This window comes from Tyto alba, unplaced genomic scaffold (assembly GCF_018691265.1).
Source record: "Tyto alba isolate M040663 unplaced genomic scaffold, T.alba_DEE_v4.0 Super-Scaffold_16, whole genome shotgun sequence".
Classification (NCBI taxonomy): domain Eukaryota; kingdom Metazoa; phylum Chordata; class Aves; order Strigiformes; family Tytonidae; genus Tyto; species Tyto alba.
In genome coordinates this window covers 2,005,252-2,059,393 of record NW_024881278.1, presented here as the reverse complement: position 1 = coordinate 2,059,393, position 54,142 = coordinate 2,005,252, and the positions used below count along the sequence as shown (strand labels likewise).

Genomic DNA, 54,142 nt, shown 5'->3' with positions numbered 1-54,142 from the left:
CACATCCCATGTTTTGAAAGAATGACATTATGTATAAGAAAATGCACTGGAAATTTATAAACTGTTACATGATATAACTGCACAAAATGAACAACGTTTATAGCCAGCACAATGGAAAGAAAGATATAGGCTGAGCTTTATCAGATGGGGCTGTGTTGTTATTCAGTGGCACTTGCCAGTGGTTTTTTTTTACCAGTCTTTCTACAGCCTCCGATGAGGATTTGTATAGGGTTGCAACACCTCCCGAAGCCAGTTGTCACTGCATGAGGAAGTTACCAATAAATAGAGAAGGAAAATCTTAGTTGTTGATTCAACAGCAAATAACTATCTCAGGCAGCAAGGTGGAGCTCCAGGTACTGCTTTTTCCAAGCCATTTTGTTTCACACTTGCTGTTTCCTTCAGGGTACTAGAGGAGCTAAAATCTTCTACAGACACATCAGCTGCCTTGAATAAACACCTCCTTTGATCTTGAGTGATTTCCTCAATCACATGTACCAAAGCGTTGCACACTCAAACTGTTCTCCCTCTCTCACAAGTGCTGAGCACTGCTGTAAACCCACCACCGCTGAGTAAAGAGGAGACTCCAGCTGACCACTGCACTTTCTCCAAAACTTCTGCCTCTGACAGGGCCAGGAAAGATGTTTGAGTGATTTCCCGGGGTGCTGGTGGGTGGCTGTGCCCCCTTCACTGGCACGCACCAGGCGTCAGGTCCACTGCAAAGGCTCTCTGGGCACCCTGCTGCAGCTTCTCTCTCTGCTCTGACCATCTCATCCGGATCTGCTGAGACATTTACCATCCCACCGTGGGCAGTGGGTGAAGCTGCTGCTATCCAAACTGCCCTTGAGAGCACCAGCAATGTGCACATTTGTTTGCCAGACAGTACGCTTCAAGTTGGGTAGCAGAGAACGTTTTTCTTAGAATTAAATACTTTAGATGAGAGGCCCCAGAATCTCTGTTTTCTCTCTCCATTGCTTTATTTGACATATTATCATCCTCCTCTAAAGGCACATTTCAATTTATTCCTGTCCTCTACTACCTGGGACATTCCCTAGAGAGGCTATCACTATTTGGTGTTATGATTATCGTTATAGGTGCTCGGGTATCATAAACGTGGGCACCACTATGTTAAAAGCTGCACTAAAACACAAAAACCAACCTGCACTTCAACACTGGTAGGAGCATCTAATCCAACTGCCCATTCTTAGTTCAGCAGAAATTAATCTGAGACCTCAGCAATTTAACACAAAAACATGAAAAGAAGGGACACATGCACTAGTTTAAATGATTTCTTCACCTGCAGTAGTAACTGTGAGCCTATTCCTGCCGTTTCCTTACAGCATGCCAAATGGCTGTGTAACAGATACGCCTTCACTGAGCACATTGTCACAGTCCATGCAGAAGAGATTTACTTCCAATAAGAGCTCTTTTCCTGCATCTCAGCAAACATGTATGTTTTAAAAGACTGTTGCAGATCATGCAGACATCTCTACAGTCAATACAGCATTTGTCATCGGGATCGGATTTGGGGTGCCAGTGGGCCACAGAGAAAGAGGGGAATAGCAGGGAAAAAACCTGCCCTCCCTCTCTGTGTTTCTGCCACCTTTGTTGAACAAGTCTCTCTGCAGTCACAGGACTGTGGCATTTTTCCACTTGCTTTGGTAGCTGGTGTGGAGTATTTACCTCAAAACACTTGCTGGAGATTCTGTTATGGAAAAGATGGGCATTTTATCACCAATACTATTTAGCTCCTAAAGCACCAGCTTAAAACTGAGCTGAGAAACCTCAGTATCAATTCAACACCCTAGTGTTACAGGCGTTAGAATATGCAGGTTTCAAAACTGAATGTTTCATTGATGTGGCATAATTTTGACTTGACAAAGCACTGCATGAAGATATCAGGAAATCCAGAGCATCAACTATCAAGTAGAGGAACTGATTTTGTAAGAACAGTAAAATAAAATCCCTGAAGCCCCTACCCAGAGGGCATAACCAGACTAATAAGATCCTTACCTGTGCCAGTGCAGCAATGTGCTAGCAGGACTCTGAGTCTCCTTGCACAGGCTGTGTCCCAGCCATGTTAAATCACCTAAGTGAACTCAGGTGACACTTGCCACCTGAAGCCATCAAGAAATAAGTTATATTTTCTTTACCTTCTCTGTGGGAATGAAAACCTCCCTGCAATGGAGAGAGCTCAACTCTTTTTTTAGGAGACAGTCAGCCCTTCATCTCACTCACCATCACAGCATTTGCTGTGAAATCCTCCTTCCTCTTCCCTGCTGCAGAGCCATCCTTCAGCCACTCAGCTTTTTTCTTTTTTTTTTTTTTTTTTTTTTTTTTTTTTAATTCCAGAGACACAAAAACACAAAAGTAATCTTGAAAAAAAAGCCAACTGCAAGCCAGTAATGTGGTATTTTCCCTGGGGAACTGAAGAGTTGAAAACCATAGGTGTGGAAAGCGTGAATTGCTCTGTTTACATCTATTTATTTATTTTCCTAACTATCAAAAAGGCTACTCATCTGCTAGGCTGCTGAATATAGGACAAGACTTGTCAGAAGTCATCAGCCAACTCAAGCCTCAGTCACACAACCCCTTTGTGGTGGTTTACAACTTTTTCACCCATCAGCTGGGCCAGGGCCACCTCCTCCCTCTGCTCTTAGTTCCCACCAAGATGTGTTTGTGTAAAGCTCCTTCTCTGCAGTACCCACTGCCATGCACCCGCCAACAGCCTGCGTAGGTATGCACAGGGTGAACCGCCACATTATTCATTATTATATGTAATAATTTAAATCTAATGATATATCGGGCTGAGCCAGTTTAATGGATGAGCGAATTTAATGGCTCACTGCTGCCAAAAGGCAGGGCTGCCTCCCTGCTCCAGGCCAGGGGGCCAGCTCTGCCACACGGCTGGCACTGCAGCCAGAAAAACCACCAGGAAAGCGCTTGCCTCAGCTGATGTGCTGCGACTCGCTGAACCAAGGTAACTCAATCGGGTGTCTGAGCCCTTACTCCATTTGTAGCACTCCTCTCGACTAAACCAACCCGGGCACTTCTGCAGCGACAGACCTGTGTTCAGAGGAAAGGGGCTTGCTCTTTTCACTGTATTTCTCTAAAGAGGCAAAAATTGCCTTGTGGCAAGGTCTTATGGAAGTCAGAAGAATTTAGGCGCTTTGGGCACTTTGAAAAACGTTGCCCAGCGTGCTGATTCCCACAGTCCCATACTGCCGCGTCTTGGCAAATGCTACAGTGCAGTTGCACACCATCAGTGCAAAAATGTGCAGCATATTGAAAAGTGAAAATGTGGCAGAGTATAAAAGAAACAGAATTTGATATTAAAAAAAAATTAAATAACAGGCGGGAAACTGGACTGGACTGTTTTCCCCATTTCCCTATTCCATAATTCAGACTACTCATTACACATTTCCGCTTTTGCTTCAAGTTTTAATAAAGTGGCCACTGAATTTCCCGCCTATCATACAAGGCGCTGCAGAATTCAAAAACCTTGACCCGGCTGTTAGGCCCAGCTGGTAACAAAATATGTAGAAGGGAAGGAAAACACCGGTCTAGGAGAAGGAAGAAAATGGAGAACTCTAAGCTAATCAATTCTTTTAAAAAGAGGATGGTTACTATTCAAGTTGTAATTTATTGAGATAAAGGAACCATGCATCCCAGAAAGACTTAGGTTGCCTGCAGGGGAAGGTTATTCTTTTTCTCTTTCTTTCCTTTTTTTTTTTTTTTTTTTTTTAGAGAAGACCCTTGTGTGTGCATTTGCAGCTTATAGCTAAGAGGTTGGAGCTAGAAGCTAATCAGCCATTCTGTCTCCTATCTGTTGATCTGCTGGTGTTGGGGGAAGGGGAATGTGGGCAAACAGGCATTAAATTCCACCGGCAGGCGACGGGAAGGTATTCCTTGATAAGCAGCATCCAAGATGATGAGCCGTAATGCAAAGCCCCTGTGAGGAAGCAGGGGAAGAGGCAGGGAAGGCTTTAGCCATCTGTCTCAACCCAGCCTTGCTCAATGCTCACCAGAGCAGAGGTCACCACCAACAATAATAACCCTCGAGAAGCCAGACGTATGCTTTCCATTCACCAATAATCTACAAAGCGTCTTAGGGTGAAATCCTGGCTCCTCTGAAGTCAATGGGAGCTTTGCCAACGACTTCAGTGGAGCCAGGTTTTCATCCCAGATAATTTTAAAGCAACCCCCAGGCTTAGAGATAAAACCTCCTGGGAGTGGGCGCAGGCAGGAGCGAGCTGAGGAGGGCAGATTGGGGCTCTACCAGCTATGCTTTTCTGAAAAGCTATCAATCTTACAGACAGGATGCCTCCACGGTCCTGGAGCAATACCAGGATTGGCAATAAAGGGGTGAAGTGGACAAGCAGGTAAGCACCAATATCTTTTAACTACTGGGACAACTGGGGTGCAGGACCCAACTGAGCCATGATGCTCTGACATAAAAACCTGTGGTGCTTCCACATCTACATCCTCCTCACTTCTGAGATAAAGCATATGAAGTGACTTATCTGTGTTATAATTGTATCATACTGTATTTTTTTCTCCCCCTTCGTTATCCAGCAATTCTCACAGTGGCCTTGAAGGATGTCACCTGGTGGCACTCATCCAAAATGAGGATTTTTCACACTTGACCAGGTATAATCAATGTACTATTCATTTCAGTCGCTAGGACCACCCAGACTCTGTAAAGTGCTATGTCTCAGTGAAGCAATATTTTGTTTTTCAGGACTCAGAACACCAAGTGTAGGTGCCTGCACTGCAGTGTAGGGGGGTTGGCCCTCGGCAGTGCGGTGGAGAGCACGTCGGGTGGTCAGCCGCGATGGCCACGGCAGGAGACGGGAACACCACCGGCAGGACATGCCAGTGTCAGATTCATCGCAGATTCAGCCCTGGACAGAGTGTCCTGGCCTTCAGCACTGAAGGTAGCACGGTGGCTGTGGACAACTGTTGTGCATTTTTGTTGACAGGCTGGTGTAAGGGAGGTCACGGGGCCTTTCGTCTGGCAGCACCATGACTGGAGCCAACAGACCCCTGAAACACCTCCCCGGGAGAGGGTCCTCACCACGGGGTGGAGGGTGTAACATGGACAGCCGCAACCCCCTTTTGAAGCTGTGCAACGAGGAGCATAGATTCTGTGGGGCTGAGAGAGGCAGGACACCAGACCGTGAGCTACCGTGGTTTACTGACTCCTCACACGTCAGCTGAGCTGCACTACCTGACCATGCAGTGCACTTGTCATATCCCAAATGCCGCATAAAATGTATGAATTTAATCCCGTTTTGAAGAGCTCGGGCTCAGTGTGTTTCCCCTGGCACTGGTGAGAGGCTGGGAGTGCACAGGAGCTGAGTCTGCCTTTATCACTGAAGAGAAATGGAAGGTAAAAGCTGGAGGGGTGAGGTGTGAGCTGTGAACCTTCACAGGGAAGGAGCTATCGAAGGAACACACCTCCCTTACCCCAGCACTACCATCAGATCCACTTGATGATTTACCTCCCTGCTGGGTGCCCATAATCACATCCCAGGAGCAGCATCCCCCTCAGGCTGCCGATGGATTTCCTCACCCAGGCAAACCTGGACTTCACGGAAGCTGCTGGAGCAAGTGTTCACCCAGCCGAGAAGAGAGCTTCTCCCTTCATTTTCAAGTCCATCTCTCCTACGGGTTGCAACTCAGCTGTCTGGATTTATCGATGAAGTCATCTGCTGATTTAACAGTGTTTGTGAATTTAAATTGGCACCTATGGTGCTCGCGCGGGCGCACTTTCCTTGCCGGTCGCCCCAGCGCAGCCATGCAGGCACTATCGCCGTACCCAAGTGCTGCTTTTATTCCGATTTTCTCAAGTGGGAAGAGGCTTCGGTTTCTTGCTGTCACCCGCTCGTTGCTAATAGTAGCGTAGCTGTCCCTCACTGTCTTTGCACAACAGCTTGATGCATAAAACCTAACGTCCCACGAGGAAATGCGTACCAGTACGGGCCCATCTCATCTGGATTAAAGATGTCTTTTGGTTCAGTCTCTTTCATAAGGCAAGGGAGAACTTACATTACCCAGAGCTCAGCGGCAGATCCATGTGTGTGTTTTTCACCAGGCTGTCACTTGGACTGTTTCGCATTACGAGCCTTCAGTCTCGCTCTGGCTGTCGATTTGTACTATTAAGCACTGAAATACAGAACTCACGTGCCAAGTTTCCACTTTTCTTCGGCAGCCGGGATCCACCGGCAGTCATTGGGGTAGGGTCAGGCTTTGGCAAACCTGGAGGACACTTCTCCTGCCTCTTCGCTGCCCATCTCCCCAGGCCTGTCTCCGTAACTCCGGCCCCGTTCCGTGCTCACTGCCGCTGCAGTGCCTGCCTGGGGGCACAGCCGCCGGCTGCCAGGACCGCAGCCATGGCGGCAGGAGGAGAGCCCAGGCCCAGCCATGACAGCTGAAGTACATCACTGTTTTTATCTTCTCAATATTTTGATTAGCCCAAGGAATGTTTGGGTTAAAAAAAAAAAAACACATTTTTTAAAAAAAAAAACATGTGACGGTCCCACAGGCTGTTACGGCTTTATGTAACATTGAAGAGCTCTGTATGATTTGCCGCACAACCAAGAGCATCAGCGAGATATTGGGTACTTATCAACGAGTGATTTCATGAGACGGAGGGGTTCTCCCTCGCTGTAACGCCCCCAGGGCAGCCCCGTGGGAGTCCCGACCCTGCATGATCATCTGTGCCGATCGTTCCCACTGCAGCGCTAACACGGAACATGTTTGCGGATTAAAATTCCTTAAATCTGAAGGTTTTGGTTTTGTGGCTTTTGGTCACATCTTTAATAATATTCCAGTGCAATTATTTTAACCATGTTCCTGCCTGATGGTTAATTATTTACAGTGGTTATCACTGGAAGGGAAACCTATCTGACTGGAAGGGTACAAGACATCATTCCAACTCATTTGTGACCACAGCCTACAGACACACCAAGACCTGCAAGAAACCTCCCACGAGCTCCAACTCTCCTCGCGCCCCAAATCTGCCAGGTCCCTGGGTCGGGCACACCATAGGCAGAAACCCTCACGATGTGCCTCAGCCCCTGCTGGCACCACACGCTGGAAGCACAGCTCACCTTTATGTCGCAGGAACCCTAACCCTGCTGAGGACATTGGTCTCAGACTGAAAAAGTTTCGATGGGGAACACTTTTTCCCCAATTTGCCCATTTAGACATCAAATCAGCCTCCCAGCTGTCACACTCCCGCCCAGGTCCTGATCGCCGGTATCCTCATTTTCACATATAACATTCCTAATTGTGGAAGAATGATGACAAAGATTCCCAAACTCCCATTTTTTGTTAAGGACTTTAATTTTCAAGTTTATTTGAGTTGCGTTTGTTCTTGTAACACTGAGCTGCATCTTCAGCACTCAGAAAGAGGTTTGGCTCCATCAGACTGGATGCAAAGATACTGATTCAGAGCAAGTGATAATCCGACCCTCCTTTTCACGTATTTTCAAATTCACGTTAATTTTAAATGTAAGGGCCCTCCCATCCGTGAAAGAAAGGTTTTTTTCCCACTGCACTGATGCAGTCGGCAACCAAGAGGAAGGGAAACAGTGAGGAGTGTAAAACCCCAGGGGTGCACGTCCCACCCGTGCCTCCTGCCCAGCTGGAGGGGACGTGACACTTGAGTGGGGGCTCCGTCCCTGCTGCAAGCCACTGCGCAAGGTGCAGCCGTGAGCGGGGCAGGAGGTGCGGGTGCCGCGGCGGGGTGCCCCGGCAAACCGGGGCTTGCGGAGGGGCAGGCCGGCACCGGGAGGTGGGGAGCAGGGCGGGGGGGGGGGCTGCGAGGCTGCAGCGGGAGCCGCGGAGAGGGAAAAGGGAAAGGGGGGGAGCCCGGGGGGGGAGGACAGCAGGGGAGGGAGGCAGGGCAGTATAAAAGCATCCGACACGCACCTCTCCCGACACAGAGCGAGGGGGCGAGAAAGTTGGTGTGGAAGCAGCAGCGGGAGCCCGGAGGAGAGCCAGCCGCTTGCAAACACGCACGCACGGTGGCAGGAGAGAGTGCGGAGCTGCCCTGCCGGCCCTAGGGCCGCTGGAGGAAAGAGAGAGGAGAGATGGAGCCAGGTATCCTGCTCCGAGGGAGGGCAGGCAGCTGAAGCTTTCCGCAGCCCTTCGCCCGCCCCCTACCCCCCACCAGTTCCCCACGGCCGAGCCGGGGGGCAGAGAGGAGGAGGAAGGGAGGGGCGGGGGGGGGGGGAAGCAGCAATCTGCTCCTCTTCCCCCCTCCCCTCTCCCCGGGGAGCTCGCAGCCGTCCCGTCGAGGGCTGGGGGTCGCGGGCGGCCCCGCTCCCCGCCGCCCCCGCCGCGAAGGGACGGGACGGGGCCCGGCGGGGCGGGCAGGCCCGGGCGACGCCTCGACGGGCGTCGAGAGGGGAGGGGGGAGCGGCGGGGCGGGCGAGGACACGGCGGGGGGGGGGGGGGGGGGGGGGAAGCTGGTCCAGGGGCCACCCCCATCCCCTCGCGAGGAGGGAGGCGATAGCCCCAAGCTCTCTCCTCCCCTCGGAGCGTCCCGGCTTCCCCGCCATGTGAGAGTCGTCCCCAGCCCCCCCCCCCCCCCCCCCCCTCCGCCTCTCCCTCCCTCCTCCCTCTCACTCGCACACACGCTCCCGGCTCCCCCCTCGCCCCCCCCCCCCCCCCCGCCGTCCTCGCAGCGTCTCCCCGTCGGCAGCCGAGCCGCGCTGCTCTCCGCCGGCCCGCGGCTCCCCGAGGCGGCGGGGGCTCGGCCCGCCCGCTCCCTCCGACGGCCCACGGTGACTCTGGGTTGCAGGGCCGCCCGCAGAGACGCCGCCGGTCCGCGGCCCCGTCGCGGCTACCTGCCGCCCCCCGCCGCAGCCGGGCAGCGCCGGGATTTTCGCCGCCGCCGCGGCGTCCCGCCCCGACGTGGCTCCGCCGTGGTGTGGCGGCCCCCGCTGCTGCTGCTGCTGCTGCTGCTGCTGCTGCCGCCGCTGCCCCGCGCCCGCCGCCCGCCCCGCCGACGCCGAGAGCGGCGCGGTCCCCGCCGCCCGTCCTGCGGCTGCCGCGGCCGGACCTGGGGCCGGGGCCGCTCCGGCGGCGGCGGCGGCGGCTGCCCCGGCCCCGGCGGCGGCGGCGGCGGCGGCGGCGGCGGCCGCCGCGGCTCCTCCTCCTCCTCCGCCTCCTCCACGGCCGCCGCCGCGGGGCCCTAAAGCCGCCCGGCTCAAGAGGATGGTGCGGCTGGCGGCCGAGCTGCTGCTGCTGCTGGGGCTCCTCCTGCTCACCTTGCACATCACCGTGCTGCGCGGCGGCGGCGGCGGCGGCGGCGAGCCCCACGCCCCCACGGGCGACGGCAACCACAGCCAGCGGCAGGTGAGTGCCGCCCCGCCCCCCCCCCCTCCACGCCCGCGCGCGACCAACGGCCGCTCCCTCACGCGCGGCCAACCGTCTCCACCTGCCTCCCTCCCCTGAGGGCTGCCCCGGCCGCGGCCTCCTTCCCGCCCTCCTCTCCCCCCCTCCGCCCGCGGCCGCCCCCCTGGCCGAGGCGCCGGCGCTCCTGCCGGGTACTCACCCACTCGAGGGCTTTCCGTGCGTGGCGCCTGGGAGGTGTCTTCCTTCCCCCCCCCCCCCCCCACACCTTTCCTTGTACACTCTCGCAGGGGACAGAGGTGGGAAACGGCAGGGCCGCGCCGCGGTTTGACGCCCTCGGGGCCGCTCCCGCGCGTGCTGCCGGTGCGTCGCGGGCAGGGCGCGACGGTCATCTCGTGTGGGGCCCGGCCTTGTCAGGCGCGGCGTGGCCCACCCGGGCCCACGCCGCGTCCCCCAGGGCGAGAGGGGACCGAGGAGGTGTATGGTTCTGGGAAAGGCGGGCACGGAGTGCATGGCTTCCCTTGGAAAGTGTCAGGAGACAGGTAGAGATACCCAGCCCTGAAATAGCCAAGGACGCGGCTTGTGACCCAGCCAGTCTGTTCCAGCCTTCCGATCCCATAAAACCAATGGTGAATTATGTCCAGCAGAGGTAAAGGACTTTTTTGTTCTGTTCCCTTATTTTTGCAGGTGGTTCTTTTTTATTCGGTATCACATGCAGCCATTCATTTAAAATGGTTGGAGACAGCGATAAAAGGTGCAAAATCATCAGCAAACCCAGGCGAAGCTTATAAATCTGGTCAGCTGCATGTGCCCTGACCAACTTTTTTCCCCCTGTATCCCAGTGTTAAAGAAAAACCAGCCGCCAAATCGTGCAAAAAAAAAAAATGACAGAAAATGTATAAGTATTATCACCATAAATTTACACAAACCCCTTTATCATCTCAGAAAGAATCATAGTACCAGCAGAGCACGTTTCTATAAAACATGAGGAAAAATAAGCAGAGTGCAGGCCGTAACGATCACTCTGTCTGCATGGGATCCCCGGCTGGTGGTCCAGAAAGTGAAACCACTAGCTGCAGGAGGGAACCCAGAGCTGCAGACTCAACATCCCAGTCACAAACTGGAATCAGGTCCTCAGAAAACCTCCTGTTGAACTTGGTGGGAGTCCTGCTCGGGAGTGCTCGGCCGTGTGCTTTGGGTAAGGCCCCACAATGTTGTTTCTCTTTGAGCTGGAGTTTTATCACCGGCTTGACATTCCAGGATGTTTTTTTTAATATCTTCAAGATTTCTGGTAATAATGTTTATAAATGATGCTTTCTTTCCTCATGGGCACTTGAAATGCCTTTTAAAATGATGTTCCTTGGAAAAGTAAATTTGGAGAGGTTTTTTATGAGGTGTTTGCTATCATTAGAATAACCCTGAATTTGCCTTTTCTTGACAGGCTTGTAGCATAATGAGGGAAACATCTGGGCAAGTGGGAACTCTGGGTGATGCCATTTCCCCGAGGAGCTCTTTTTAGAGCGCTATTGTAAGGTTAGGGTGAAACAAGAGGAAAATCATCTTCAGATAATTATCCTAGAGTATTATCATTGTAGTTGGCTGTCTTGTGAGAATCTGTTGATTGTTGAATTCAAGAGGTTTTTCTGTCTGGTGAGTTTTTACAGATAACTTAATAAAACTCTGTGCCTTTAAGCATCATGATAGCTTTAGCAGTTCATATTTTTCATCGTGTTTTGCCATTTGTAGAATTTAAATTTTTATATACTTCCCAACTGAATTGATTCTGCAGTTATGTATTTGGGAGAGTGTGTCTGTACAAGACATTATGGGAGGAAAGAATATTGATTAGAGCAATCAATAAAACAGAAGGAAGTCTATCAGTTTTCTGGGTTTACAACTTTCGTGGATTCTGTTGCTAGCTGGAAAATACTGTAACCAGCTTTAGAAAACTGTACTCTGACAGGCAGATGCTTCCATTCGGAGCATGCCAGTATAGGTCTCGATGGCAAGTTTGCACTGGGATCTTCAGATTTTAGGGTTTCTTGGGCTGTTACCGTGGCACAAATGCAAAATCCTAGTGCATTTCATTCCCGGGTGAAGAATCAACGTGGAAAGCAAAACTGCACAAACCCAGATTTGCTGGTATAAGCACATATAAATCTCTCAGGTTGCTAGCACTTATACTGAAAAACACCCTGTTGTTTTTTCTGTCTTGGTAGTTCTATAGAGAAAAAATTGTGAGAAGTGATTAGGTCAGTGTTTCATGTAATGAAATTTCATTTGACAAAGTCTGCCGTGCACATTGTGGCAAATTCAGGAAAGAGTAATCTTTTCAGCAACTGTTTATAGATATATTTTGACAAGGCAAATTTGTGTAAAAGCAAACCGGCTGTTACCAAATGCAGGGTATGTTAGTATGGTATTTTAGGACGTAGGCAGTCTGTTCGCACAAATAAAGTGGTCAGAGTTTGGTCCCGTGTGTCAGAAAGAAAATCTGAAGTCTTAGTTGCAAAAAAAAAAAAAAAAAACAAACAAACAAAACCAAACCAACCGAACCCCTAAAAACTTAGCACATCCTCGAGCCTTTTTACATAAAACGGATTCAGGAGGAATCCACAGTCAACTTAAAATACTGTTGGAGAATTAAATAGCCTAAAATAGATACTTGTGTGCATTTGAAGTTGGATTCATTAAGGGAGGAAGGGTTTATTTTTCTCCCATCCCTTGGTCCTTCAAATGAAGGCAAGATTTTGGAGGATAGGTTTTGGGGGTTTTTTTGTCTTTCAAATACGTTAACCCCTGCAATTAATTAGACTGATAGCTGAAAGAAATCCAGAAAAAGCTTCAATCCTAAAATTAAACAAGTTATTTCTTCCTCTTATTTTTACTTTTGGTGCCCTTCCCCGTACTGTGCATGTCTGTAGAGTTCCCAGATGTCTGGGATTGTGTTGTGCCGCTGCGACTGGCTGTAACGGAGCAGCCGTGAGGAGAAAATCCTGACGTGCTCTGCTGGTCCTCGTCGGGATGGGTGAGATACAGGCACGGCCTTCCTCGGCTCACTGCTGCAGAAACAGGCACTGGACCTGTGCATTGCTGCAGTTTCATGCTGCTGTTAGAATTGGTTTGTGGGAGCGTAAACTAACGCAAAATGGGAAATCCAGAGTGGAGTTGTAAAGTATCTCACAGTTTTGAGTTATGGGAAGGAATCGGCCTTTTGTTTCTCCATCAGGTTTTATTCTCTCCTTCCATCTCTACCAAAGAAAAAAACCAGAGAACTGGGGAGTGAAGAGATTTTGTTTTTTTCTAGTGAAAACTATCATTTAATTAAGATCCAGAAACTACTGTGGAGTATATTTATGAAATAAATAAGTACAAACTTCTGCTTCTGAATAAGAGCAAGTGAAGCTATATTAAGAGATGGAAAAATGCTACTTGGGTATGTTTTTATCTTTTTACATAGTTCTAAAATGAAGGGAAGGCTTGAACATAAATTGTGAAAGACGTTTGTAATACTTTACGATGTTCTAAAATCTGTGCTTTCATTCTGAGAGAAAATATTTAATCGAGAGGTTTATTCCCATCAGTTCTAATTTTTCCATAGCAGGCCTTGCACACCAAGAAAAACAGTGTTCCCACACCAAGAAAAATGACCCTGTAAAATGCAGTAACAGAGCCACCAACAATATATGCCATAGCACATGAAGTCAGATTCTCCACTGCGGTACTTGCAGCAGTATTATATTAACATGAAACTCAGTAGTTGTGCATAAAGCTGGAGCTATATAAGAGAACATAATTTGAAAAGAAGCACAATGCTGTAAACAGCTTTTTACTTTTAATCTCCTTGCTCCTGTCCTTGCCCCCCTCCTCAATAAGCATGCAAGCAATTACGGCGTGTCAGAAATGTTCTCTGAGCCCTACCAGAAGAAATACATTCTGCGGCTTATAAACGGTTGCACTAAAGTCGCTCTCCAAGCCGTGTGTGGAGTCCTTTACAGGGCTGAGCTCTTAATTTTCTCCTAAGATCCACAGCCCAACACGATGAGAAGTTCAGAAACGGCGTGCTGCCTGTTGCCTTTGCTGGGGTGCATTTCAGCCCTTTCAAGGTTTGTGTGTTCCTGCTGCCCCTTTTACTGGATTCAGGCAAATTGCAAAATCATCTCCAGTCACATACAGTGGCGTATTTCAGCTTTCTCAGTTTAAGTAGGACTCAAGCTGTTTACTTTGGGAGAGTTTTAGGCTGAGTTTTTTAAAGCAGCTTGGAGCTCTGGAGCTTTACGTTCGGTTAGTTCTAATAGGGAATTGATCATCTAAATCATCTTTGAAAAACTGTCGATTCAGTGTTTTTCAGTCGTGTTTTCCAGACTGTTCTTAGCCTATATAGGATGCCAGTAAGTGGATGTACATCATAGATTTAATACAATCACTACGTCCTTCTCTGCCTTAAGAGCAGTTTGTACATTACACAACTTGCAGAGCAGGTGGCTTGTGAATGAAGCAGGCTGATTCTCTGGAAACCGAAATCTCTTTTGGCGAGGCTGTTGCTCATCGCAGACGATGCTGTTTTGTGCCTTTTGACAGTGATAGTAAAACCTGCCTGTTCTCATCAGTCCTTGCTGTATAGGTTCTTAGTTAAAGCTCACCCTTACCATTAGCATATGTTCTTCCAGTTATGCACTAAGCTTTACGAATGACTGAGACCATGTGCAGTTCATTCTCTCGTCTCCCAAAGGGAGAGAATTATGTGTGCTCTTTAGTGGTTTTGCTAGTGGGCTGTGGCTTGTTCCAGGATCTAGGGGGAAGGAACGGTGATTAGCTTTACGTGTGCTGCTGCTGCTGCATGCATGGAAGCAAAGGATAAAACGGGAAACAAGGGTGAAGGAGTGAGACTGCTGTTGTGAGCAGAGAACAATTTGCTGTTGTCCGTTGCTCCCAGGGGAGATTCTTCCACCTTCGAAACCTGGCTCCAGGAAAACTGCAGAAAGTATCAATTAAGCTTCTTTTCATACCTATCACTTCCATTCATTTCCTAGCAAACTAAAGCATCCCTGATGGAAAAGAGCTACCGCACCTTCAGGGTAGGATGTGGTGAGCTCTTAAGTATCTAAGACAATGGCAGTAATTTACAGCAGGGATCCAGGAATATTATGTTTAGTTATGGCTGCAAGGAGCAATGTTAGGCAGGTACTAATGTAACCTCCTGCATTAGATTTGACAAAGATGTTTGGATGAGGCATATTTTGGGGACCTTTTCTTCAGCTCAACAGCTAACAATTACTCAACTGCTCAGCTTGGATAATCACTGATAAATACCTGACATTAAATCACAGGGTTCCTCTCAACTTTGTAGCTCAGAGCAGTTTTCTCCTAGTGCTTTATACAGAAGAGTTTGTCATAGTTTTTTATTTCCATTTTGAGCAAGATTTAGGATTGTTTTCCAGCTCTTTATAGTATTGAGGTATTGGTATGAAAAAAGCAGAATGTATGTAGTTCTGAATCAATTTGGGGCCATCATGGTGTCTTTGTGTCCATTCGCATGGGCCTGGAGCCAGAGACAAACCACAGTGACTTCTGCAGGGCAGAACTCCCAGATAAATTCCTGCTTTTGCCTTTCTCTTCTCTCAGTCCATCTTCACCTGTGCTCCAGGGCTGGAGGCGGGGGAGAGTGTTTAAAGGGAAGCCTGCTAACATGGGGCTCTGAGCCCTACGGCGGTGAAAGGAGTGGTAAGTTTGAGTCTAGTTCCTGAGAAGGTCTAGAGCTGTCATGATCACCCTTGGTGAGAGTGGAGAGACAAGGCATGGGTACATAGAGATCCCGGAAGGAGCTGGGTTGGTACTTTTCATGTTGATTCATCTAACTTGGACAATCAGATCTAGTTCTGGAGTAGCTCTTATTTTGTAGTCTTTATTGATCATGTAGAGGAGTTTGTTCTACACAGGACGAACACAGCTGGTCCATCACAGCTGTAACAGCACTGTAACAGCAGTACGACCACACCGCTACTGACCTCCCGCTGTTACCTGACTGGCACTAAAACCTCCCCTTCGATCCTCCACCTCCGATTCTCAGCCCTTAGGTTCAGTCACATTTTCCTGCTCTGTCCTTTCTTAATGCCAGATGTCCACAAAAACAGGAGGCCTAGAGTTGTATCTCTGCTGTTGTTTTTTATGACCCCAGCAATTTCATCATCATTTTACTGTCTGGAGCTGGTCAGTGTACTCCTTTGTGATTTTTAACATACATGTTATGACCTGCTAATAGGTAATCAAGCCCTAGTACTTAAAGCTTCAGCATACTAAGGTTTTTGACACCTTGCACTGCTGTGGAATTCTTTTGCTGGGGAGACATCTGTTTAACCAATCCAGGTTGCAGTAAATGTAAATTGGGAACCATGTTTTGAATTCAGCACTTGTTCTTTTCTCTCTACTCGTATCTACTACATCTGTATATTAATTATCAATGCCTTATTGTTCCAAAATGGCGGAAAACATCTTCAGAGAAAACAAGGAACAATGAAAGAATTATTGAATAGGTGAGAATTCTAGCTGTGTGGTGTTGCAGCATCTGAAAACTACAGAAAGTACAGAAGACATGAAGTGTTGATAGTGATGCAGACCATGCTGTCCTTGCCTGCCAACCTTATACATACATATACTAGTCATGTTTGAAAAGTTTTCTAAAACAATGTGACAGATAGACACTGTGAGAAACAAGCTCACGTATATCAAAAAAAAAAAAAGCTTTATCTGGGGACAAAGTCAGTGGAGCAAAGAATACAGCACTGGGCGCAATGGACGCGACTTCTGAAAACCCAGTCATTGCTATGTATTCCAGTGGGGAGGAAAGATCGGTTTGAAAGTCGTTTCGTTTGTTAAGGTGCACATATTTGTAGATACTCATGCTTAAGAATTTATCTTTTTTTTTTTTTTTAATTCATTAAGTGCACAGAGTGCAAGTAATGGTAGGAAATTATTTTGCCATGCCTGTCTTACGCATAGATTCTTCTTAGTCATCATTTTAAAATCTTGAAATGTACTCATAATTCAGATATATATGCAGACAGTGTAGATGTTTCCTTACACAAACATAAACTAAAACATTGAAGCAATGTATTTTTTCTTTGTGCTTATATCCCGAGAGTATAGCAATAGACAAGATTTAGCAGTTTTGGCAGGTTTACCTGTCAGAGTTGGTTGCTTTATGCTCCTCTGTGTGTTTTGCCAGTCTTCCTTGCAGACAAATGTGGTAGTGCCCAGTAGTGCCTCATTTGTTCTCTGAACAGTGTTGTTTAGTGGTTGTTTGGCCATTTCGTTATGATTCTTATCTTGCAGTCTGCTTTAAGGCTTCACTACTTACAAGCTCTTTGAATTGACGGAATATTGTTCTCCATAAAAGATTACTTCTTCAGCGCATTATTTTTCAGTGGTAGCAGAGCTAGGTCACTGACACATTTTATTTTTTATTTTATTTTTTCAATCACAACTTAAGCTCTTTGAGGTTGAGATTCTGTTGTTGTGGTGTTGCTTGTGTACAATGTGTAGTGTAATAGGGCTTCAGGCCAGAATGGAGGCTGTAAGCACTGTCACAAATGAATAATGAAGTGATAACTTAGTGCAGAAAAATACAAAGTGCTTTAGTAAGTTGCAGAAGGAAGCATTAAATGATGCAGAGGTTACTGTTGCACTTTAATACCATTGTGCCTCCAGGATACCAGTTTTACAAGTATTGAAGACAGAAAATGCTGGGCTAAATTCGTAGTCCAAAGCATAGAGATGAATAACATTTCCAAGAAACCAAGTAGTGAGCTCATTGATACATCAGTAAGAGCAGAATGTTTCCAGTGTTGGTATTTCCATGTACTTTCTGTTTGAAATACCAGAAAAAGAAAGAAAACCAAGTAAAATGTAACTTATTATTGTAATAAGTGATGGCTTGCCACAGTGGTCAGTTGTGTGGCTGTATAATACTTGGTCAGAGGAGCTGGTTTGGGTGGTACTGGTAAGCAGTTCCTTTATCCTTTTGCCCTTGTTTTTCAGTGCTTGGAAAACTCATAGCAGTGGGTCATATTTTTTTTTATTCCTCCCTTTTAGGAGTCAGCAGGATGAAAGCAGGCCTGGAGTTGTTCACCTCTAAGCCCTTGTAGAGTTATGGCTATTTGGGTGCTTTTTTTTTATGTTACAGAGGTGCTCAGAAAGACAAGAGAGGAAAATCAGAGGTGAAATATTTATCTCAACACTCTCGGTGGAGACAGTCCATGTTGAAAGGCAGGAGAAGTTCAAACATACCTTGGCTTTTACACCTCTGTGCTAGACCTACATTCTCAGTGTGTTTAAATTGACCTTGCTCCACTGACTTTCACAAAGTAAGAGAAGTCAATGACTTGTGCCGGCTGTAGACCCGGCCGAGTTCCTCTTGGATCTGAATCTTTCACAGCTCAGTTTTTCTATAGAACTGATATGCACATAACACACATAATCTGGACCTCCATCCATGAAGACAAGCTGGCCTTTGGCATATGGTTTTCTTTAGATTACAGGAATTCATTGCTGTCCTTCATGTTTCATTGTTAGCTTCATAGGCACTGAAAAATCTTGTTTCACAGTAGCTCTTCTTCCTCAGGAAGATTAAAATTTCCTCTTTGCCTGCATGACTGTTGAGATCAGTACTCGTGACAGTACCATGATGAGTATCCAGTGTAAGTACCTATAAAAAAGACCAAAATAATGTACCCCCTCTTTTTGTACCACTGTTTATAGCACCGCTCCAAAAAAAAAAAAGTGGATTCCTCCCTTTCAAAGGCACTGAGTCAGTGTTGTCCATGGGCCGGGTTTCACTTCCTTCAGGCATCTTGCCTCTGCATTCCCACTGAGTTGGGCGTTCAGGTACCAAACAAATGAACACTATCACTGAAACACTTTTTCTTGTACATGCCCAGGGAGGTTGAGTAGGAGGTGAGGTCCTTGCACCAGAACTGTGTTGTAGGCTGTGATGGAAAGAGGAGGTGACTGACAGCAGAGCATAATGTAACTGAAAGAGCAGTGAAGAGAACCTAGCAATAAGATGGCTATTTTTTGAAGGTGGTGCTTCAAAAATTAGTCACATAGCTTTGGTATCTTTCTTGCCTTAGAAGCAACCCAGCAGCAGCAGATTCTGACATGAGGGAACCATAATTACTCCGCTGGAACCAGCTGCTGAAGATTACTATAGGTGTAACAAAACATAAATTTGCTTGGTTTTATCTGCCAGATATATCAGTGCAGAATTGTAAAATCAATATGGACTTGATCTAGCTATAACAATAGTAATCAGATATTTACTAATATCTGTTTGCACTAGTTACCCAAAGAAACAAAAAGGTTTAAAACAAAAACTTCTCACAGTATTGACATATAATTTATTGAAAAATAAAAACCATAGCTAACTAGCATGGATTCTGCAGCACCCCAATATACTCACCTTCTACATCATATGAATTGCTTATACGCTATTCAATTTCGTAGCAAGAAATTATTTAGCATCCATTTAGAAACACAACAGCAATAAAACTGTCCTTGTCTTTAATGTTCACAGATAAAATTCTCATCTGAAAGTGTCTCTTGAAATTACCTCAGTAATCAGACTGGAGTTGTTTAAGATGCAGTGTATACATTGGCATTTTGTGCCGCTGATTTTAAGATTGTCTGGTCTGAAGAAGTCTGTAAAGGTTCACTGCACAGAGCAGGCTACAACAAAGCAGTTAATGATTCTTGTGACATGAATGCTGCCATTTCGGTTTATTTGAATGACACTGGCATTCTGTCTTAAATATATCACTTTTTATTAGTCGGGTTTTTTTTGTTTTTTTTTTTTTGAAACTAACTAGATATTAGGCATGGGTATGCATCTTAGCTAAACTATAACCTAGCCAGCCCATGCCTTTTGCCCTGCAGAGTGCCTGGAGTTTTTCAAAACATGTAACCACAGTGATATTTTTATAAAGGAATGTTCACCTCATGGGATTTTTTTAAGGTGTTCTATTTTTTTTTTCCAAGTTACAGCTTCACTTTATTGTACATGATGTCCAATAAAAAAGATATATGTCTGTGATTGGACTTCGAAAAAGGGCCATGGTGCCTATTCCATTTAAAGGGAATGAAGTCAAGCAGTAAATTTGCTGGTCGCCCTTTTCATATTGACTGTATCTCGGCCAGCAGTTGGTCTTTGATGTTGTAACAATAGAGCAAAGGCAGAGGAGGAGGAGGATTAGGACCTCCATAATATAAAAACAAGCCTGCATTCATCATGATTTTTATAGAGCACAGTCCCTGTCTATTGGAGGTTTGCAGTACAGGCTCAATAGTCTGCAGAAGAGTGCAGCAATCTTAACGTTTGCAGGTGGTTTACAATTCATCCCTCATTACTGCTACTTCTTAATTCAGAGTTTGTTTAGGCGTTCAGCATTTAACTTTTTCTATCTTATTCCTCCCTACAATATGAAAACAGATGTATGTCAGGATAAAGCTTCTGCAGTATCATTTTCCTTTACAGGGGTTGATTGTCGTGTTATTTATGAAAGGCTTGTTGCAGCTGGCCAGTAGAGTATCTATTCCTCATCTCGTGCTTTAGAGTGCAAGCTTTTATTAGGAAAGAATAGAGGGGTTGATATGTATATGTCTAACATTTGTGAAAATATATATCAAAAGGGAACCTGGGGCAGTCACACTATGCCTGTGTCTTCAGGCGTACTGGAACAATAGCCCCAAAGGTTTCAAATGAACTATTTAGCCTGGTTAGAGTCCTGGAGCTTTTGATATGCATTTAAATGGTAGCAGCACTAGGTCTTGATCAAAGCATGCAGAAGGAAAAGGGTCATCCATTTCATGAAAATGTGTAAGGTACCAAGTTGCACTGAGTGCTGGTGGGAGTAAATAGACTTTGAATTGTGAGCAGAGCTTAGAAAGAGCTGAACAATCTGTAATGCACTGTTGTAGCCATGTGTGTAATGTAGCAGATGTGGAAGGCGGGATGGAGTGTTCCCAGGGTCACAACGATGGCAGCAGCAACGCATCGGGCGCAAGTGGATCTGTATCAGAAGCCCAAAGGCAGCTCTTAGGAAACCCTCTGGGATGCACCAGCTGAAATTGCTTTACTGCACCCAATTCCAGTGGCTCTTGCTTAAGGCATGATCCTGAAGTGTCCCAACAAGGCAGAACACCTGGAAGCTTCTCTACCAGACTCCAGAGGCACCTGACCCGAGGAAGGGAGGTGGGGAGGGGGGGAAGATGCCAATCTCTAGTGCAGTTGACAGTTCAGGACTTGATTTAGGGTTGGATCCTGTGCCTTCTAGGTGTTCGGATTAGACCTGTGAGTGCAAATTCATGAACAAGCCACTGCTTGCCAGCTGAGTTGCGGTAGTTCCTTAGATGTCTTATCCCACCTTCATCCCACAACAAAATATAAGGTGATTTTATATTTATCAGTAAGTCAGCGCTGAGCAGACAAACCCTGCCCAGGGCTCTCACCAGGGAGGCTGCGTTCTGTACCTGGACAAAGCACTCCATGGTGCCAGTGGTCACCAAACACACGGCTCTTCAGTGAGGAATCTGTTCTTTTATTTAACATCTACCATGATGGCCATTAAAAAGGCAACATCTGGTGCAGCAAATGCACACACGTTACTGCTGTGCTCTGCTGTGTGTCTCCTTCATCAGGCACAGAGACAGCAGTGTCTTAGCTGTCTCTGCTTTCCCCGGTATGCCAGCTGATGAAAGCAAACTGCAGTGAGGCTTAGCCAGTATAAGGTGGGAGTTCAGGCTAGTTAGAGGCATCACCTAGTGTTTAAAAGAATTTGCCATTGAGGGATCAATAGCTCTGGAAGAAGCTGCTGAAATCCTTCAGTGGCAGGTGTGAGAGCTGACTTGTCACAATTCACTTGTCTCCCTCGTCTGAGCGGGACGTGACAGTAGTGAATTTCATTCTTGCTCTTCTTTGATCTAGCATTCATGGCTTTTTGAATAATGTAAATCAGAGCTACCCTTCCCACCTACCTATTCCTCTTTCTTCTTCTCCTGTGTCTCTCCTAAGAAGATCATGTTTTAGTGTTGTTAGGAATATAGCTGTGGCAGTCTTAACATCACAATAAAATGAACTAATTATTTACATAACATCAGAGTAAGGGCCAGGTTAATACCACCTCTCCATTTTTTTTCTTCTTTATCCTACCTAAGTCTTCCCACAATAAAATACAAGAGGAGTTTGCAACTGAAATCATGTGTTTGCGCACATACGGACTAAATGGAAGAAAAGAGCAGTACATGCCAATTCCCCAATACACACTGCTGCCATTGATAAAAGGAGCCACAATTACATTGCAGTCGGGTTATAAACCCCATAATACTCCCACGACAATTATTTCAGTTTCCTTGTAAGAGCTGTATCAGGAGAACAAGATGTATATCTATCTCTTTAGCACAGTTAAGTAGCTGGAAGTGAGTTCTGTGCCACAGCCTACCAGGAAATGCTCTCCCAACCTGCTCTGCTCCATATATGCTTTGGAATCTCTCTTTGTACAGCAGCAGCTCTCCCGCCCTGGGGTCTGGCCTGCCAGCTAGGGTCCCATCTCTGTTCCTCAGCAGAGGAGGTTAGGATGTCTCAAACCTGAACTGCTTATCTTTCCTCTTCTACCTTGCTGCTGCGTCTGACTGCTGGGACTAATCTAAAGATGCATTTGGCCTGCTCCGTACAGTTTATTGTCAGTGGCGTCTGGGTGGCTTCGGGCACATGCTAAGATTATAACAAGTTTGAAAAGTAAAACCATTTATCCTAAAAATAGCTCAGAACTAACTGGTGATCATGGGGCGGAGGGGAGACAGAAATGAAGATATTTTCTTTTCACGTAAGTGTCAGATTCAAAAGCATCTGCCTTGTTCAGTGCATGTATGGTATTCATTTCCTGTCTGCAGTCGATTGGAATGCCCCCCGAGTCGTTTGAAATTGAAAATCAAGTCATGCTTCTTTAATCAGCTCTAGGAAATAGCCCCCCTCCCTTACTGTTTTAAGAAAATTTATATATACATGCATAGAATTCATAATACAAAAAGCCCACACTTCTCCCCGGGGCAAATCTTTTCTCTCTCCCCTCTTAAACAGAAAAGGGTATTCACATTGTCTTGTCATGGTGTACTGGGTATCTACTCGCGTGCTCTTCTTCCCTATAATGTCACTGGAGGGAGGCCTTTCTCTTGTGTATCTGCTTCGTCTTGTTTCTTTCTCTTGCTCTGTCATTAGGGCAGTTCACGGAGATGTAGAGAGAGGGCATAATGTCCACTGCTGATGTCTTGATAGAAAACTAAGACAGTTACTGCACTGCGTGTACAGATGCCATTTATTCTAATGACTTCCAGTTGCTCGAGTATCAGTCTCCAGAGTTTTCTAAATGGGGAGGGTAAAACTGTACACTCGGGCTTGAAAGAGTACTTCGCTGCAGGAGCAGAGGTGCGTGGTCCTGGGGCAGCCACTCAGATTTCTGCTGCTGTTTTGCTGTAAACTCCTGGGTGTAGTAACAACCCCTTTCAGAGTGTTGTGAGGCATATAGTTGGTGCATAGAAACTGCATGTAAACCACCACTGCCTTTCCTCTGCCTTCACCCTCTAACTTCCATCAAAAGAAAAATGAGTATTGATGGGGAAGGCAGCTAAGGGAGGGTCAAGTAAGTGATCTCGCAGTGATTTGATGGTGTGCGTGTTTTGAGCATCAAGACTCAAGTGATTTGCCTTTTTTCAGGCACAGAAGTAGTATTGCCAGAAGCACAGGAAACACCATGTTTTTGGAATATAACACTTGTCTGCTTTCTTGCTTTCCCGTTATTAGCTTTTGCTTATGTGATGAAGTCATCATGTAACTTTTATTCCACAGGGACTAAACACTTTCTAGTCTCTAAAAACATCTGCCAGCTAACACAGCCAGAGTCATAGACACTTTTGAAAGGATAGGGTGGATATTCAGTGGCATATGAGAGGGAGACACAGAGGCTGGGAATAGCTGTTTCTTGGAAACTAACTGCTGAAGGCAACTTTGGAAATTGAAAATGTTTCAAGTAAGGTTTACTCTTTTGGCTAGGGACAGATGAAAACTTTGTTTATTAAAGCTGGTTCACCTAGTGAAATCCTAGCCACAGTGATTTAGTGGAATAAACTTGCAAAAGGACCTAGTTTAAAACCCATGAAAATAATTTCAGATGTATGTTTGTTCTTTTTCATTTACACTGACTTTGTGTGTGCTGGCCTGCAAAGCCTGACCAAAAAGTTGTGTACAAAAAGTATTAATATTCTGGATTTCCTTCGCTTTTGTGGTTTTGATTGCAGCTTAAGGCAGATTTTCCCATTCTGTTGGAACCTGATGTGTAAATTATGATGCAGATTTCAGATGATGGGTGATCTTAGACTTGTTCAATTAAATTTAGCCATGGTATAAATGGATTCTATTTAAAGCTTTATTATAGTACTGATTTATGCAAGTATTTAATAAAGCATAAAAAGAACTAGAACTTTCAAAGTATTTGCATTCTGGCACCACAGGTTATTGGAGTGGAATAGTTGGGCTACTCCAGTTGTACATTTGCCTGTTCAACCACTAAATCAATGCGTCCTGCATGGGGAGCCTCAGCCAGGCATTGATTGCAAGGAAGATCTTCAGAGTCGTGAAGAATGACTAAAAGTTTACCACCAGCTTAGGCAACTTAAAATATCTTTTAACTACAAGCAAAAATTGGCATTGAACATCTGTCAAAGCCCTACACAATTTTAATTCTGTGCGCTTGGCTGTCCCGTGGATGGCTGAGTATCTGCTGAAGAACAAAGCACCAGTGTGTACTGTGTTAGAAAATTTGCTAAAGGGCCTCTCTTTTTTCCAGCAGACATTGAGCTATAATCACCACCAAGTCCTTTTTATTATCAAAGTGTTTATACAAACTGGCAGTTCTTCACCTCCAAGCTGAGCCATACTGTTTGTATTTTCCAGTTGAAGGAAAACATGAAATATAAGCAAACAACAGAGCCTAAAAAATAGCTGTGCTGTGAAATGTGTGTCCACAGCATGTAACAAAAGGTTGCCAGATCTGTGTATAATATGGTTGGGTTTCGTCTTGAGCTCTGAGGAAAAAATACTGTCTTGCCAGAGCAATTCAGATGTGGACCCACTGTTTAGTAATGGTGTGGAGGAGACAGGGAGCTTGATGAGAGAAATTCCCAACCAGAGGCTGAACGGAGGATGGACCAAAGCTTGACGGCTGCGAGTGAATAAACAGGCTCAGTGGGGGAGGAATGGCAGTAGGGCTGCTCCGGCACTCCAGGTGTAGCGGTTCGGGTGGGTCAGCAAGGCAACAGCCTTTTCCTCCGCTGCAGAGGGTCCTGTCGTAGCGTTGGCCACGCGCCTCGGAAGAGTGGTCTGAGACTTACTAGGCCTTCAATGTGAAGGGGGGCCTCAACCCCACCGCCCGAGGATCTCCACTGTCATAACATAACTCCTGGCTACGTGTCCAGTTCTCAAGATTTTCTGCGTAGCTATGAGGGCTGGAAGTTTTTAGTCTAAAAAAACTAACATTCAAAAGCTGTGATTCTGAGATAAACGTGCCCAGATACTTTGAGTTTCTGCTTCTGCTGTACGCAGCTCCTGAGAGCTATTTCAGCACACAGCAGAAAATGAGCTGTGGTGGGCTGGGTACGTACTTTGGCAACCCAAGCACCTCACTGCCTCACTGTGCTGCCACTGGCACCCAACGCTTGCACTGTCTGCAGAAGACCTCTGCTCCAACAGTGACTGCGGACTGACGGGTCTGCTCTCAATTTCTGCTGTCCTAATTGCAGCAATATTTGCGGCTCCATCCTATCTCCACAGAAACAAAATCACTCCAAGAGTCCCTGAAGCTAACGTGTCCCATAGCAGTGCCCTGGGGCATGGCTGGATTTGGTCTTTGCATATGTGTGGTTGTCCTGCAAGTTAGAACTGGATACAATGACATTTTACTAGTTTTGCCGGACTAAATAGAAAACTATTTAAAAAGGGACCCGGATAAACAGAACTCTTTATTATTATTTTTTATTATCAACTGTAATCAGTGATTCATCTTCTATTTACACAATGTTTAAAGCAGATGCTATATTTTGGAGTCCCTTAGTGAAAACAATTCTGTACATGGAAGCCAATGTAGTCCCTTTTAAATGATGAACCATGGTTATCTACAACATACTATTGATTATTGCAACAGTTAATTTGGGCGGCTTTCTGAAGATAAGTAAGGCCTTCTATTTAATTGATATGTGTGAACATGAAGGTCAAGCATGTTTTAAGAAGCAATAAGAGTATCTGAGTGGTTGATGTGACACCCCTCCGGTCTGCACTTTTCTGGAGACACAAACCATCAGTGACTTCCTGGAGTGAACTGGAGCTGTGAGGCTCAGTACCACAGCGTGCTTTCAGCTACTCACACAGATATTAATTATGAACCCAAGTGATTTGCCTGTTAAAGAGAAAGCCAAGACAGAGCTAAGACAGGTCTTCTGACTGCCTGGGCTGTATGTGGCATTAATCATATAAGAAATTTTTTTCCATGTATCTCTGATAATGCTTTTCAGCTGTTAACTTCACTGTCTGCTTATCTGATACTGTCCTCATACCTTTTCCCGCTCAGTCCTGTGCTGCTTATACTCATGACAGAGAAAAAAATAAATAAAACCCAGGAATTAGATCACCCAAGCTCATTACAGATCTTGAATCTGCAGAGGTGAAAGTCTCATGTAGTATCCCAGTGTGTTACTCAGCCTTCCCAGACCGGTTAATTTTAAAGTGATCATTTAGCACTAACCTGGAAACACATGACAGCCTTCAAAATCAAAACAATCTGTTTAGGCAGGTGGGAAATGAAACCAGTCCTAATGGCTATAATGGTTTTCTGTGAAGGCCCCAGGCCTCATTTTGTCTCTGATAGCAATATAATCTTTTATAGCGTCTGTGAAGTTTCCTAATAAATAAACGTTCCTTGTTCCTGGTTGTTGAAGATGCTGTACAGGTGCATCATGAAAGCGCATTGACAGACGGTCAGTTTTCAATTCAAGACCTCTTGTCAAGATCATTTTACAAGATATTTCAAAGGAGTATACAATAAATAAAAAAGCAATGTAGCTGCAGCAGGGATTTAGTAATGGATTCCCTTGCTGTCTGGGAGCTGTTAGGGATATAAGTTGCATCAATTTTCCCAAATTCTTTCAACTCCATCATTAGCAGTGCTTGCAAATCTGCCCTTAGTTTGGCAAGTGGGGAGGGAATGAAGGAAGGCAAGAAATATGAAGGACAGAGAAAGAGCAGCTGCTCCAGAATATCTTCTGTAGCTCCAGTCATTCCTCACTTATTCTCTGTCTTGGTTGTTTTTTTTCCAGAACTGGAAATGGGATTAAAATACAGAAGAGAGAAGGGAGATGGATTCGTTGCTTGCTAAAAATGCAGAGAAATTCCTTTTTTCCCTAGTTTGGTATTTTTACACATTCCCATTTCTCCTTAACTTCTCTTTGAGGAAGAAAAACAGTGCACATGATTGCAGCTGATGTTTAATGTGACAGAGGGAGAAAGAAAATAGGAAGGCAATGGAGGGACTTAAAATATCCATTTGATTATTGAAAAGTTAAACTGCAGTATCAGGTCGGAAAATTTTATTGCATTCAGGGTTGTCTCTTGGTGCCTTAAACCCTGCCATGGTGCAAGTCCTGCCTGGATCACCAACGTTTAAAGTTATCCTCACAAAAGCCCTGTGAATTGCTGTTCTTCCCTGGTTTATAGATGGACACATCGACCTCCCTTTTTCAGTTATAGGTGTGGCAAGGTGTGTTATTCTGTAATACAAATAGTATGGCAGATTCTCTCTCTCTAGAGTTCATTTCATTGCCTTGTCACACAGCTATGAGTAATGTGTTCCTGCCCTTATATACTGTCCACACTTAGAACACTCAGAAATCCTAAGATGTTTTTGTATTAGGAACTTCTATAAATATCTAATCCCATGGGGCAGCAGAACTGTAGCTGAAAGCAAGCATGAGTAACCCCTTAAAATCATCTTAATGGAAAGTTTATAAGTTGTGAATAATCCTGTTAAATGAAGGAAAAAAAAAAAAAGTGATTTATCTTAAAATATTTAAAGCAGATGCATCATTTCAGTAAGAAACCAATGTGCCTGAATTAGAAATGTCATAACTTCAAAGAATCTGAGTCAGTAGTTCAGAATGAAGTGACATAGCTTTTAAAGGAAGGCAAGCAATGCTGCTTTCCCAAAAGCAATCGGGAATACAGATAGCGGACACCTTAAAATAAACAGTGTGAAGTATAAACATGTGAAATAATGTAGGAATAAGAAGAGAAGAATATCCCCCCCCTGCAAAAAAAAAGTAATTTTATCTATAAGCTTTGAAACACAAACCCTGTTTTCTTCAGATGATGCTGGCATTGCAGGAAGGACGCACTTTTTCCTGCTCGATGGGCCTTGGAAGAGCCTTTGCCTGAGTTAATGCAGTAGAACAGAGTGAGCCCATATTCTTCTCTTCACATGCATTTCAAGCTCGCTTTTTATTGATGGCAGCCTCTTTTTTTTTACTAGACATACACATTTCTAATAATGCTGCAAATCAGCTTAGACACTACACCGAGAATTAGCTACCTAAAAAATAAGCGTTCTATTCATTTTAGTAACTGGAAACAAATGGTCATGGTACTATGAGCAGAGAACTGATGGTGCGTGTTGGGCATTTCTGTTTGCTTACATTGCAGTATGACACAGAAGGCCCAAGGAGGCTTAGCATGGGCTTGTCCTAGCCTGAGAGGGACTGCAAGGGATAACACTGCTTTTAGGAAGAGGACACGCTATCTAACCTGTGCTGTTCCTGCCAGGCAGTGGTCAACCCTGCTCTTAAAGACAAGACCCCTGCAAGGTCTGCTCTTGAGCGTGGCTGTCACTGCCGTTAGAAGTGTCTGTCTAACGCTGAGCCAGGGTCTTCTGATCACATCCACCCCGAGCGAGCGGAGCGCTCCGTCCATTTCCTCGCTGCAGCCTTTGGTATAGCGCAGTTATCATGTCCCCCTCCGTTCTTTGTAACGTTAAACAACCCCAACTCATTCAGTCTGTAATTAATGACAGTCCCTGCCCCAAGCAGCTTGGTAGTGGGCCCGATCAGCCTGATGTCATTACTTCACCATGACAATTTTCTAACTAACTCCATGTGATATTCCATCTGTCTGACACTATTAAAAACTTTTTATATAGCCCTTATTATTGTAGTTGCTGAGCTCCCCACAAACATCACAGTGAGGAAGGGAAGTGCCGTTATCCCCACCGAGGCACAGACAGATCATGACCTGCCAAGATCACACAACAAGTCTTATCAGAGAATTAAACGTAGTCTCTAAAGTCCTTGGCCAGCTCTAGCTGTGTGGTATGTTAATGTGGAGAACCAGGATGCTCCTGAAGTGCCAAGCAGGTAGGGAAAGTATGAGATCGTATGTGAGAATTTTATTATTTTTTAATAAAATCTCACTTTATTTTTAATAAAGGTGAGATTATGGGTATGATACCCCAGAAAAAAGTCAAGTACTTCAGGTTTTTTTTGGTTCCTGTGTGAAGTAATTTAATAACAGCACAATTACAGGTTCTTGTTAGTCAGATGTAACTGAGAAGCCATTTAATCCTCGCGCACCAAGAACTTTGCAGTTAAATTCTGTTTCATAAGTGTTAAGCTAAAGCACTAGCATATGGGCAGGGAACCTACAGTTAGCTAAGTGGCCCTCAAATGTTGTTTCCCAGAGCTTGCTGCTGTGTGATTTGCTTTCTACTTTATATTGAATAAGGGGTGTGTTAATGGGTGGCCCACCAAAGGCATTTGAAAGTCCTGCCTGGTCTTCAACAAAGAGCAGCATTCTTGGTTTAGCCTTCAAGCAATACAGACTGTGTCAGGAGCACAGACACTTTTAGCACTGGACACATGCACTAATTCAGAATTGAAGTTTTGCATCTGTGCTGTAGACAGATGTAGAAAAGTACCTTTTTGGCACTTTCAAAGTGTAACCATTCTGATCATGAAAATAGCAAGACAACATCAATTCTGCTAGATGTGGTGTTGCTCTTTACAGATGCAGTGCAGCAACAAGGGAAGAGGAAAATCACCTTAGCTGTTACTTAAGACAATTTCACTTAGTCCCAGATTAACTCTCAAATGTTGGTCACTGAATATTATCCTGTAATATGCACAGATTGTTTTGTAAAATCTCTTCAAAGTCCAGTTTAGAACCTTCTAAGCAAGCAAACAGAAAATCAAAGGAAAGGCAGTGGGACTGTTATCTATGTGAGAGATTACCAAAAGGTATGCTAGCTTAATTTGAGCCAGGGGAGCTGGATGGAGATTGCGTTTAACCAGAAATGCTGGCAAAAATACGCTTCAGTAGAGCCAGAACCACATGTGGCCATTCCACTTTAATTGTGCTTGTTTTAAAAGATAGGTCTTTAACATTTACCCTCTCCATGCTTGCTGTCTCTTTATGAACTGAAAATAAAAGCTCCCCAGGCAGTCATACTAAGACCTCAAGCCTAAAATTTTTCAGCTGAGTCAAAAGCAAAACCTGTGCTGAATCTGCCCCATGCATTTTTTTGTAGCCTTAAGAATATTTGACTTCTCTGCTGTTTTTTTCCCGGAGTCCCCGGGCCAGTCCTAACCCAGGGAGCGAGTGTTTTGATACTGAATGTATCTCCTTGGTGAGGTCAAAGGCGGTGGCAGTGGTGCTACTGGTTCGAAGGCAGCCTGCTGTAATATACTACAAAACCCGAAAGTACGCTCAACAATAACAAAAGCATTAACCGCTGACCCACAACTTGGTGAAATTCAATCCCACCATTAGGCAAACATGAAAATGAGATCCCAGAGGAAGGAAGGTTCAGATGTTCAAGATGAGAGAAATTGGGTGAGGAACACAGACAACGAGATGGAAGTTGCTGCAGACTGAGGAGAGAGCGGGGGAGGTTGCCAGTTCAGCGGTAGGATCTTTTAATACCATAAATTTCAACGTGCACTTAGCAGACAGTGCTTTTGCTGCACTTTGGAACAAAGCAAACTAAACCGGTTTATGATAAAGATACCTTTCACCATTTCAGGGACACGTTTAATGTGCTATAATTTGATTTGCCAGAGGCCGCTTCAGAGCTTCACCTTTCCAGATTTGCTTGAGGTCAGATGCTTGTGTCAGTGTGTAGGTGCTCACCACAGGACTGGAACGTTGCAGGAACCTGAAAGAGCTAAGCACCCAAGTCTGACTCAGCTTTGTCTGGTGTCAGATGGTTACAGGTTTGCACCACTGCAACCAAGTTCATCTCGGCAAGTGTCAGATGCCAAACTCAGGAGCACCCCAGGAAACACCGGTCGCAAGTGTCTCAGTAACGAGCCGTGGGTCTGTGTGCTGTCAGGCTCTCTGTCCACACCCGGCAGGACTGCACGCTCTCTCAGTTGTTGTTACAGCACGTTGCTTTTTTCCCCAGAACACACTCACTGCAGAAGACCGTTCTCCTGAAGACAGCTTCACCCTGAACCCTGAGGACAGAAGAGAATACCCTGATCTCCAGGCTGCCCACCGGCCGTTCCCTAAGCAGCGATTCAGGCAGGAAAACAGACATACGTCCTTGCAAAGAGATGGACCCAGATCTTTCCTCCTGGATCTCCCAAACTTCCCTGACCTGTCAAAAGCAGATATCAATGGGCAGAATCCCAACATTCAGGTACAAATTTATGTTAACGCATGATTTGTTTCTGAGCTGCACAAAATTACTTTACCGAACCAAGGCAGCTTTCAGCCTGACTTCCATGACATGCAGTCAGAACATCCTGCCTCTCTATTAATAGCACCAAGAGAGAATGAATATAGTATAATATAATGTAATGTAATGCTATATATATAAAATATATATAATATACTTTTTGTCTTAAGTAAATGCACAGATTTCTATTTTTTTCTGAATTTTTTTTTTATACTGTTGATTGAATAAGTGTGGGTATCAATATGGACCTATTTATGATAAAGCCATCTTTGCTATTGCCGTTTTGGAACAGGCTATCTTTGTTGTTATTAAATGCATATTTTTAATTCTGCTGCAAAATTTGTGAACAGATTCTCTTTTGGTATGTGATTATAAAATGCAGCCATCCCCAAAGGTTATAAGAGAACAAGTTTTTAAGTTTCAGTTCAAAACGTGGTCCTCTGTATGGAACCAAGACTTAAAGTTAATTTCTGCAGCAGCTGCTTGGAGTAAGAAAAAGTTCTCTGCAAGAAACTTTGTTACATGTTATTCCTCAAACCATTCTTGGGTTTGGAATGGCCTCTTAGAAGCCACTTGCATCTTGAAACTTCAAGGATTAGAAATAGGAAAAAATGAGTGATTTGTTTTTAATTCAGAGCCTTAAAGCAAAATTGGCATTAATAAGCAGTCTTTTTTAACCAAAACAATAAATTGAAATGTTGTTCTGCCTAAGATGTGCTTATAAAAACAATACACTAATAGAACTGGTTTTCTGGTTGAATTAATTCTTGGCTTCTTATATTCTCCAGCCCACAAAATTGCCATCCTTTTGATATGCCTGAGAAGTACGTACGTAAAGATACAATAGATCTGTTGGTGAGAGACCAACATGATCAGGCGAGAACAAGCTGTCTCCAGGCTGAGACTCCATTACGTCATAGGTGGCTTGCGATGTTAAGCGGCCCAACAGCTTGGCATCAAGTGTGGGTCCAGTAGTTGACAGGCCAAGGTAGTAAACGTGTTCGACACGTAGTGACCGTACACATCCCTCACGCTAGGAGAAGCCTTCCAGAAAGCCTTGGGAAGGGAAGGTGGGGAAGCTTTAGGGGCCCCAGGTTGTGGCGTGAGGTTAAGAGTGTGACGTCATTGTTTGAACAGTAAACTGCAGAGGAGGACAGGAGGAAACAAAAACCTTCTCTGATTGGTAACAGCATTCAGTGTTTAGACCCAGGGAACAGGCAAATGAGATAGAAACATTTCCCTGGCTTGTCTTTGCAGTAACTGCTTCTGCTACGACCTCTTTTTCCACCACCTGATCTTGGAAATGTGTCAGCCAGCTATGTCAGCAGTTTTGTTGCACTCTGAGAACTGGGAAGGCTAAACCTGTAAACTGGAAAACATTGGACAACGTTAATGCCAGAGTTCTTGTGCACAAGGATCAGCTATTTCAGAAACGGGCTCCCTAGATTCCACATTATATTTACTCTGGGTATGTAGGTGCATCAGTAGGGAGATACAAAGCTTAAGTTCCTGGTTGACACTCAAGCAGCAGGTCAGGCCTCAGGGAGATAAAATTCCTATTAATTCATTACAGAGTCAATTAAAGATTTTTTTTTTGCCTAAAAGTTGTAAAAGGTGGCCTGCTCTTCTGGGAGAAACAGGATTATAGTGCCTTCTTGCTTGTTACAGTACCGTACTGACCTGAATGGAAATAATGGCACTTGTTGACTTGCAAATTTCTCATCAGCTGTTTGGCAAGTGAGAGCAGAATCCATACTCTTTTGTCTTTTTGCACAATGGCTTTGGGCTCTGTAAGTTGCAGTCCTGGGGATTGTTAATTTAAAAGTCCTCCCAGGACAGCGAGGTTGGAAAGGAGAAAAAAACCTGTGTGTGTTAATCTAACACAGTAGCCACATTTACTTCTCAAAGACTCACAACTTCTCTTCCCTTCTACTAGTATGGATGTGCATGGACCAAAAATAACATTTTTAGGGAAATTATACCTGGAAATTTTAAAAACCTAATAAACAGGCATAAAACTCAGCCTGAAAAAAAAGGTAGAAAAGCTGCTCCAAATGAGTTCTTTTTATGGCTATTCCTTCTCTGGTTTCCTGTGGGATGGTACTTGCTGTGTCACGCCCTGGTTGTGTGATCTTCCAGGGAGGAAGTGCCAGATATCAAAACACCGTCACAGGAGTTCGGAAAATTATCATCTCCCCAGGTACTTATCAGCTGATAGTCAAATATAAGTATAGTGGACTGTCTTCTAGAAGAACCTCCGAAACAACAGCCAGAGCTGCAGTAATTGAAATGCAATTTGACTTTCTGCATGCAAGACCCGGATGACACTTACAGGTCTTTCTGTGGCATTCTAGCCTTGTCAAATCTCCCGTCATTTCAGGTGATATTTTGTGCTTCCACTCTGGTTGTTTGAGAGTAACTGCAGAAACTGCTGTTGAGAAAGAGCTGGTTTGGGGTATTTTGTCCTCTTCTTTTTTTTTCTCATTTTAACAATTCTGTCAGTGCCTGGAAGACTTCTGGATGAGAAGGTGACTACAAAACCCGATCACATATTTTCCCTGGATTTCCTTTCACAAATGGAAAGTCCCTCTTGTATAGGTTTGCACTCATTTGACAACCTAGCCGAGGGATGCCTATGCAGACCTTGTAATTAGACAGGGTTATTATTCAGAATAAGACAGATTTGTTCTTGCCCCTGAGTAACAGAATGCAGTCACGTGGGAGGTGTATAGGAACCTGCTTATTTTCCATTTCTGGTGGGTTTTCCTCATCTGTTCCAACCACCTTTCTGCAACCTCTTGGCTCTTCTCTGCAGCCAACCCTCTGTTCAGAGCCAGATGCTTCAACTTGCAGTTGAGCTCTTGCTCTTGTCCCTCCCCTTCTCTTTTCACTCTTGGTTTCCCCGGGCTTGTGTACTGTAACAGGTGGTGCGCTGCTCTCTGTTGTCCCACTGCTTTGCTGCTTTCCTAGCAGTGCTCAACACCATGAAAAATGAGCAGAAAAGGGAAAACTCTTTACTGTTTTTCAGGCAAGGGCATTTTGCTGTTATTAATGCTCTCCTGAGAACTAGAATCTTGATCAAGCTTCACAACCAGTATACCAGAAACACGGCTGGGTGAGTTCCAGTTGCGATGGAAGTGTTAAACACTTTGGATTAGGTGACAGGTTCCAAGTACAAACTGTGCAGAGTTAGGTAGGATTCCTGTCCTCAAAATACGTTGGCGTGCCATGGAAAATGGAAGTGTATCAGTATACAATTAAATCTGTTGTGATTATTATCCTTGCTTTGAGCGATTGGTAATAATTGCTAGGAGTGATTTTAAGCCAGAAGAAGTTAATGCTGCCTGCTTGGAGAAGTGTTGGTTTTACCACTTTGCATGAGGCTCCTGGGCCATATCCACCAGTCCTGACAGCCCAGTGTTGCTGTTAGCTTTATTTATCCTCCGATATCCAATTTCTACCTTCTCTTAAAAAAACATCTGCGCAGAACCACCCACTGGAGGAACATACACAACTGCGGATAAACGAGGCTGTGTGATTTGCTTTTAAAAAAAAAACTACAGACGTAAAACCAGCTCTTCTCTGGGTTCATCCATGGCCGTTTTCCTCCCCTCTATCTGTATCATATGTCACTTTTAACACAATTTATTAGCTGTATTTTTGGATAACATTTCTATTTGTCACTTGAAGCTGCTGCTTTCACTGCACTGGAAAGCAATACCCTCTCGGTATCGTCACAAAAGATTCTGCACTCTCTGTAATACTGAACTCATCCCTAATCTAGCACGGTAAGAATTGGAGGGCTCCAGTAGTGCTTGCTTCTTGTAATGCCTGTAAGGCTTAATAGTTTAAGGTAGTAGCAAAGCAATTGTACCTAGCTGCAGCTCTGGAAGCATGATGTAGCCTTGCCAGGAATGAGCTAGTGCTCTTGGCAAGCTGGAGAGACTACTCCAGGCAGAGCGGCGTCATGGTTAACCCACTTTCAGTACCAGGGCTGTTTCTACCTCTGTGCAGGTTAATGTCTTAATGTCACAGAGCTCACTGCAGGGTGCAAAATTTAGATCTGGGTTTCAGACCAGATTTTTAATTCTGGGGTTCAGTTGGGCCCATCAGAGAGTGGAAATAAGATTGACAACATTAAACGCAAATTTCAGGTTTCGAGTCACATTGTTGTCTTTGCTCCCAGCAAATTTCGAGGGTCCTTCACTTTTCATCAAGTCCAGAAAACTGTTCTAAGTGAGCTGTCATGACATAACCAGCAGTAAAATTGGTGTCACTACTGATACCGTTTTAACTGAAGTTGTTATGTGGTGTAAACCTACATTTACCATTTCAGTGTCTTATAATGAACTTCTGTTCTGCTGTTATAGTTACCTCATTGCTGACTTGCACATACCCACATTTACTGAATGGCAGGTTCTGCACTGCAAATTTGCATCAGTTGCATGAGGGAAACAGGATAGAAATGTCTTAGAATCCACTGCTTGCACAATATTGCAAATGTAGTTCTTCCCGAAACATAATCTTCCAGTTGCTTAGGGAAATGTTTACACCATTAAAGTGAATTCAGAAACATTGTCTCAATAAACAGGACGAAGTACACAGAACTTTTTGTGCACTCCAACAGTCAGGGATGATACTTATCTTCTGTGTATTTTTGGCCAGGAGAAAATTGGATGTTGATGTCTCAAGACATCTGCGCTTGTTACATTTGTTTCATTAGAAATTGACTGCAAATTTGTTGTTTTAATGTACCTATGCCAATTGTTTTTAAGAATTTTTAGAGGAACATCCTTATTTATAGCTCACACAACCATAAAAGAAGTGGCTTCATTTTAGGTTTGAATACTTCTGAAGATGATTGTGGATTTATACAAGAACCATATTACCACAGACATTTTGGGAAGCTTGAGAAAAAAGTAAATAATCGTTACAGTTTTGATAATCTCTGGAAGAAGAAATCAGAGAAAATGAAGTCTTTAAAACAGTCTCCAAGAGAGAAATACTAAACCAGGTCTTTTTTTTTTATTATTATTTTTTGGGGAGAATGTGTTTCTGTTGGAGTAGTTATACAGCATGAAAGCTTTTCCAGAGCTGCTTTAAATGCCCATTTTTAATGACTTTATATCTGATTTCTTCTTCCCTTTTTATAAACAACCCCCAGCATAGAAACTGATAGAACAAGTTATATGTTTGTGTAGCAGATATAGGTATATGTACAGTCATGGGCTAATGTTAAGTGTAGCTGTAAGTACTGGGAAGAATTCAGTGAATGCTGATTTTTCAAAATTTTAGACTGGGATAGGGGAGCCATTGCTTGCCCAAAGCAGCTGCCTCTTCACACACCTCTGCCCTAACTTTTGGGTCATATGATGGCAGGATTACTAGGATTACTGACTGATTTCCTCCCTGCCTCTGCAAGGTCCATTAGAGTTAAATGGGGCTGGGCAGAGCATACCTGAGTCCCTGAAAAGAAACAGAACTAGAGTCAACTGATGCTGTCTTTTTTTTTTTTTTTTTTTCTTTTCCAAGAGTGGCAGTTCAGACAGTCCCAGGATTCTTTATAGAATTTATTTCAGTCTGTGGTTTTTATGGCACACGTTAAACAAACAACTCGGTAATCAATGCTTAAAACAGTGGAGACAAGAATGTAGGTGTGTGTCAGACTACCACACTGGTTTTTCCTTTTGTTATGTTAATTTTTAAAATAGTCAGTGTGATGGAAAACTCAGCTTAAAGGCCTTTGTAATAAGCCTCCTTAGTAGCAAAAATAAGACTGAAGAGGGATACCTGATTGCACAGAGATTTCTTAAAAGTAAGTTGGTGGCAGTGCTGTTGGAGGTCTGAGGAGGTCTTCCGAGCCTGGAAGTTCGTGCGTTACACCTGCCTCTCCTCCCCGGTGTAGCACATAGCTCAGCAGGAGTTTCTCTGTCCCTACAAACCCTTCTGCTTAAACTGACTTGGCATCCTGAATAAGTACTTCAAATCAAATCCCTGTGGTTCTTCCAACTGTACCTGGCTGAAATAATGTGAGTTCATGCTGCTTCACTATCATGTAACCCCAGATTACCAAAGCAAATGGAAAGATTATCAAGTGCCCTTGCCTGTTTTTATGAGAGGGTTTGGTTTTGTTTTTTTTTTTTTGGTTTTTTTTTTTTTTTATCCCCACTTTGCTGTGTCATTGCTTACAGAGTTAATGTGGTCTTGAAAATACTTGCTACTTAAGTACTAGAGTCATACTAATTTTCACGTGGGCAGTACTAAAGCTCTGTGACTGGCCAGCAGTGCAGTGTTAGCCACTCAGTAACATTATTTCCTTTTGCTTATTGTGAAAACTGTTTTGCTTGGATAGATGCAACAATTTTGAATCCCTGAACTAACCCTGATGTTTTCAAACTTATGAAATCCATTTTAATTCTTGGTCTGTAGAAACTGAGGTTTAATGAAGTAATCATTCCAATTCCATATTTAGTCTGAGAGTAAAATATCTCTTGTGTAAAGATGCTATTAGGCTGACAACTGCACTTTCCCTCACTCTTGCTCTTTCTCCCAGTGGAGCTTCTTAGTAGCCTCAAAGTTGTTTCATTTCAGTGGCTTGGTCTATGGTCAAATGTAAAGCATGAAATAGACGCAAAATCTCCTTTCTCCAAAAAAGGATGTGTGGGCATTGTCTTGTCTGTGCAGCTGTGTCTGCAGCTATGAAGATATGGCAGCAGTTCCGTTTTGCTGCTTCTGTCACACTCCTCTGTGGATCACAGGTAGCTGAAGAAACATGGATGCTCCTTTCTCTCTTCTTTGCGTGTGTGTCTTGTGATTTTACTGATAACAATTGTATAAAACTAAACATGCAGATCCAACATGCAAATCCACAGAGCCATGTAAATGACTTTCAGCGTAGTAGTACATGATTCTGTTTTTCCTGGTTTTACACGACCCAGTTTTCATGGCGTACCATCTCGAAAAACTGCTTTGTAAATCTATAAAACATGAGGAATACCTCCGTACCTATTAGTATTAAACATTATAGGTAGAGCTGGTAGTCACTTCTGTGTCATGGCTGCTTAGCCAGGCCAGTGTAACCACTGCACCACACTAGCATGAAGCATCAGAGCATTTTCTGATTTGTCTGTGGCCATGCTGTGCTTGCGTGACTCCTGGAGCCAAGGGTTCTTATGGGAAATTCCTATTTCTACCTAAATAGGCACCTATATGCACAGACAGTATTTATCCAAGAGTTTCATAATTACACATTGTTCAGCACAGAAAAGGAGTAATCGGGGGTTGTTCTGATGAAGAATTATATTTACGTTCACGATGACTGTGAGGGAATTGGGCATCAAACTTTGAATCTTGACTCTGGGCTTCTGCAGAAACCGTAAACGAGCTGGATATCAGTGTGCTCTCCAGCACGGAGAGAACCTGCTTCAGAGGGCTGGGCAGCAAGTGACTTACTCAGAGACGGTTGAAAGAGCCGCTGGCTCTCGTCACCGCGGAGCGTAGTTTCAGAGAGCGGTGACAGCCCATGCCGCTGTGTGGTGGAAACGCTGGTGCTGCAGGGAGGCTGTGCAAGGGGCTGGGCTGGGCAGCTGCTGGAGGGCAAGGCAGATGCAAACCTGGCAGAGATCCCGGGCTTTGCGTCTCTCACCTTCGCACTCGTGGACTTCCATAGCCCTGTCTTGAGTCACTCCGAGTCCTCGGAACGGGCCCTGCACGCCGGTGTGCTTCACGTTTGCCTCAAATTCAGCCTCAGCATAATTAAAGTAACAGATTGGGTTTTCTTTTTCCTGGTCATGTATGTTCGGTTTTAAACATCTTTCCCCCATAAGGCAGAAGACTCTGCTGCAAAGGTTTTAGGCACAGCATGGGTTATTATTTTATACGGGGTTTTTCCTAGCCTTTGTTCCAAGGTCTGATTCAGCAGAGGTAGCAGAAGGAATCACTCAGCCGCTGCATATCTCTGGGCTCAGTAATCCGCATATGGTTTACAACATGCAAACCCTACAGTCTGACACAGCCCCTTTGCGAGGCAACACCAGTCATTTGTCTTCACCATATAGAAAGTGTCCCCCTGGCTGGAGGAGGTACTGACCAGCAGGCTGGTCTGGTTTGAATCCCGCAGGTTACCATTGAAGTGGTGGATGGCCCCGACACTGAGACAGACAAGGAGCTGCAGAAAGAGAGCAGCAAGCCTAGCTGGCCAGTCCCATCACCCGACTGGCGAAACTGGTGGCAGAGGTCCTCCACCTTGACCCGCATGAGCAGCGGTGACCAGGACTACAAGTATGACAGCACGACTGAGGACAGCAACTTCCTCAACCCTCTCGGTGGGTGGGATAGTCATGCACCCAGTCACCGGACGTTTGAGTCCAAGGAGCAGCCGGAGTACGGTAAGTTTGCGTTCCAGGCCCCTTATGGGCATCTTGGGATTGTAAAAATGAGTTTGGGGGAAATGAGAATGGTGAGGCATCGCTGAAAGTAGGCCAAGCAAAATAGAGTTTTTCAACATGTGGCTTTTGTTCATCAGCTTTTAAATACAAATCTGTGCAGATGCACAAGCTGTACTGTGGTAGCTGCATTCCACTAGTAAGTCTGTAATCTTGAAAATCATACCAGTTATCCCATAAGAGGACCTTTTTTTAGTCCTGAGTGTACTTTTTTTAAAAGCAAAGGAAACAAGGTTTCATATTTATTTATAGAGTAAGGATAAGTACAAATTTAGAATCACGTGGTGGTTTGGGAACCAAAATATAATTATTGGATAAATAAGCGAGATCCAAAACGTGGTAGTATTTGGTGGATACACAAATAAGATGAATTATGTTGGTGCATGTTTGGGGAGTGGCATGTGCAGCAGGAACATTGTGTATTTGCGTGTGTAATTCTCTTCCAGATGTGTCATGGCGAAAACAATTGTTTTCAGCTTGTTGTACGAAACAGTTGCAGAAACTAGAAACAGAGAGGAGCTATAGTTATCCACTGCCCCAACGGGCTGCAGCTATCCACATGGGCATGACTCGAGGGCTGTCAGCTCATACGTGCTCACAGATAGTTCAGAGCCTCTCGGATTTAAGTTGTATGTAAATACAGAAGATTTTTAGTTGGAGTAGGGTTTCAAAGCCACAGCACTTTTACCCTGGCACTTCTGTTGCATTCCCTAGATACTGCAGAGTGGCTGTCATGCACTGATTCAGTCTTATTTTTCCCATTTTGGTTAACTTTAAGGCCTAGAGCCTTAACAATTGAGAGAGACTTTTTGTGGAATGGTGTGTTTAAACACATACATGTGTATTACATTTTGTGGCCAGAAGATTAAAGTCTGTCCCTTCTTTTTGCACCTGCATTTATTTGTGGACACACTTCGTGGCCAAGAATTCATATATTAGGTAGTTACTCAGTTCGGTAAAATAAAATTGCTTTCACAAAGAATTGCGGTAGAAAAAAAAATAATGAGAATTAAAAATATAAAAATAGGAAGAACACGTTGAGCTCCAGCTGAAAATCTAACGTGACATATTTAATAGTCAATACTGTGTGTTTCATAGTGCAGTATAAACACTAGGTAGGTAGATCTAAAAATTATTCAAGAGCTCTCTGCCGTATGTATACCAGAGCACCCTACTAATTGGAAAAGACTCCTGGCCTTCTGACTAATCTAAAATGTCGTGTGCCATCGGCCTGGGCCAGGAGGATGTAGCAGCAGATCCTGCCCATTTGGAGCTTTTATGTCAGTTCCACCCACCGAGACCCGTTGCCACGTTTCACGGCTCTTATCTCCCTCGTCCTGTCTCTGCCAAAAAGCGCCGCACGGCTCTGCCTGCCCTTCCTGGGCCTCCCAGGCCGGGCTTGCTGACAAGCATTGCACCTGCTCACCCTCCCTCTTCCTCGCCAGCCACGTGGAGGGAAAAAATCAGAGTTGGGAAAGAGCTGGGAAGAAGCACAGGCCCACGGAGAGAGGGCAGGTCACGTTTGCCTGAGGTGCCTTATGCCTCTTCAGACGGCTGTAGTGCCAGCCTGTCGGCAAAGCCCAGAATCGCGGGTCTTTGCGCACCGACGGTGGCCGTGTTCCCACCCGCGTCACACCACGGACGCCTGACTCAAGTGCGGCGGCTGCCCGCCCGGCGGCAGCGTGCGGAAGGGAGGGAAAGCACACACGGTCCCTGCCACGGGGAACTCGCATCTAGGCAGCTTGCTGCGAGCGAGATATATAACCTTCCCGCACTCCTGGCAATAAACATTTAATAGCACCCCACAGAGTTGTCGTCAGTCATTACATATGGTACAAATCAAGTTACGTGTTCTACTAACCAGCTCAGGAAGCCCACAGACAGCATGGTGGGGGGAGCGGGAATCGCGTGTAGCACAGAGGCCGGGGCAGGCAGGGATCGGTGTCTGTGCCGAGAGCTGGAGAGCAGGGCTGGCTCGGCCACTAAACCCGGGTTCGCTTCGCTGCCGGCGCCGGTTTAACCCGCACGAGCACAGGCTGCGAGCGGTGATCGCAGGGTCGGTTAAACGCCTCCTGCCAGTTGCAGAGAAATCCGTTCGGCCAGGCGTCCCCCAGGGAGCCGGCGCTTGGCTGGGGCGGCCAGTGGGAAGGCGAGAGAACCGGGCGGGGGGCATGGCCACCGTTTGGGTGGCTTTCACAAGGCGGGCAGGGCGGCCGTCGCCTCGGCGCACAGAGCAGCCCGGTTCTGAGCGGCTCGCACGCTTACCGGGGCAGCGAGCCGCCGCCGCGCAGACTTGGTATCACCTGCCCTGAGCTCTCTGCCAGGAGAAAATAACCTCGTGGTTTGTTTTCCGACGGTTCCTGCTAGGAAGCAGTCAGATTTGATGTTCGTTCACATGAAACATTACAAATTGCATGTTGTTCTGGGCGCAAGGTGCATATGCAGGCCCCTGTATTTAGGGCAGTGCTCCTCTAATACCTGTTTCTGGTTCAAGGGACTGAAAAACAAAATCACAATTTTCAGGCTTGACCCTCAGCCTCCTATAGTGCAACGTTCATTGTGTCCTAAAAATTAATGAGTATTGTTGTGCTATCGCTGTGTGTTTTGAAAGGAAGAGAAAGAAAACTTCGTTTATCCTATGCCTGATTAGTCTGTGGTCAAAACCCATATTCCTATATACAGGGAAATTATGCGAATAGATGTGTACTGTTAGTTCATGACCCAGCTTTGCAGCTGAGGATTCTCAGCTGTCAAAAGGTCAAAAGAGAAAGGAAATATTTTTTCAAATAATGTAGCATGCATTTCCCTGAGGAGCATCAAGTGTGAAAACCATTTAAACAGCAGGCTTACGCCTGGCATTTAGCCCGAGCTCCAGGTAGAGACATCTGGATTCCATTCTTGTTTTGCCTTCTTAATAAAAACCACTACACAGTAGTTTTGGCTAGTAGGAGTTTTGTTTCTTCATTTCCTCCCTCATCTTTGTTCTTGCGCAGACTATATTGATGGCGAGGGAGACTGGAGCCCGTGGTCCCTCTGCAGCGTCACCTGCGGGAGCGGCAGCCAGAAGCGGACGAGGTCCTGCGGGTACGCCTGCACCGCCACGGAGTCACGGACCTGCGACAGGCCCAACTGCCCAGGTGTGAGCACGCTGGCGGGGGGCGCGGGGCAGGCGGGCAGGAGAGCGAGCCCCCCCGCGCAGCGAGCCCGGGGCCCGCCTGCTCCCGGGCTGGGTGAGAGCGGCGGCGGGAAGCGGCACGCTGGGCTTCAAGGCCATCTGTGGAATGGCAGGTTCTTGGCTAGTGATGATACACTGCCAGAGGCCCTCTGCTCTCCCCGGGGACTTCAAAGACAAATACAGGCTTTTTGTTTCGTTTTTTTTGGTTTGTTTTTTTTTTTTTAGGTTACGGCAATCATTTTTGTGCATAGTATGTTTTGTATTCCAAAGGGTGTAATCCACTCTCTGGAAACAAATTTGTATTAATTTTAGAATTTCAAAACAGCTGTGCTGACTGTTACCTCGGTGAGCTCATCTTTTGCTGTGCAGCGAACGGGCATGCCTGTGTTGTGACTAAATAGCTTCCCCCCAGTTATATGGCTTTGAAGTTTTGTGCCTAATGTACACAGAGTTGCTTTAAGACTCCATGTATATTAATACGAAAAAAAAAAAAAAACAAACCAAAAAGCTTTAAATGCCTGCTTTGCGTTTCGCTCCAGAGATTTCGGGTTCATTGAGCACTAAGCTACAAAATCTCCTGTCCCAGAATGTCAGTGTTAAGGCGGAAATGTCCTTTCTGTTTCACTATATGTTGCTTGATAATTGGAGAATTATAAAACGGCAAGTTTGGTCCGGCAACAGCTGTGCACAACGGGATGAAGCAATGTGTAATTTGGGCTTGAATGTATTCAGAAAATACGGCCAAGGACCCTAGCCCCCACCTGTCTACAGGCACTGACATTTAAATGCCAGTAATGGAGGTGTCCTCACCATCATGCGGTTTTCACTTTGGTGAGAGCAGAGCTGAGCACTCAAACCTGCGTTGTAAAAATTTAAAGCTGCTATGGAAGACTTTCCCACAATGGTCTTTCAGTGCTGCTGTGCATTTGGATTTGGGCAAGTTTGTAATGCAGTGATGCAGCAGTTGCCACAATGCATGGGATATGTGCAAGTGCATTACTTCCCAAGATCGGAGAGAAGTAAAAACGCATGCTGAGGTGCGAGGCATTTCACCGAGTTTACTTAATGACTCAAAAAAAGCAGAAATTCTTAAACTGGAGGTCACATTTTTTTGATGGGAAGTGAAATATCCGTAGTGCTGGAGGGAAGACATAGGAGCCTCGGTGAGAGAGTCAGAGAGAAGTTTCTCACTCGCAGAGCGATGCGTGCACCCACTGCAAGGCAGCGGCTGCTGGGCAGTTCGGGAGAACAATGTTTCTGGATGCTATCATACATCCTATAAGAGGTTCATAATAAGAGGTTAATTCCAGAGGAAAGCATGTAGCCCCTAGTTATATTCTCCAGTATTTATTCCCAGCTAGCGTCAAACAGTGGCAAACTTGAAAGAATATATTATGTCATATAACAGACCCCCAACGATCAGCAAGCAAAATATATTCACTCTCTGAGGCTGTGCTGACATTTTTAAAATTACAAGGGCAAAGCTCAGCTTCTGCTGTTTATAATTCCAGCAGTGAATTACTGCCTTGTAATGGGTTCTTGGGTATCTATTATTCTGCATCTACCACTGGAGTTAAGGCAAAACCCTATGATAATTTTATTGAAAAGCGGCCTGAGGCCGTTTTGAAGCTTTGCAAGCCGCTATTATGCCCCAGTTCGGGAGATCAGGAGAAAGTTCATTGGCAAGAAGATGGATAGTGAACAGACTTCATGATTAACCATAGAGTTATCACGTATTAGAGAGCTTTCTGCTCTCTTTGGAGGCCTTTAATTCAACGGAGAGGAAAAAAAACACAAACCTGTTCAAATGCTTCTTTGAAGAGACATTTGTTTTAAGGCTACGTGGCACAGAAACGTTAGGGAAACATGAGGCTGGCAGGGAGGCCTAACTAAAGCAGCAGTGAAAGGATGTTTACTTTGACAAGATCCATTAATAAATATTCTGGCAATCCATGTTTCTCTTTACTGATTAGCAAACACTTGACTGGAGGCTGTTGGAGGAGCCTGATATTTTCTTTGATTGCTACAGGTGGGGGGGTGGGGGGTGGGATTGATGGGCAAGGTTAGTTATCTCTCACCTACTCCCACCTTTCAACTCCCCAGCATGGGGAGAGACCAGCAAGCACCAGTCTTCTTGTAATAGTATAATTCTTCCTCATACTTCCTGAAAAATAGTTGCCCACATACGGATATGAACTTACTCACCTGTCTTCAGGCATGTTGCTCCACTTTGGGAAATGGCACAGAGGCTGCCTCCTGTAGCCATCACGTTTCACCCAGGGCTTCAGAGCTTCCACCGGGACACTTGCTTTTGTCTTGTCAGTCACTTGTGATGCATGTTCTGGAGAAGGTGCTGGTCACATACAGCTGACCAGGTGGCTGTTAGTGAAACGGGCGCAAAGCTCCTACCTGAATTCCTGGGAGATGCTGTCAAGCCTTGCATTGGGGAGAGGAGGAACAAAATCGGTTCCCTCGCTGCTGTCCCTGCACTGGCTTCGTAACCGACCAGGTCGTTGCTTAAAAAGAATCTAAGCTCTAAAACTTGAAAACTTTTGACCTTTGGGTTAAGCTAATACTTTCATCTTCCTAACATCACAGATCCCCTTGGTCATTACACCTTTAAATGAACACCCCCTCCAGCAGCACCTTCAGATTACTTCCCTGCCAAAGAAAAGCACTGCGCAGAAGTGGGCAAGGAGGGGGTGGCAGGGAGGCAGCTGATTGTGTTGGGTTTTAATAGGAAAACACCACCCCCACTAACTCGTGTTTGTCTTAGGGATCGAAGATACCTTCCGGACAGCTGCCACAGAAGTGAGCTTACTTGCAGGAAGTGAAGACTTCAATGCTACCAAGCTATTTGAAGTTGGTAAGCAGCCTAGCCAATCCTTCACTGATAGATAAGAGACTTCCTTGGGTTTTCCTGTTTTGACTCGCTGTGGGACCAAAATTTTGAGTTTCCATTAAAAATGTCAGTAGTAATGGCCATTTATTATCTTCCTTAAGTTTACTGTCTGAACCTTAGCTTGCTTCTGCCATAGAATGTTTCTTCTCTTAAGCCTTAGCAAATTTCTGTGCTTCTTTCGTTATAAAATGGTGATTCTCTGTCTTAGTTCAGAAAAGCACTGTAAGGCTCCACACTAATGAAGGGGAAAAAAAGTCAAACACCGCTTAGCATTTTGCAGAAATACCTTCAAATGGAAGATACTATAAAATCGCTTTGGGTGCCGCTATCATATTGAAAAAAAAAAAAAAGACAACAACAACTTTTATGAGCATGAGTAGCTTTTATAACTGTGTGTGCTGCAGTGGGGCTAGCCAAAGCAATTTTATAGGGCCTGGCTCGATACTGATCTATCTGTAACTGAGCCCAACCTCTATAATGTTCTGTTTTCATCCCTCCAATGAAACTGCGGCATAGCCACTCTTAGACACTGGATGTTGGACTAATTGGATAAATAATATAATCCAGCACCTCCTTCCTAGGGTGGTAGATCACAATAGTTAATGACAGCCGGGATAGGACTCTCTAAGGAGATAGGAAAACAGGACACAGATCACTAAGTAAATATTTTGCAAGAATGTTTGCTGTAAGAGCTTTAGGTCCTAGTCTTTGCCTTACTCCTGCGTCCTGTTAAAGTAAGTGTGGAGCAAGATGTGCAGGTTTGGGGTTTTTTTTTGAAGTCCCATAGCATGATACAGACACCTTAAATAATGTTTTAGGTAGGAGACATTTAATTGCATTCTCCTGGGACGCTTGCAAAATAATAAAGTGCCAGTATTAAATATGCTACTAGTTTATAAATCTCCTTAATCCCAGCTATAAGTCATGGCTTTGGTGCCGTTCAATCCTCCTCGTGTGCAGACACTGATATTATGCCACATATGCCCTTTTAGAATCCGAATCGCTTTTGGGTGCGTTTGCCAGCTAAGATGTCAGTCTCCATGTTTGAACTACAGCTGCTTGAAACACCCCTTTGTTGGGACTAGGGTTTCAAACTGGAGTCTGGCATCAAATCACCGTGGTTTCCCTATTTCAGTTCTGTCGCCTGTAAGCCCATGGTAGTGCCTCTTGTGCTGCATGGGGATATTGGCACCTTAATTAGAATCTGCCAGGTGGAAGAAGTGTCAGAGATTCTTACTGGCATGGTGCTGCGCTGTAACTCAGACTAGCACTGCCTCAGGCCCTAGAGCCAGTCACACAGCTGATTTCTTTATCTGAGAAGGCAGCGCGTTAGCATGTCAGTCGGAGGCAGAGAGGCAAGCTTTGACTGCCCTTTCCTTCTTGAGCAAAACACTGGTGCTGAGCAGTTACACTTTACTCACTTTCTGTCACTGATCATGGGAACTGGGATGCTGCATAATGTATCTTAAGTTTCCATTTCCTGCTCTTAAATAGATACTGATAGCTGTGAAAGATGGATGAGCTGCAAAAGCGAGTTCTTGAAGAAATACATGCACAAAGTGGTCAATGATCTTCCCAGCTGCCCGTGCTCCTACCCCAGAGAAGTTGCATACAGCACTGCTGAGATCTACGATCGAATTAAGAGGAAGAACTTCCGCTGGAAAGATGCAAGTGGTCCAAAGGAAAAACTGGAGATCTATAAGCCCACTGCACGCTACTGCATCCGCTCCATGCTGTCTTTGGAAAGCACAACACTTGCAGCACAGCACTGCTGCTACGATGATAATATGCAGCTGATTACCAGAGGGAAAGGGGCAGGTACACCAAACCTGATCAGCATCGAATTCTCAGCAGAACTCCATTACAAAGTGGACATTCTGCCTTGGATTATATGCAAAGGTGACTGGAGCCGATACAATGAAGCACGGCCTCCAAACAATGGGCAGAAGTGTACAGAAAACCCTTCAGACGACGACTACTACAAGCAATTTCAAGAAGCAAGGGAATACTGAGAAGATTATCCTCCTCTTCAGACACAGAACAGCATTCGTTTCCTGGGTGCCAAAGAACTGATAGCGGCTGCTGCATCGTCTCCTTGACAGGGGCTGATCAGTTTCTTTCTAATGAATGTATATAGTTGTAATATAATCCGTAAGTATTTTTCATAGTGTGTGTAATTTATAAACACGTATCTCTCTATCTCACACACACCTATTTTTACATACAGACATACATAAAACTCGTCCTGGTAGGATTTTATACTGCAATAACATACATTTAATAACGTGCATTTCATTTTATTCCCCAACTGTAACCCAAGTGTGAGGTGGGGCGGGGGCAGCTGCCATCACCGTCCGGCCCCAAGGCCCCAGCTGAGGAGGGCACATATTTAAAAGTTGGTATAAACAACAGGATTGAAGAATGTACTCTTCCATATGGGAATGGTTTACAAGATTAATGCACCTACAGCATCAGTTTTCTCCATAATTGATTTCATGGCTAGTCATATCAGAGAAAGGAAGAAATTTTTTTTTTTTTTTCGGAAGGGCAATACTCAAAGATGAATATAAACAGTTAATAGCAATTTTTTCTTGGAATTCTTCCTGTTACCTTCTAGCTCAGGTCTTTGCAGTCCATCTGGGGTAGGCTTGCAGGGAGACATAGCTGTGGTTTTCCAGAAAAAGCTCCGATGCAGTGGTTCTGCAAGAGTTACAGCAACCCACTCCTGGAGACATCTCGGATACGGAGCTACAGCTGTCAGGGCTTACATCTTGTGCTGGGGAGCAGATCTTCACGGCAGCTACCTGTAAACTAGGCGTGCTGTAAGTCTGAGGAGGAGTGAGGCCAGAGAAGGAAACCATGTGAAAGAAAAAAAAAAAAAAAAAAAAAAACAAAACACAACAGTTACTTCCCAGTTTTTAATACGAAGAGTGTTTAGATCTGATTGTTTCTTTCTTTTCTCAAAAGAAAGAAACAAAGTTTATTTTTTTAAAGAACAGGAAAACTGGAATATGCTTTTCTGTGTTCCCTGAGATAAGGCATGCAACCAGCCCTTTTCCCCCATTTATCATATGCTGAGTTCACAGTGTCCTACAGAAGAAGCTATTCTTTAAAGAAGCTGTCTGGCAGGAACTATTGGTGAGTGAAAAAGTCGTGATTTTTTTAAAAAAAGCTAGCATTATTTTTGTAAAGTATTTATTGAATTGTAACAATAACTCACATACGGGATATGTCTCTGACATGAAAGGCTTCTGTAGATGGAACTTGATTGCCAAGAATAAGACTGTTGTTAGGCGAAGGTTTTACTTCCACATTTTTATAAAGTGCAAGTTTACATCCGTAAGCCTGTAATGAAACAGCTGATACCTGCATTCTTATGAAAGATAAAAATGACACCGTGGGTAAATAAATACTTCAGTTCCATCCTGTAACAGGCCGTCTTGCTGCAAGTCAATGTCCCCATTTGGAAAGCTAAGGCTAAGCGTTACGAGAGCAATGCCTGTGTTCGGGTTACGTGGCCTGACACGTCCGTGCAGTGCATGTGGAACTGCACGCAGCAGTAAAGCCGATCCCGCACCGCAGTCGGTCCCAGCTGGAAGAGTCAAAACAGCCGTGAAGGACAATTCCTTCTGCTCGATGCATGCAACACACACGTGCTGTAAATCTTTTCTCTAGCTCTGTTGGCCTCTCGGGCGCCGGTTGATTGCGACTTCCTGGCCAGGCGTGTGCACGGTCCCCCCCAGCGTTAATGCGCGCATCGGGAGCCCGCTGAGTCTGGGGAGGGGCAGGCTTGTGTTGGCCTGACCAGGCGGGACCAGTCGGGGGATTAAAAACCAGCCGGGGCCTTGGACACCCCCTCTGACCAAGTGTGCGGTGCATGCGGTGCGGAGGCTCTCCCCGCCTCTGCCAGAGCTCGTCTGACGGGCTGCAGAGCCCCGGCGCTCTGCTGAGGCTCCAGGTTTCGTTTCCAGAAACGCGGCGGTCCCGGCACAGCTACGGCGGGTGCGCACAGCACCGGATCTCCTGAGGTAACTTCAGCGGCCGGGAGTCTCGGCCGAGTCATCGGACCTTCCCAGAGGCATGCCTGTATCGGAGCTGGGGGGAGACCTGGGTATATTCCAGCACTAGCTGGTAGTAACAAAACATGGTTAGTTGAGCAAGAGGGTGAACATGGGGATCGCCCCTTAATTCTTATGAAAACCAGGTTTTGTAAATTCTTGAAAGGTGATAAGAAGGAGCCACTAAGTACTGGAGCCAGTTAAATTGACAGCAGATGGATGAAAGGCATAAGCAGCTCCAGGATCCGTCACTTAATAGGGAAGACAGGTATTTTCTGCAACACGGGGGAGAAAGCACTTTTTACTTCACGTAGCAGTGGAGGCGGGGGGGGTGTGTGTGAAAACAGTCTCGGGTTTCTCTGGGAGGGCAGTGAGAGGGTGGTCGCAATTTGGGGAATATAAAACACATCCCTGCAGTTTATGGAATAGTAAATTATGGTGCTATTGAGAATAGCTACTGCACCGTGAATACTGAACATAACAAATAAAGTGTCAAGAAAGAGGAAAAATTAGTCTGATGAACGAAATGGCGCACAGAGTTTCAGATGTGACCACTCAGAATTTGCCAAGGCTCGAAACCCTGAGGAGCCTAACAACCACTGATAAGGACCCACCAGGTTTTTGATAGGATGAGTCCTAGAGCACAGAACAAGAGAGTATTTGCACCTTCTGCAGTCTTAAGCAACAGTCTTTATTAAAAACAAAGTCCTATTTTATAATAAATTATGATCCACTCAGAGCTGGGCTGCGTTTTTTCTTTTCTGTTTTCTTTATCACCTGTCCAAGGACAAAATTTGTACCTGGAATGACCTCACGTAGTCACCCTTAGCAAGGTGCTGGAGTTTACCATGGCCAGATTTGGCTCAGTCTCTCAAATACAGAGCTCTTCATAAGACCTGAGGAAGGGTTTGTGGCCTTACGTTCCTAGGCACAGGTCAGTAGTTGGAGGAAGCTGTTACATTTCTAAGTTAGCGCAGAACGGGAATATTGGGAGACCCAACCAGAGATAGGAGGGGGATTGAAACAAGCAGAATTAAACAGGGCTCGTGGTCTCAACACTGAGAAATCCTCAGAGGCCCCCACAGGTCGCCATCCTGCTTCCCAAAGGGAAACTTAAAATACAGACCTTGCCGCAACCTCTCCGTGCCTGAGCAGTCCCGTTTGCTGATTTCCCACCGGCAGATACAGAGTTGGGCGTTTGCACCTCCTGAAACACCTCAGGTGTCTCATCCCTCCACACCACCTTTCTCTCGGGCGAGCCCAGCTCTCTGTGCCGCCAAAGGAACCGGTCAAGTCATCCGGGTTATTTTTAACCCAAATCAATCAGCAGACAGAGATTGCCAGGCGGCTTTAGCGTCGAGCTGGCGGGAACGCCTTAAGCTGGCCCCGCTGCCGCGGAAGATGTGTGGAGCAGTGCCCCGGGGCAGCCATAACTGGCTTGAACCTTTGATGGTTAAAAGGATGAGTGGGCCTGGCTTCACAGCGCCTGGACAGCTGCTGAGCAGCAAAATTCCACTAACATAACCCACAGTGATGCATATGGGTTATAGGACAATATAGCGAAAAACAAAAACATACACACATTCACAAAACCCCGCAGTCCCGCATTAGTTACCAGCTGCATTTTTTCCCCCCGCTGTGCAAAATGGTTAGCACTGTCAACACGATGCATTCTTTCCAAAAAAATGCTGGTGAGTTCCTAGGACTGCCTTTTCCATATATAGCGGTTTCACTGAGATCGGAGGGTCGGTCGCGGCGAATAACTGATGCACCTGACACTTCCAGTCGCCGCCTGGGGTCAGGCGGGAGAGGGGGGAAGAGTGAACTTCCCCGGCTGAAGAGCCTGCTGCCTGGCATCAGGGGGTCGCAGTGTGCACAGGAGCCGGTTAGCCAGGGGGTGCCCCCGCCCCAGCCCCACCGCCGCGGCCTCTCACCCGGGGTGCTGTCCCCGGCCGGCGGCGGGGAGGTGGTCACCTCGCGGTGACGGCCCAGGAGCTGCCTGGCTCTGAGGAACCAGGTGCCCCCCACCCCCGGAGCCGCCCGGCCGCGGTGGGTGCCTGCCGGGGGGCACTGCCCTCCGCGGCGCGGAGACACGCGGAGTTCATCCATCCTCGGAGAAAATGACTCGTGTTCGGGCTGGCCAGGCTCGGCAGAAGCCTGGCGGGTGCCGTTCCTAGCAGGGTCAGGAGGGTGGCAGGGCAGGGAGCCTGCTTGTGACCCCCCCCCCCAGCCGAAGTCACTCTGCAGGCCCCATACTATAGCCGGCGTGAGGGGCGACGGCACGGCAAGGCGCTCCCTTTTTACGCCCGAAGAGGAAGCCTGTGAAACGGGCACGGCCACGCGCGGATCTCACCGCGGGCACCAACGCGGGCGTGTCCCGCCCCGCCGCACACGGAGGGAGGGCACGAGCAGGAAGAAGAGCAGCGGTGAGCACCAGAGGGAAGATGACGCTTTTCCCAGCAAACTGGTGTGAGTGTGTGTTGCTGCCTGGCATTGAAGTGACAGCTGAGAGAGCATGTGTTTTTCTGTCACCAGTTCCCCCCTCCCTTCCCTTTGTAACTTTTAATGGAAAAATGTGTGGGCAGTTTCCATTATGCCTGCGCTGTTTCAGACAAATTAAGGGGTTGGCTAAGAAATCACTGGTTTCATATTCCACACAAAATACACACACACATGCATATATTTATATGGCTATGTAAATTAATTTAGGATATCCTCTCGTACGTTGCCGAGTGAAGCAGAAGAGCACAGGGCGCTTCGTTTCGGCCCGCACAGGGGGACGAGGCTGGTTTTGCACTTGTGTGACGAGGAGAAGGGCCGGGAAGCTGAGGTGGCAGCAGTCACCCTTCAGCTCTGCCTTTTACTTTCCGAGTGGCAGGTTTATTCACATTTCCCTTTCGGCTGCATTGCTAAAGCCACATACACCTTTTACAACTGTGCTAATTTTCTATCAGTTTAGGGAGTTATAATTTTTTTCCTTATTCATTCTCTATCACAAGAAGGATCTGAGGGAGGTGGGACTTTTAAACACACAGAGAAGCTTTTCATTAAGTGCACAATTTATAAGGGATTCAGAGTGTTACATTCTGGAAGCGATAGCAATATTACACAGGTCAAACCGGCCAAATCCAACAAAGCTAAGTGGGGGTGGCTCTAGTTTTCAGAGGAGCGCTTAGATAATATTTCCTTTTTAAAACTGGGCAAACAACATTACATGTGTAAAATGTCAGAGTTTGCCATTTATTAGGGGCCTGACCAATGCTTTGGTTAGAGTGGAACAGTGCTTCACTCTATGGATTTCGGGAGGGCTCTGGTACGACTGAAACATGCCTGAAGCAAGGGACAAGCATCTGCACACCATGGTGGTAGATGCAGGATGTGAGTCAGAAAGTTTGGGGAGCAGAGAAGGCATGGGAACCAGCCCCCCCCTCCAAGCACCATCTTCCAGGCTGGCTCCTGCCTCTGCACAGCTGTGCTTAACCCCTTCGTTTGTCCCCAAAGCCAAGCTGCAGCCATCCCCCCTTCCTCGCTTCCCAGGGGCAGCTCTTGGGGGACCCTTGCTCAGCCACAAAACACAGAGCCAGGGCACAGCTGGCCTTGCGACAAGCCCCATCTGGCTGAGCAGGGCTCTCCGAGCCGGGTAAGAAGATGGGAAAGGTGCAGATGTACTTGACCATGCAGTTACAGGGATGCCTGTGTCCCGCTGTCCTCGGCAGCGTTTCCCATCAAGCAGTCCACGGGGAGCACCACGGCACGACCCGGCTTCACACACCTCCCGCCTGCCAAAGCAGCGCGAGGGCAAATCTCAAGCAGCTTACCCGCGCTGCCGCGGTCCCCGTCACCTCCCAAATGGATCAGGGATCCAGCCTGGCACGTCGCCTCCAGCCCAAACCAGCCCTCCCAGGAGGCAAAAGCGCGGCTTCGTTTCACGTGCACGTGTCCTGGGCTGTTCCAGCTCCCTCGGGCATGCCAGCGAGTGACGGCTTGGCGACGTGGCAAGGTCTGCCACCGCCTCTGCAGCAGTGACCACGTCTGACGGCAGTGGTGACCTGAGTTCCACGCGCCAGTTCTCTTACACAACCCTCCTCTTACAACCTGCCTGGGAAACACACAGAAAAAAGAGTGTAGAAACAGGAGTCATCTCTTCAGGTTAAGAAAGAGCATGCAGTAACAGGAATGGGAATGACTTCTGACCAGTGTAGAGAGGAAACAATGGTGCACTGAGTTATAAAGTGGCTTCATTAAGGGTCACCAAAATTTAAATCACCGCGTGGGTAATGATAGCATGAAGGGAGGACAGCCTCAGAGAGGGGAAAGTCAGAAGGAAGACAGCAAGTCTTGAAGAGCCGAGCAAGGGAAACGCCGAAGCGGTGCCAATGTCC

General features: G+C 45.8%; 1 protein-coding gene across 1 annotated transcript; it reads left to right on the top strand.

The window, feature by feature from the left end:
* Window positions 1-7,987: 7,987 nt before the first annotated feature.
* On the top strand, window positions 7,988-49,133 carry ISM1 (isthmin 1). Its single transcript, XM_042789749.1, has 7 exons — window positions 7,988-8,106; window positions 8,810-9,366; window positions 30,906-31,142; window positions 39,301-39,568; window positions 42,619-42,762; window positions 45,577-45,666; window positions 47,197-49,133. The coding sequence occupies exons 1-7, from the start codon at window positions 8,097-8,099 to the stop codon at window positions 47,712-47,714; spliced, it is 1,824 nt and encodes a 607-aa protein (XP_042645683.1). The 5' UTR covers window positions 7,988-8,096; the 3' UTR covers window positions 47,715-49,133.
* The last annotated feature ends 5,009 nt before the right edge of the window (window positions 49,134-54,142 follow it).

What these genes read in the sequence shown, in the direction of transcription:
- ISM1 (XM_042789749.1), top strand. An exon ending in GCAACCACAGCCAGCGGCAG is followed by an intron (nt 9,367 to 30,905) that starts GTGAGTGCCGCC and finishes TTTTTTCCCCAG; the next exon opens with AACACACTCACTGCAGAAGA. An exon ending in CGACAGGCCCAACTGCCCAG is followed by an intron (nt 42,763 to 45,576) that starts GTGTGAGCACGC and finishes TGTTTGTCTTAG; the next exon opens with GGATCGAAGATACCTTCCGG.